A 72,089-nucleotide genomic window follows, 5' to 3' on the forward strand; every position below is an offset into this window, starting at 1 on the left:
TACCAGAGTGTTCTTTATTCTATGCCTACTGTGTGCCGCACCAGGAAGTGTGCTAGAAGCTAGCCACACAGGAGTGAGCGAAAATAAGTAAGCTCTTGTGGACAATGTATCAGTTTTGTGTCCATTTAGAGACTCTGAGAAAACAACTCAGGAGGAGTAAGAGAGAGATGAGAGTGACAGGGCACCTTGGGAGGGGTGGCCCCCACAAGAAACTGCTAGAAGGGAACAGGGAAATCTCAAGGTTTTCATGTGTTCCATCCATTCAGAGTAACAAAGACTCAGGAGGTGGGTCTAGGGTTGAGGGTTTGGATGATAGCATAGATGGGACACATTTCCTGTGGCAGGTGGGGGAAGTGCTATAGGGAAAGTCAGAACAGGGTAAGGGGGACGGGAATGCGGGGGCAGGAGGTGGGAGTGAGGACAGACAGATCAGGGCAGGCTTCCCTGACAAGGTGACGTGTTGAGCTGAGTGAGGAAGTGAGCTGCGCAGGTGTTTGGGGGAGAGCACTCTGAGCCTCTGTTTCTGCGTCAGCCTCCACCTCCAGGTCCTGGAGCAGCTTCCCCTACATTCTTTAAAATTAGTCAAGACCCACTTGTTTCTGCCAATACCATCTCCTCCTGTACTCTAGAAACTTCTTTAATCCTGACCTCTCCATCCCTGGACGATAGGTTCTGCCGCCCAGCTGTGGTGGAAGGGCTGCGGGAGAAAGGAGGAAAAAAACAAACCAGGTGACGCAGAGGGGAAATATATCTGGGGGGTGGTTACCAAAATAGTATCTCCATTATACATATTCTAGAAAAATTATTAAATTAATATTAAAGAACAACTCAAGCAGAACAAAAGGTTACCTAGAAAAAGATACAAATCAGGCTTACCTCAGACTTGACTCCTGTCATAGTAATTCTAGAAGACAAGGAAAATGTGTCTACAGACTTTAGGAAAAGGATCATGGGGGCATCTGGGTGGCTTAGTGGGTTGGGGCCTCTGTCTTCAGCTCAGGTCATGATCTTAGGGTCATGGGATCGAGCCCCACATTGGGCTCTCTGCTCTGCTTACGCTTTCTCTCTGCCTGCCTCTCTGCCTACTTGTGATCTCTCTCTCTGTCAAATAAATAAATAAAATATTTAAGGAAAAAAAAAAAGGAAAAGCATCATGACACAAGAATTTCATGTATATATATGTATGTGTAGACATATACATATATATACATGAAATTCTGTGTGTCATTCTCAAATATGTGACATCTCAGAACATGAAGAATCCCTGTATCCCACTTGAGAAAATTCTAGAAAATATATTCCCATGACCACAGTAGAGATGAAAGTTAAGAACTCCAGAAAGAGGAAGTTGTAGCTAAAAGGCCTAAGGATCCCTTGTCTACTCAGGTCAGGACCTGGAATGAAGAGCGCCAGTTGGGGGTGTGATTCAAGGGGCCAAGCTTGGCCCTATTGTACTTTCTTTCACACAGCCTCTGCTGTGGCTCCTCTTTCCACTTCCCAGTGCCAGGAAATGGGCTTGTTGAGCTATATCCTTCAGATTCAGAAATCTTTTGCATGTATCATGGCCACTGGCAACGGTAATGAATAGGTTCTCTTCAAGGACTGGTGAGCAATGGCTATACAGGGCATTCTCTTAAGAAACTGAACCAGGAGAATTACTTCTAAAATGCACTTTTAAAATGTGCACCCGGGTGACTCACTGGGTTAAAGGTTCTGCCTTCAGCTCAGGTCATGGTCTCAGGGTCCTGGGATTGAGCCCCGCATTGGGCTCTCTGCTCATTAGGGAGCCTGCTTCCTCCTTTCTCTCTGCCTGCCTCTCTGCCTACTTGTGATCTCTGTCTATCAAATAAGTAAATAAAATCTTAAAAAAAAAAAATGCTTTCCCCGCACCAAACCAGAATGACATAGTGCAACATAGTGGCCCTATTTTTTTTTTCCTGCCTTAGAACATGAATGATGAGTTTCTGTACTTTTAAAATTTACACTGAGAGTCCTGAGTCAGTGAGGTTTGATTGGGAAAGACTACTAGGCCACCAAGTAACAGATTTGATCTGAGTCTCTTCCAACCCCCTTTCTTACAGGATCTGTGAACGTTTCTGTGTTAAGAAATCTTTAATTCAAACTAATTGCAATTATACTTTAAAAAAAAAGAAAGGTATGGCAGGGCCCCTGGGTGGCTCAGTCGGTTAGACCTCTGACTCTTTTTTTTTTTTTTAAGATTTTATTTATTTATTTGACAGAGAGAAATCACAAGTAGATGGAGAGGCAGGCAGAGAGAGAGGGAAGCAGGCTCCCTGCTGAGCAGAGAGCCCGATGCGGGGCTCGATGCGGGGCTCGATCCCAGGACGCTGGGATCACGACCCGAGCCGAAGGCAGCGGCTTAACCCACCGAGCCACCCAGGCGCCCCTAGACCTCTGACTCTTGATTTTGGCTCAGGTTGTGATCTCGGGGTCATGGGATCGAGCCCAAGGTCAAGCTCTGCGCTCAGCATAGAGCCTGCTTGGTATTCTCTCTCTCTCTCAAAAAAAAAAAAAAAAAAAAAGAGTATGGAAAAGAATTATAAGGAAATAATATTAAGGGGTAAGGGATAGTATCCTCAGTAAACTAAGTGATATATTTTTCCTGCTTCATAGTTAGCAGATATTTTAAAAACAAATTTTTAAGAAACCAACATATGCAATTTTATATAGAACGTGTAATTGCAGCTATGTAAAAATGTACACAGTGAAAGAGAAATATATCCCAATGTATTTGTGGGATTATCGGTGATTTTTTTTCCTTCTCTTTATCTTTATGTTATTTTCTAAATTTTCATTAGGAGCAGGTACTATATCTGTAATGGAAATTTTTTTTATTAAGTTAAATAAGATGATGAGGGTTTTGAGCTTGCTTCAAGAGTGCAAACAGATTGCTGTATGGATGCCAAAAAAGTAATTGCTAACTATAAACAATTCTCATTTTCATCAAAACTGATTGGGCAGTTTCTACTTAGATTTCTAGTGAAGCCAATGTTTTTAGCTGGAAAGAGCAGAATTTCTTTTATAATATTTTAGAGTTCAAACTGCTTGCATAAGCTCTTTAAGAGTATTATTAAACATTCGTACTTAGCAACTCCAAAATAAAAAAGGATTTTCTATAGGGAGAAGGGGGGGCAAACCTTCAGGAGTCCCCTCAGGAGGAATTAAACAGTCAGATCTTTCTAGGTCCAAAGCAAATCCTGTCAGGTGCTCAGAAGGAGTGTTGGTAAATTCCCTCATGTTGTAGCCTGGGCAGAAGGGTACGCGAGTATCTGGCTTTCGGGGGCCTGAACAGACCCGATTCTGCCACTTGCTGGTGAAAGAATCCAAAGGTAGAGAACCGGGTGATCGTGGAAATGAAACAAGACGAAACCGGAGAGGGAGACAAACATAAGAGACTCTTAATCTCAGGAAACAAACTGAGGGTTGCTGGAGGGGAGGGGGGTGGGAGGGATGGGGCTGCCCGGTGATGGACATTGGGGAGGGTATGTGCTATGGTGAGTGCTGTGAATTGTGTAAGACTGATGAATCACAGACCCATACCCCTGAAACAAATAATAGATCATATGTTAATTTAAAAAAATAAAGTACAGGAATTAAAAAAATAAAAGAATTTCAGTGAGACCAACATGGCAGACAGTGGATTAGCATCTCAAAGACTATCTCCAAAATACCCCCAAATATTTACCGGTTTATATAAGGAAAATGTGGGGCAAAGGTGGGTGGGTAGTGCAGGTGAGCAGGGATGGTCATGGCCATCATTGTCTTAGTGTCAGTCACAGGGTCTTGCTGGCTCAGGGCAGTCCCTATTGCTTGAGGAGGAAGTGTTGGTTCCTATCAGGGAATGCTTTGCCTGAAGGGTCTTTTGCCTGAGATAAGAGATAAGCTGGAAAGAACCTAATCAATTAGAAAGTTGAGGGGTACCTAACTGGCTCAGTCAGTAGACTACACAACTCTTGATCTTGGGGTCATGAGTTCGAGCCCCACACGGAGCTTGGAGACTACTTCACAAAAATGGAGGTAGTTGAAGTTTTCTTTCAGTTTAGTCTAAAATAGCACCAACGGGAGGCATGTATTACACCAAAGACTTTGGGCTTTGATACTCCCAGTCCCATCTCCTTGCTGGCTTTATAGCTGCAAAGAAAATCTAGAGCTGCTTCGTCCTGCTTCATCTCTTGCCCACCTCCGCTCCAGCTCTCCTAGTGTAACTAGTAGCTCTTTGGGAAGCAAAATTATGTCCAGATTCAAAGTGGTCTAGATCTATATTAAGAACAAAGGAGCATTTCCTGAAAGAAACAATCTGCCAAGATTTCATCTCACAATGAAATGGCCTTTTATTTTACTTTGCTCTTCAATTTAGCTTTGTCTTTCCACTTCTGAAAAGGAGGTTTGCTTTTTCCTGGAATCACCAAAAGGCCCATTAAGGGGACTTCCCCTAAACAGTGTATTCTCAGCATGGAAATCTAGGCACACTTTCTCAGGCCCCATTTTTCCCCTGGGTTTGCCCATAGCTGTTCCCAGACTAGAATGACGAGGGTGCTTTTTAAAAATGCAGATTCTCTGGGACCTGCCCGAGATCTGACTCAGAATTTCTTAGGGATTGGCCCCAGACTTCGAATTTTAAAAGCGAGTTTCCTGAGAAAATAGTTTTCTGTGGCTCACAGTATATTCACAGTTAATACGTGCTGGATGAATTAACATAGAAGGGGGAGAGTTTTCTGAGTGATTCTAATGCAAACTAAAGTTTAAGAACTGTGGCTTTACTCTCTAAAAATAAACTTGAAGTTAAAAAAATTGGTTTGCCCTTCTCACCCTCCCTCCCAGTTTTCCCACTCATATTCCAGGTTATTGGAGTTCGGGTCCGGCTAAGAACCCTGTTGTATCCCATTTTACAGAAAGGGAAAAGGACTGAGGAAGGGCCCTTCCTTATTTTCACAACAACTTCTTCCATCTGAGTTCAAAGACGTAACAATAGCCAAAATCCTCTGAGTACTTCTAGTGGTCCCTGTATTTTTCAGACATTATCGTACCTAATTCCCATTCTACAGAGAAAACATAGGTGTTCTTATTAAATTGATGCCTTAATTCACATTTGGTACTTGAGGAAACTGACACTCAGAAAGCATCTGAGCTCAGCTGTGTTTTGTCATTCAAAATCTAGGCTTTTTCTGCTGTATCCTGATGCCCGCATCCATCTCCTGAAATTACTTATTGAGCCCAGTCCCTCTGACTTAAAGCTTTGTTTCCTGCTCAAATTCACATTTTAATACTTGCTGGGCAATAATATAAGATCGGTTACTGAAAACCTTTTTTTTTTTTTAAAGATTTTATTTTTTATTTATTTGACAGACAGAGATCACGAGTATGCAGAGAGGCAGGCAGAGAGAGAAGGAAGCAGGCTCCCTGCCGAGCAGAGAGCCCGATGTGGGGCTCGATCCCAGGACCCCGGGATCATGATCTGAGCCGAAGGCAGAGGCTTTAACACTGAGCCACCCAGGTGCCCCCTGAAAACCTTTTTTTTTTTTTTAAGATTTTTTAAAAATTTATTTATTTGACAGAGAGAGATCACAAGTAGGCAGAGAGGCAGGCAGAGAGAGAGAGAGAGAGAGAGGAGGAAGCAGGCTCCCTGCTGAGCAGAGGCGAGGCAATGAGATGCGGTGCTTGATCCCAGGACCCTGAGATCATGACCTGAGCTGAAGGCAGCGGCTTAACCCACTGAGCCACCCAGGCACCCTGAAAACCTTTTGATACAAAAAGGGTGACCCAGTGGGAGAGGCCGGATGCCGAGGGGTGCAGGCCCCCTCTCCGTGGCTCCCTCCACTCGGTCTTACTTGGGACCAGCTGGCTCTGGAAGCCTCTGCCCACGCCTTGCGTCCAGGGTCACTGACAACAGTCCTGTTATGCCAATAGCTGAGCTTTTCAGAGGATTTCCATGTATATGTTTGAAAAGGGGTAGATGCTAACCACCTGGAGAGAGACTAAGAATACAGTTGATATCAATTAAAATGAGCACGTTTGTTATTCATGCTTCTTTGTTTTCTGCTGTTAAAAAAATGGATGTGTTTCAATTGTGATGCAATCTGGCAAATCACATTTTGGAGCTTTTCCTTAAGAGTCAGGCCAGTACCAGGCCCTTTACTGGTCAAAAAGGAAATGACCCCAGAGAGGATGTTTAACATCTGAGAAAGCTGTGGAGGCTGGGGGAGGAGAGAAGGGGTTGGGGGACGGGGGGGGGGGGGGGGGGCAGTTATCACGGAAGTGGGGAGAACCACTTAGAAGTTTGGGTGTTTGCTTCTTATTATTTCCATTGGAGTCTGTTTTTTAATCGCAAGCTCTATGAGGTCAGGGACAGCGTCCCGTTTACTGCATTATCTCTGGAAACCAGCACAGAGAAGGCAATCAGTAAACCTTTTGTTGGATGTGGAATTTGAAACTTTTCAGAAATCCCTATGTGGACATCATTATGGTAATTTTGTATTTTCTAATCTCTTACAGAACGATATAATTGAATGCAGTCACAATGTCTTAAGTTGTTAAATATCTGAGCCCATATGTAAGATTTCAGACATCCTCTTTTTGTCGTTAAAGATATGACTGGATAAATGGAATAAAACAGAAAGTTAGGACAATGTTGAAGAATCAAATTCAAATTCAAAAATATTACAACAATGTTTGTTACTATTTTTCTTTTTTTCCTTTTGTTCCAGAATGATGTTACTTTGCTCCAGGAACAATGAGTCATTTGTCATCTGTATTATGCTTTCTTCCAAATAAAATAGCTATGTAGGGTGGATTTATAGAAAAAAAGCCTTCTTAAGTCTAAAGACATGCTAGAATAATATTATTAAGATGGGCGATTTGGGGCGCCTGGGTGGCTCAATGGGTTAAGCCGCTGCCTTCGGCTCAGGTCATGATCTCAGGGTCCTGGGATCGAGCCCTGCATTGGGCTCTCTGCTCAGCAGGGAGCCTGCTTCCTCCTCTCTGCCTGCCTCTCTGCCTACTTGTGATCTCTCTCTGTCAAATAAATAAAATCTTAAAAAAAAAAAAAAGATGGGCGATTAATGGCAATTAGAGGAATGTCTTACTTAAGTGTTAAAATCCAAAAAAAATCAGTCTTTAGATTGCTGCAAGTTTGTCCCTATGAATTATAAGTATGGACAAATAATATTTATATAGAGATAGCTCTTAAAGTAAAATGACCGTGTTTTGTTTTCAAAAGTACGTACTATTCAGGACAATTAGATGTAGAGTGAATAAGGAATCTATCTTTTCACTTATAGTGATTTATGCTAATTCTACAAGAATCATTGATACTCCCATATTAGATTAAGAAAATTATAGAATAATGGGGTATGTGGCTGCCTGAGTCGGAAAAGCGTGCAACTCTTGATCTCAGGGTTGTGTGTTTGGAAACCCACACTGGGTGTAGATATCACTTAAACAATTAAACAAACAAAAGAATTATAGACAAAGAAAAGATTTCAAAAGATCCTAAGGTATAGTCTTTGTGGATACTCCTGTTATGGGCAAAGCAATATTGTAAAAGGTCTGAAAACTATGCATGTCCTCTGACCAAGTAATTGCTCTTAAAGGAATTTATCAAAAATGTGTGTAAAGATATATGTAGGGGTGCGTGGGTGCCTCAGCTGTTCAAAGGGCTGCCTTCCGCTTAGGTCATGATTCCAAGGTCCTAGGATGGAGCCCCGCATCGGGCTCCCTGCTCATTGGAGAGCCTGCTTCTCTCTCTCTCCCTCTGCCTGCCACTCTGCTTATTGTGCTCTCTAAAATAAAATCTTAAAAAAATATATATATATGTAAAATATATACAACATATCCCTATTTATAATAGCATGGGATTGGAAACAGCCTAGATGTGCCACATTGGGAGATTCGTGAAATACCTCATGGTCTATCTCATCATCTACAACCGCTTGTGAAGTCACACTGGTAAACATGGGACATGTTCACTATCTATTGTCTGTGTCGCCTCAATGTGGTGTTCTTCTAGACTCCACGTTGTCAAGTGAGTGAAAGCTAGGGACACAGGGTAGGGTGGCATGGCGAGTGAGTTGCATGTGGAAGTGCACGCAGACTTGGAAGAACAACTGTCTAAACACAAATGGTGCTTGGATTAGGTACTTGTTTTGCCTGGACCACCCCACCCTCCTCCCCCGCAACCAGCCTTTCACTTCAGTCCTTGCTGGTGAAGCCACATGAGGAGGTGTCCCCTGCTGGCACCTTGCTGCTGCTGAGAGGTCTTCTCCACCTGGTCAGTTGTCTGCAGAGACCCTCTCAGCCCTCGGAGGTCTCTGCAGATTCCGAAGAATGAGGGAGTTAATGCCCCACGCGGTGACCCTCGTCCAAAGGGGGATACGTATTTCAAACGGTACGCTGGCCAGTGTTTAACATCCAGCTCTCTGATGAAAAGAACCCTGATGTGTAGTATTCACCAATTTCCATAATGTTAATGTTTCCCACCACAGTTGATTTCAAGACACTGGCCCAACGTTACTGAACGTAAAGTTGGCAAGAGATGTGTACAATAGGCTGTACCAAGCTGGGACAAGCAGGCTCCAACACACCACTGAATACCACTCACTTCTTCCGTCTCTCAAGTGGACAGTCTGAGCATAGTCTCTGTGTCAGCTCCTTAAGAGGTACCCAGGGAGATGGAGTCCTACTCACCCACAGTGGTGAACAGGTTGATAACACTCCTTTGAGTTGCCTTTCCTTTTCTTACAGTTTCCCTCTCTCCAGTCCTCCAGTCTCATTCCCTGGGATTACTTCCCAAGAGAAATGCCGGCTCTGCCCATGAGCTCTTGTCTAAGACTCCTTCTGGGGAAATCCAAGGTAAGATACAATTACTTTGGGATGCGACCATTATGATTAATTTGGATTTTTTATTTGTGCTTATTAATGTCCTTGATTTTTTGCATCAGATATGTGTCTTACATAATTTAAAGGAAAGTAGGTGTTATTTAAAATTGTGGGTTATTTCTATATGTCATTATAGGGTCCCTGGTGAACTGGAAAACATTATGCAATTTAGGAAGATTTAGCTGCTTCGTAGGCTCCCATTTGTCATCTGCCATGCCCGTTGGTTACCCTTCTGAAATGCAGATATAAGACTGATCCAGAGAAAGGGGAAAGAGAAAAGCATGTGACCAGGAAAGCAAGAATGAGTGGAAAAAATAAATTTTCTTTATTTTTCTTGTTGGCTTCTTACCTTTTCTGTAATCCTACCAATGGTCACAGATAGGCATTCATTAAAGGATATTAAAAATAATAATTAAAGATGAGAAAACTATGGTTCACAAAGTTGAATGATGAGAAAAATAGTGTTGGCATACAGTTCATATTTAGAGAGATAATCAGTAGAAATAAGTGAATTTCCAAAACTTGTCAGTTGACCAACTAGCAAAAGCATCATTATTTTCAGGAAATAGTTCATTCTGAGAAAACTCTGCAAGAAAAAAAAAATCTTACAGTTAAAAGAGAATTTAGTTAAGCCTTGAGATGCAAAAGAAAAGTATAAAAATTTATAGATATTAGAAATGGCAAGGGGAATATCTAATAGAATAAATATTCACAATGATTAAAAAAAAACCACACGGGGTGACTGGCTGGCTCAGTGGGAGGAGCGGGGGCAGCTCTTGAGCCCCACGTTGGGGGTGGAGATTACTTAAATGAATAAATAAATAATTTTTAAAATAATTTAAAAAGTAAAACACATATAATTTTGTTAAACTCAACAAGAAGTGTGTATGACCCAGATACAGAGAACTATGGAATGTTCCTGGGATGTGAGTCTTAGGAAAATGGAGAGACTAACATGACGATTTCTTTTACCAGATTCCCTTTCTGCCCCCGAGACGCCAAAGAGACTCTTTCAAAACCCTAGCAGTTACACTTCAGGGCCTCAGAGAATCTGTTCAGCTTGCTTCTTTCCCATTTGCTTTGTCTGTGATTTCCACATATGCGTATGGAGTATATAAACATACATATGCACATACACATATATGTGTATGTATATATACACAGACATATGGATGTACAGAAATGTGTGTACATGTGTATAGACACACATACATACAAAACCTTATCTATGTAAATAAATACATCTAAAGGTTGAAAAAATCCTATAGCAGTAGATCTATGGTGACATTTCTTTCCCTTTTTTTAAAAAAAAGATTTTATTTATTTATTTGACTGGCAGAGATCACAAGTAGGCAGAGCAGCAGGCAGAGGGAGAGGGGGGAAACAGGTTCCCCACTGAGCAGAGAGCCGGGTGCGGGCCTCCATGCCAGGACCCTGAGATCATGACCTGAGCTGAAGGGAGAGGCTTAACCCACTGAGCCACCCAAGCACCCTATTTCTTTTTTATTCTTTGCCCATTTTCTTCAATAAGACTGTATTATAAATTATATCTCTAATCAGAGAAGATTTAAAATCAAATTCCAGGGTGCCTGGGAGTCTCAGTTGGTTAAGTGACTGCCTGCCTTTTGCTCAGGTCATGATTCTGGAGTTCTGGGATTGAGTCCCACGATGGGGGGGGGGGGTGTTCCCCAGCTCTATGGGGAGTCTGCTTCTCCCTCTGACCAGCTCCCCACTCATGCTCTCTCTCACTCTTTCTCTCTATCAAATAAATAAATAAAGTTTTAAAAAAAATAAAAATGAAAAAAATCAAATCAAATTTGGGTAGAATACAAATACATCTGTCTTACCTCTCCCCATTTTATTTAAAAAAAAAATAAAAATGAAAAAAATCAAATCAAATTTGGTAGAATACAAGTACTTCTGTCTTACTTGTATGATTTCCCACCTGGGGGCAGTCATCACAGTGGAGTCAGTGACCGTGCTTGTCACCACGAGGAAGCCTAACAGCTATGTGGCTGGAATGGCAGTGTGGCTTGGCAGTATCTTGGAGTTTGAGGGCCACTAAGACATGGGTTCAGTGACATTACTCTTCTTCTCTCAGGCAACTGGTTTATCATGTGCTGGTGTTTATTCCCTCTCTCCTCTGGCCTTGAAGAAGCTCAGCACAAGACTGGCGTCAACATCTTTCCAACTCCAGATGACCCGCAAGTTCACCTTTTGGGAGTAACTTTCCCTCACACTTTGTATTTGACCTGATTAGCTTTTTTATTTTGGCATTGTTCTACTGTATTTCATGTCTCTATATAATCTGCTTGAAATCATTTTTGGAAGACAGAGTACACAAAAATTGACAAACTGTATGAAGTCAGAAACATACTGAGTTCCCTCAGGGTCTTTCCTTTCCTTGAAAAGCACAGTTTGGTGCAGTGGGAGGAATGATGTGGAAAGGGGACCGCCAGTCTCTGAAAGTGCTCTCTTCACAGGCGAGGCCTGAGCCAAGTTGCTTAGCTTCCCCAGACATCAGGCTTGAGGAGGTTTGCTTTCATCCCCGAAATTCATGGAACTTTCTCTTGTCCTGGTTTCCCTGACTGCCCTAAAGTAAGTGTGTATGATGAGAGGGGCCCATTTACCAGACACTTCATGAGGCTGTGTATGTAGAGCTATATATGAGCTACACTATGTAGTGTAGAGCTACACTATGCCACGTGGAAATCGTCACACTCGTCGCCCTAAACCCCAGCTTCTCAGAGTGGATTGTGGAGAATTTCTTTCAGGACTTGCCATCACCATATTTATAGCAGTTTCATTTATATGGTGAAAACAATTTGATACAACATACATACTCCACTCTAGGAAACCAGAATAAGTGGTTTTTCAAATGTAATTTAAAAATCGTGAATCACTTCTCAGCCTTTTGGCTAAGATCAAGTGTAGAAATTGTGAAAAGAGGTGCACCTGGCTGACTCAGTGGGTGGAACATGCAACTCTTGATCTTGGGTTGTGAATTTGAGCCCCACATTGGGCATGGGAATTACTAAAATAAATAAATAAAGTAAATATTAAGATCATGTAGGAATATGGAAAGGAATGTGTATAATAAAACAAACGAAAACATTAAATTAATTGCTGGATATTATATAAAGTCAAAACTGGAGGTGCCTGGGTGGCTCAGTCAGGTAAGCATCTGCCTTCAGCTCAGGTCTTGATCATTGGGTCCTGGTATCGAGTATTGGGCTCCCTGCCCAGTGAGGAAGCTGCTTCTTCCTCTGCCTCTGGCAGTCTGTTTGTGTTCTCTCTCTTGCTCACTCTCTCTCTCAAATAAATAAATAAAATCTTTAAAAAGTTAAATATGACTACACACAATTTTTTTTTAAAGAGTTATCTATTTGAGAGAGAGAGAGAGAAAGTTAGGGGTGAGGGGCAGAGGGAGAGAGAGAGAGAGAGAATCTCAAGCAGACTCCATCCTGAGCATGGAGACTGACGAGTGCCAGGCTTGAACTCACAACCCTGAGATCATGAGCCAAAATCAAGAGTCGGATGTTCAACCCACTGTGCTGCCCAGGTGCCTCTTGACTGCACAGGAATTTAAATGGCTGAGTTTGAAGTAGGGTTGTAAGTATACTTCGGGGGTGTGACAGGAAAAAAATGATTAATACTAATATTAAATCACTGGTTGCTTTGAACCTTTAGGTTCAAATCTTTGGATAGACTGTAACTTATGCAGGTATTAGTGCCCATAAGTGTGTTCAATTATGGATCTCATAATTATTTGAGAAAATGTCAAGTTAATTTATTGCCTCATGAAAAACTTTGGACAGGTTCTCTTAGGGTTTTCACAGTTTGCAGTCTTATTTTGGCTTTAACAGGGCTAAGTCTTTTCCAAGAGTTTATTTTCTTCTGCTGCTTATTCTCTACTGTATAAGTCATAATTCCGTGTTTGTAGCAAAATAATCATTTCCATAGTAACCAACTGGGATGTCTTAAAAAGAGGATTATGACTTCAGGAAAGGAATAAACAACAGGAGCAGACGAATAATGAAAATAATCAGGACTCTTATTCTTAAAAAGAATGAAGAAATATTTGGTTGAGAAAGTGTGCCATAAGTCCTTCAGAATTATTTCTATCTTAAAAACACTACTTCAGGGGTGCCTGGGTGGCTCAGTGGGTTAAAAGCAGTGCTTTCTGCTCAGGTCATGATCCCAGGGTCCTGGGATCGAGCCCCGCATCGGGCTCTGTTCAGCAGGGAGCCTGCTCCGCCCCCCCCCCCCCCCCCCCCCGCCGCCCTCTGCCTGCCTCTCTGCCTACTTGTGATCTCTGTCTGTCAAATAAATAAATAAAATCTTTAAAAAAAAAATCCTTTAAAAAAAAAACAAAAACACTACTTCAGCTTGGTGTTCCAGGAGACATCCTTTACTCAAAGAGGCAGCTACTCTTGTACCAGAGACCACTGTATGCATAGAAGAGATGAGGGGTGAAGGGAAGCATAATAAATTCTCCATAATATTTTACACTTGATCTTAGCCAGAAGGCCAAGAAGCAATCTCTCTATAACATTTTAATCAGTTATTGTTTATTGAAAAGAATATAGGCATACATACTGTATAGGGCCAGAGCTGAACTACTTTATTTTTTAATTTATTTTTCATAAACTCATGGGGCAGTAGGATAAAAAGAGTAAACCATTTGAATACATTGTTTAAATGAAGTAGGGATTCATTTGGCCTGTACATTTCCTATTAAAAAAGCATTCTAGGGGTGTCTGGGTGGGTCAGTAGGTTAAGCATCTGCCTTCAGCTCAGGTCATGATTCTGGGGTCCTGGGATCAAGCCCCACATTAGGCTCCCTGCTCAGTGGGGAGCCTGCTTCTCCCTCTCCCTCTGCCTGTTGCTCCCCCTTGCTTGCACTTTGTCTCTATCAAATAAATAAATATAATCTTTTCAAATAAAGAGATAGATAGCATTTGAGGGGCACCTGGCTGGCCCATTTGGTGGAGCATGAGACTCTTGATCTCAGGGTTCTGAGTTCGAGCCCCACATTGGGTGTAGAGATTGCTTAAAAATAAAATCTTAAAAAAAAAAATTAGAAGGGTGCTTGGGTGACTCAGTCAGTTAAGCATCTGCCTTTGGCTCCGGCCATGGTTTCAGGGCCCTGGGATCAAACCCCATGTTGGGTTCCCTGCTCAGCGAGGAATCGGCTTCTTTTTCTCTTTCTGCCTCTGCCTCCCGCTTGTGCTCTCTCTCACTTGCTTGCTTTCAAATAAATAAATAAAAGATCTTTTAAAAAATCCAGATAAATGAAAAACCCAAACCAGTATGGATGGGATGTATTTGTATTGTCTGTATTTTAGAGCTAGTGTGACATAGTAAGGTAATTAGTAATGTGACATGTAGGCAACCCAGATGTATTTTAGTTTGCACGCTGTCTGATTTGCTCTGACCGCCCTACACTAGATACATCTGTTACTTCTGACCTCTAGTCAACATGGAGTCAGCCAGTTCCAAGCAAAGACAGCCCAATAGAAGACCAAGACATATTTTTGGACTATTTTTCACTGTGGTATTTACATATGGTAAATTTATATTTGGTAAAATGCACATATCTGAAAATACCATATAAATGGAATCATACTCTGTGTCTAGCTTCTTTTGCTCAGTAAATTTTTTTTAATTTATTTTTTTTTTAAAGATTTTTATTTCTTTATTTGACAGACAGAGATCACAAGTAGGCAGATAGGTGGGCAGGGAGAGAGAGGAGGAAGCAGGCTCCCCACGGAGCAGAGAGCCTGATGTGTGGCTCGATCCCAGGACTCGAGATCATGACCTGAGCTGAAGGCAGAGGCCTTAACCCACTGAACGACCCAGGTGCCCCTTAATTTGATTTTTTAAATCTAATTAATCACATCCAACCTGAGTCTTGAACTCACAACCCCAAGATCAAGCATCGCAAGCTCTTCCAACTGAGCCAGCCAAGCGTCCCTGACTCAGTAATTTTGTGAAATTCACCCATGGAGTTGCATGCATCAATAATTCCTTCCTTTTTATCACAGAGCAATATTCCATTGTATGACTAGGTCACCTTAATTTATGGGTGGATAAGACCACTTGTGATCAGTCTGTATTATATAATTTGTAAAACACAAACCAGCCTGCATATATGACCTAGGCTCCTTCTCTCATCTAATTAATGATCTTTTGCATTCTTCAGCATTGACATGATGTTTCAACTCTATATAATTTAGACTGATAGAAAAAGGCCAAATGAGAGAAGTTTTTTAAGCAATGAGTTTCATGACTTTACATTTATACCCAAACTATTAAGTACCCTCAGTGCAAAACACAAATTTTCTTCTCAGGACTACTTTAATGAATCTATGGGGATTTTAATTAGCACATCAATTAGTGTAGGGGTACTGTGGCTCAAATTTTGTAGGGCTGGCAAACTTTGATTTGGAAGTCCACTTCCCCTGCCCTGTCCTTCCTTCTCAGGGCTCTTTATTCTAGGCCTACCCTGGTACGACCAGCCCAACTCTCATCTCACATGGCCTTGATCACAGCTGGCTATGACAGATGGAAATGATTCTAATAAGTTAATTCTAGGGGTTAGATAATGAGGGCTTAAGGGGTTTTCCCTGCCAGAGGGAATTTACATTTTAAAAGGGAACTCTTGAGAAGCAGCACCCAGTATACAGAAAGTGATCAGTAACTGTGATCTCCATTCCCTTAAAGAACCCAAAGTAAGTAAGATATTTCCAGAACCGCATATCATAGCTCCTTTGTACTCTACTGACAATGTTGTTATGAAACTGCCCATTGCACGAAGACAAGCCGAAGAGTGAACCAAGACACAGAAAGGGAGAAAACATCTGAAACCTAAGGTTAGACATCCCCTGGACTTCCTTTACTAAAGCCCCAGTTATAGCTATGCGTGGTCCTTCACAAATGGGGGAAAACGGTATTTTGAAATATGTATGCTTCTTCTTTCCCCAGTATTCCATTTCCTCCCTTCCCCTTCCTCCCATTCAGGCAGCTATGAGGCTGTGTGCAAGGTGTGTGTGTTTGTATGGGGGTGTGTGTCTGTGGATGTGTATCTGTGTGTGTCTATGTGTGTTGGGAGGGGGTGTGTGCCCTCAGGTATGGATGCCGTGAAAGAAAGGCAGGGATAGAAAAGATGCACTGACTTTCAAAATAGATTTGTGAAACCAGAGATAATAGTTTGTGATAAAGCATTTTTGAGTTTCAAGAGCCTGAATTATCAGAATCAAACCAAATTCCTTCAGAGCTAAAGGCTTAAGATTTATACTATTATCAACAGATTTGAAAAAAAAAAAAAAATTGCTTTCCAAAGGAGATACCCTTCAACCTGAGGGAGGATGCAGAGGGAAGCTATTCAGACACGGATGGGTGTTCCATGAAGGAATCAGACAGGAGATCCGGAAAAGGTTGGGGGTCTGTGAGCAATCAGGGTCTGTGTCCCACTCTGTAGTTGGATTCCTAGAAGTGGCAGACACCATCACGCTCTCCCACAGCAGCATGGTGGAACAGCAGCAGGGGACTAAGTAGAGTCTGAGCTGGCAGAGAAAGCCTAAGGCAGCCTTACTCCCTGAGTCACTCGGGAGTATTTGGAAGTCTTTGATTGACTTCTAAAGTTGTGGGGGAAATTGCCTTGATGTCACGGTAGCCTCTAAGCACATCACCAGGCGAGCTGCCCCAGAGGCGCTGTATCAGAAAGGCTCAGGAGCCCAATTCAGATGTGCAAATAACACCGTTTATTAAATCAATTTAAAATACCCAGCAAGAAACAAAGGGAAGGTGATTCAATAGCTAACATATTTAGGAAAGGGTATGAGCAAGGTGGAAATCACATTACCCAAAACTTGGATGAGGTAGAGCTCACAGGCACCCATCTCCCTACCCTATCCACCTTGCCCACGGATGGTGTGGCTACAGGGACCAAGACGAGAAGGGAACAGAGACATCCAAGGGACAGAGATGCCTGGCACCAGCACAGACACTTGTTTTATAGGAGGGAGATGGAGGGGTATGTGGTCCTGGCCAGAGCTGTGGCTCACCGATTGGCTTATGAGCAGATGTGGATTTTATCTGGCAGAGGGTGTTTGGGGCCTGAATGGATGTCACCATGGGGTGGGGTAATTGAAGACCTCATGAATATCTAGTATTGCATGTGTGTCCTGTGTATTCAGTATGTTGTGAAGACTAGGTGAGTCTGGTGCCCCAGGTACATTTGACGCTGTGGGAAAATTAGTCCTTCCCTTCCTTCCTATCTGTGTTCAGTACTTAACAAGCCCTCATAATCTACATTTAACATATCACAAAAGTTACTAATGTACTTATCCATATTTAACACATTTTATGAGCATTACCGTCCCATTTCTATTTCCATAGTAGAATTAAATATTCTCAAATATTAGAACAAATGCATATTCACCCATCACTACCCCTCTCCCCTGCCCCGACCCTAACACACACACACACACACACACACACCAAAAGGTTACAAATAATATTATGATCTGACTAGGAAAAAGAAAGTAATAGTCACCTGAGAGGTCAATGACCAGAGACAAAAAAAGAACTTAGGCATCTCAGCAAATGACAGCTATAGCTAGAGACTCTCAAGGAGTCTTGTAACTTACATGCAACTGAGGGGATAAAGAGAGGAGGGAGGGTCCCCCAGAGAGTCTGAGAAATCCTTGCTTTGACTGGCTTTGCCCAACATTGATCCTGCTTTCAGCCTCTGGGAAGAATAGGAGCCCTGGGTCTGTGCTGTTCAACATGGTAGATGGCTACCACCTTTGACAATACCAATACAGTGCATTTCCATCCTCTCAGAAAGTTCTATGGGGTTACACTGCTCTACATATAAATTGAGATACAGAAAGATAAAGTACATCTGGGAATACCTGAACTTATAAACTGATATGGTTTGTTATATATATAACTTGTTATATATATAAACATTCATTACTAGGGCATCATCAACACTAATCTTTTTTTCTTTATTTTTTATTTGTTTTTAGCAGATAGAGATATTCTGATTCAGCTACTTATTCTCCCTTAATACTTTCTCTATTCAGCGGCCTATGTTTTCAAGATATCTAGCTGTAGGAAGGGGATTCATCTAGGACAGAGAAAAACCAGCTTTGATCAGAGAAAGAGATGCATGGTATCATTTGCCAGATAAAGTCACACCTGAGGGAAAAAAGACTGCCTTTTCCTTTGGTTGAGATGGGAGCCATTGAAAGGTCTGAGCAAGGGAATAACATGATCCACTGTATGTTTTAAGAGGCTCACCATGGCTATTATGTGGAGAATTACTTGGAAAGGTACAAGAATAGAAGAAGACACTTATTGTATATAATCCAGGCTGAAATGCTGACTGATTGTGTTAGTGGAAATGTTGAGAAGTGGTCTTCTCTAATATACCCAAAGGGAGAGCCACAGAATTGCTGATAGATCCCAACTAGGGTCTGAGAGGAACAAACATAAGTCCATGTACTTTGGCTTGGGCAAATGGAAGAAAAGAGTTTCCATTTATTGGGTTGGGAAAGCTTGTAAAACAATCAGAGTTGGCAGGGAAAGTGTTCTGGAACATGTCACATTTCAAATGACTATTCATCACCCAAGTCAAGACACTTCATAGGCAGCTAGAAGCACAAGTCAGGAGTTCATAGAGGTGAGGGCTGGAGATATTATGTTGAGTGTTATGAGCAGACGGATGCCATTTAAAACCATGAGACTTGGTTAGGATCATTAGGGGAAGTGTAGGTGAGTGTAGCTAGAAAGGAGGGAAGATCTGAGGAGGGATCCCCAAGGCACCCAATGTTTACAGGTAGAACAAACAAAAAGGATCAGAAAGAAGCAAAGAGCCAAGTCTGAAAACCAAGACAGTGGGTTCCTGAAAGCTGAGTGAAGGTAATGAATGAGTAAGTGGGGAGCTGGGGTTGGTAGGTGGCAGTACAGAGTGCGCCAAGAATTGGCCATTGATTCTGCAAATACAAAGGTCAGTATTCCTTGAAGGGATAGGTTTTGAAAGAGTGATGGGGTTGAAAGGCTGATTGGAATGTGTCTCAGGCTTCTGGGATGCCTGACCATCTCTGTGATTCTAGAAACATACAGAATTTAGCAGGTTGAAGTAACCAAGAGATGTTACCGATTTCAGTGGACCAAGTGAAACAAATCTATCAAAAAATAAGTTTTATATTTGGGAAACAGGGCAAGAGCAACTCAGAATTAGGCAAGAAAAATAACTAGAAAACCAAGAATATTGTGGTATTAACTCATATTGAAAAGATACCAATTTTCAAAAGATTTTATTTATTTATTTGAGAGAGAATGAGAGCAAGAACAATCACAGAAGGAGAGGGAGAAGCTCTCAGGGCTTGATCCCAGGACTCTGACACTAGGGCCCAAGCTGAAGGCACATACTTAACCAACTGAGCTACCATTTGCCCCGAAAGATACCAAGTTTTGAAGCTTTGGAAATACCCAAGAATATTTGTGTTATGGTTAGATGACTTTTTCCTCATATTTAATTATTTGTCATTTCTTCTTAAAACTTTTGGTTTTTTAGATTTACTCAAACTTTTACTGATACATTTTAAGAGAGATTAGATTAGTCAGATTAATACAGAATATAATCTGCCTTATTAGAAGGTTGTTTTTTTAAATATATACTTGCTTTTTGCCCTTTTCCTTTAAGTACAGAAGGGTATATAATTAAAAACACTAAAGGCACCTGGGTGGCTCAGTAGGTTAGTCACCTGACTCTTGGATTCAGCTCAGGTTGCGATCTCATGGATGATGAGATTAGCTTCTATCAGCTTCTTTGGGGAGTCTTTTTGAAGAGTCTCTCCATTTGCCCCTCCCCCCACTCATGCAGGTGTACTCTCTCTCTCAGATAAATAAATCTTAAAAAAAAAAAAAAAGTAAAAGATTCTTTAAAAAAAAAAAAAAAACCATCCTGACCTCACCAAAGGAAATTTCTTATAACCATTTCTGGATTTAGCCCTTCTTTCCATAATAATTTATGTTTCTTTTCAAAAATTTCTTTGTCCATTTAAGAGATTATCATTAAAAATTTCAAGATCATTTTGTAGATTGCCAAAAATGATGGAGACTCTTTTTTAAGTAGGCTCCATGCCTACACCCAGTATGGAACCCAATGTGGAGCTTGAACTCACAACTAAGAGATCAAGACCTGAACTGAGATCAAGAGTTCTCATTCAACCAACTAAGCCACACAAGCGCCCCAAAGATGGAAACTTAATTTGTGTTTATTATTCTTTTTCTCCCCTCTTCCAAATTATTAATGAGTTCTTCTTTAGTTCTTTTCATAGGGTACTTTCATTATCTATTTAGATATAGTTTTGAGTTGAACACTTTTTATGTGCTTATTGGTCATTTGTATAACTTCTTTTTTAAAAATTTTATGTATTTATTTATTTATTTATTTAGCATGAGAAGGGGGAGGGGCAGAGGGAGAGAGAGAGAGAGGGATCTTTGCAAGCAGTGCTGAGTATGGAGCCTGACACAGGGCTCAATCTCATGACCCTGAGATCATGACGCAAGTAGAAATCAAAAGTTGGACGTTTAACCAACTGAGCTACCCAGCGCCCCTTGTATAAATTATTTGGAAAAATGTCTATTCAGATCCTCTGCCCAACTTTTAATTGGGCATTAAGTCTCTTAATTAGGGAGTTGTAAAAATTTGGTATGTATATTTTTGATACCTTTCCTTTATCTGATTATTATTTACAAAAAAATATTTCCCTTTCCTTGGGAATCACTTTCATAACTGTGTTCTTTAATGCACAAAATATTTAATCTTAATGAAGTCCAGTTCAAATTGTGTCTTACTGGTCTTTGTATTCGTAGCATTTAACACAATGCCTGACGTACAATAGGCATCAACCCATGTTTGTTGAATGAATGAAAATATATAATCAATTCAGTTAATAGGTTATAGCCAAGATTCTATCATATAATAAAGAAGGATATGCTATAATATCTTCTATAATAAAGAAGGAATGCTAGTTATCTTCTAATATTCAAACTCCTCCGTAACAGAACCTTAATTCACATCATCATCCCCCTAAAAGACCACATTTCCCACTCTCCCTTGCAGCAATTGGCCATGTGACAAAGTTCTGACCAATGAGATGAAAGTGAATATATTATGCAGAACTGCTAACCAGTCTTCCCAAAGGGGAGAAGCCAATCCTTTTTAGACCTTCTTTTATCCTGATGCCTTTTATCCTAGTGATATCTGGAGCCTCTAGCAGATATTGGACACTAAGGAAAAAGAAGTAGAAATCTGAAAGGGCCCCTTACCCTGAAGACCAAAGGGGTTTGCCAACCTTTTACATGTAAAGTAAATGTGGTTTTTATTTTTAAGCCTCTATATTTGGAATTTCAATTACTGAAACTCATCTAATCCTCACTGATTTATGAAAGCCCATATACTTTCCAGCACACCACAGGATTCAAGGCACAAAAATCCCTCTGTCAGGGAACCTGGGTGGCTCAGTGGGTTAAGCCGCTGCCTTCGGCTCAGGTCATGATCTCAGGGTCCTGGGATCGAGTCCCGCATCGGGCTCTCTGCTCGGCAGGGAGCCTGCTTCCTCCTCTCTATCTCTGCCTCCTCTGCCTACTTGTGATCTCTGTCTGTCAAATAAATAAAATCTTTAAAAAAAAAAAAATCCCTCTGTCAGTATTGCTCAATTTAGCACACTCTTTGTTGTCACCTGTTAGTATTTCCTTGGGCATCCCCCAAACCTGTGATCAATGCCAAAGTTTCTCAGTCTTTTGGAGTAGCACTGATTTATTCACAAAGAATAGGATCTGGAGTCAGAGAGTCTTAGAATCAGTTCTGGTTTTGTCTCTTAATAAACATGTTGAGCCTCAACTTCTTGGTCAAAGGGTTCCTAACAAAGTCTTACCTACAGGCTTGCTAGGAAGATGGAAGGGACAAAGCATGGAAAGCATACAAAGGAGTGGCTAGCACGGGGCATGTAAATGTGTCATCCTGCTCCTTTGGGGTCTCTATAGAGTGGTCAGGTCAGAAATGAGCTAACTGGAGATATCTGTGGTTATTTCCTGGAATTCACAAGAGACATGAGACAACTATGAATTTTTAAAAGATTTTATTGATTTATTTGACCCAGAGAGAGAGCATAAGCAGGGGGAGCAGCAGGCAGAGAGGGAGGGAGAACTGTGGGGCTCGATCCCAGGACCCCAGGATCATGACCTGAGCTGAAGGCAGATGCTTAACCAACTGAGCCACCCAGCACCTCAGAGACAACTATGATTTATTAGTACCTGAGCAAGATTATACATTACATGAGGGCAGGCACTGTGTTCTTCATTGTCTAGAAAGCATTAAAGGACTGTTGGCTGAATGAATGAATGAATAAAAACTACTAAGTTCCATGGCCCCGGTGCCTCAGAATCACTATTCCCCTGAGCATAACCCAGACTAAGTATAGACCATTACAGGGAAGTGACCAGTCAGACGTATAATAAGTCTCTGCCAGAACGACCTTCACAACCTGTCCCCTATCGTTATTTTGGATCCTTGAACTCTACAAGCTGAAAGAAGGGCCACTATGCTCTACCATCAGGAATGAGCAGCAGGCAATGAGAAGCGAGTGACAGTCACTGTATGGGAAAATAGCAGCAACCTGCATAAAATCTACCTAAATCCCAGGTGCTCAGGGAAGATTAAAATTCCGTCCTTGGGACGCCTGGGTGGCTCAGTTGGTTAAGCAGCTGCCTTCGGCTCAGGTCATGATCCCAGCGTCCTGGGATCGAGTCCCACATCGGGCTCCTTGCTAGGCAGGGAGCCTGCTTCTCCCTCTGTCTCTGCCTGCCATTCTGTCTGCCTGTGCTTGCTCTTTCTCCCCCTCTCCCTCTCTGATAAATAAATAAAATCTTAAAAAAAAAAAAAATTCCGTCCTTTTTTTTCTCTCATATTTTCTCATCTTAGGGACAGTATGATGGGGTGGTAAATTCTGAGCCCAGGTCCTAGTTCACCTGCTCTGTTAAGAAAAAGGCCTCTTCTTACCCCCAGAGCTCTCATGAGCTAATTACTGAAAATTGCTGTGAGACACTTTGCAAAATATAATATCCCTATAGTGATCTTAGCAGCTGTCTCAGGAGAGAAGCGTGTTCTCTCTCCTGACTATTTTTACATTTTTAAAGGATTAACTGAAGCTCCATGCAAGTCCCCCTGGAAATTCCCTCCTAGAGTCAGGGAATAAGCAGGAAACAAGTACGAGCATCTCTGACTTGAGATAGTTTATTTTGAGAAATAGGCGCTAGCCTTGAACCCGGCAAGTCAAAGCACAGCGTTGGTGTTGAGCCACATAAGATGTTCAGGAAGCTGATTTTGCAGAAGAAGCAAATTCAATATGTGTGCCAAGATTTGGAACCCAAAGCACGAGACGATCAGGAAGAAAGACAAGAATAATGGCACCCCTTCCCCTCGCGGGGTGTCTTCTGACCCAGCCAGGGTGCCTGCTCTGCGTGGCCCCCACAGTAGAAAGCAGGCAGTTCTCCCTCCATTGACTTTCTTCTGCTCCTGGTCTTCTGTCGATCTTCCTGACTTCGCTTATTACTGAAGGAATGAAGTGTTGACACACGCCACAGCACGGGCGGACCTTGAAAACAGCGTGCAGAGCGAAAGAAACCAGTACACAAGCCACATATTATGTGATTCCATTGATATAAACAGACAAATCTCTAGAACTAGGAAGTACATTTGTGGTTACTTAAGGCTGAGATGAGGGGAAGGAAGGAGACCAGGCAGGGACAACCAAAGGACATGAAATGATGAAGTCCTGAAGGATGTGAAGTAAGGAAAATATTCTCAGATCAGCTGTGGTGATGGTTGCACAGCTCTGAATAGCCACAAAGTACTGAATTATACACGTTGGAGGCATGAGCTGTGTGTGTGAATTATATCTCAGTAAAGCTGTTACCAAAAAATCCCACCAGCACAACAAACCCTTTATGGCTAGTTGCTTTATGCTTTATGTAAACATTTACCTATGTTCCTTTATGCTTTCTGCAAAAATTTACATAAATCCTGTTGCAAGTCCTTTCTGGAAAGGACACTCGGGGCATTAGCTGCGCAAGTGACTGTATGTATTCCATGTACATAATTCAGAATTTCCCAGAGGGCACTTGGGTTTTAGCTCTTAGTAGTAATGTGTGGGGGCGCCTGGGTGGCTCAGGGGGTTAAAGCCTCTGCCTTCGGCTTTTCCCTGGTCCCAGGGTCCTGCGATCAAGCCCCACATCAGGCTCTCCGCTTCTTGGGGAGCCTGCTTTCTCCTCTCTCTCTCTGCCTGCCTCTCTGCCTACTTGTGATCTCTGTCTGTCAAATAAATAAATAAAGTCTTTAAAAAAATATAGTAATGTGTAATGGGGGTACCTGGGTGGCTCAGTCGGTTAAGCGTCTGCCTTCGGCTCAGGGCATGAGCCTGGGGATCTGCAATCGAGCCCCACATCAGGCTTCGAGCAGGAAGCCTGCTTCTCCCTCTCACACTCCCCTTGCTTGTATTCCCTCTTTCACTGCCTCTCTCTCTCTGTGTCAAATAAATAAATAACATCTTAAAAATTAGTAATGTGTGATACTGATTACCTTTCAGAAGGTTTCACAATCAAGAAATGTGGGAATGACAGAGTTAAACAAAATTAAACAGGACCTTTACTGTTGGAGTGCTTAAAGTTTTAATAGGCAGACATGCATTGTGAATCTCCAAGAGGGGAACGCATGCATGGTTTACCAAACTGGTTTAATCTTGAAACCTTCCGTCACAGAGCATCGTGCAGAAGCAGTCTTCCATAACATTATGCTGGTATAAGTCTCTAATCTCAACAGGGAACTCTGGAAGCAAATGTAATCATGCAAAAATTAATACAGGCCTTCACACACTTGAAATATTTTCAATCACATGTCTGCGTCAGTTTCTTAGAGTTCAGTGGCAGTTTGCTTTCTCAATTGTTTGCATTCTGTATTTAATATTTGTAAACATAACGAATGTGGTTTAGAGTAAAAATTCGCTTCTTTGTTACATAAGCATTCATCTGTTATAATTCTACTTGCTTCTATGAAATGGAGTTTGTCTTATTTTTCTCCTGAAATAGAAAGGCACTCAAAGAACATATAAAATTCCTCAGTAATCCTTCTGTCCCTGAACCATAGATCAAATCATTCTCACAGAATTCCACTTACTGCATTTCTCAGCAAAGATGCATTGGCAGGCTAACTGGAAGAAGTTTCAAATTACTCAGACTTTATTAATTTTACAAAATATGCTTTGAAGTACTATGAGAATAATTAAAATAAATGGCACATTGAAATTAGTGAGTAAATGTGTGGGGGCATTACTCTGTCCTTTCTACCCCATTGTTCTCCAATGAGAACAGAAATGAGCTACAGAAAATCCGGTAATCTACATTGCATCTTTCCCCATCACTGCTTGGATTCTGCTGGCCAGACTTAGTTAGAAATCACAATTCAAGAGGGAAGGGAAGGAGATTCACAATTACTGAGCACAACGTCTGGATAGACTGAAATGAGAAGAAAGAGTCCTCTAGGCTAAAGCGGAGAAACTAGGTGAGCGTAACAACTGTCAGTAGCTTTCTTTGGCAGCTAAAAACAAGCATTTGCAAGGACAAAGCTATCCCGTGGAAAAGCACAGTCTTGTGCAGTATCTTACTTAAACCATCAAATCAACCATGGGAGGTCCTCTCTCCCCATTTTACAGATGAGGAAACTGAGGGCCAAAGTAATAAATAAACCAACCCAAGATTCTCAGAATATTTTGGTACAGCAGTTGAACTGTGAGGTTTCTGGATCGAAAACACAATTACTACTCTTTCCACCCATACTCAGCTGGGAGAAGTTAGAAAGGCAGGCTGGGGAGAGATTGTGAAGGTCCCTGAACAATAAGTTTATACCGTACCCTGCAGGCAGTATGGTTGTTACTTGTTGTCTTAGCCAAATCCTTACAGATTCACTATGCTTAGGCAAATAGATAAGCTATTCTGATTCTCCTTAAAAAATTCCTGAAGATATGGCTAATTTGATCAAATGAAATCACATAATCACACTAAACATCACATGCCTTATTACAAATGTTCATTGTGTGTGGTTAGGCCAAGCTCTTTTTACAAGAGATTAATGTCAGTCATTCGCAAAGGATACAAATAAACCATTTCCCTGACTGAATTGTCTGTACCTATAGATTTTATACTGGAACAGAAAGTACTATCACAGAAAGTTCTTAAGTCCAGTTTTATGTACTAATCGACTAATGTATTCAACACCCACTAATTGAGCTCCTACCATGTGTTAGATATCCTGCCAGGAGCAGGACATTCCATAAATGAAAATGACATGTCCTTATCTCTCTTTTTTTTTTTTTTTTTTAAAGATTTTATTTATTTATTTGACAGAGATCACAACTAGGCAGAGAGGCAGGCAAAGAGAGAGAGGAAGGGAAGCAGGATCCCTGCTGAGCAGAGAGCCTGACTCGGGGCTCGATCCCAGGACTCTGGGATCATGCCCTGAGCCGAAGGCAGAAGCTTTAACTCACTGAGCCACCCAGGCGCCCCCATGTCCTGTCTTTATAGAACTTACAGCTAGATAAAACAAAGCATCAAGGCAAACAGTGCAATGTGGTAAAGAATACAACAGAAAGATACAGAAAAAATTCAGAGGGATGTAGAAGCAGATAACCTAGACCTAGGGCTTGGGAGGATTCCTGGGGAGGTGGTGTGCAGGCTGAAGAAGCCATGGAGAACAATATTGTCAGGACTGGGCTGCATGAATTCTAACCCTGGCTTTGGGTTAGACTGACCTGGGGAGTTTTTAAAACTAGTGTTACCCAGAGTAGACCCTGGGGCCAATTTTTTTTTTTTTAAAGATTTTATTTATTTATTTGACAGAGAGAGAGATCACAAGTAGAGAGGCAGGCAGAGAGAGGGTGGTGGGGAAGCAGACTCCCTGCCGAGCAGAGAGCCTGATGTGGGGCTCCATCCCAGGACCCTGAGATCATGACCCGAGCTGATGAAGGCAGAGGTTTAACCCACCGAGCCACCCAGGTGCCCGACCCTGGGGCCAATTTGATCAGAATGTCCATGAGTAGGGGCCAGCAAATTGTGTTTCTAGACCTCCCAAGGTGACTCCAATGTATAGCCAGGTTTGAGACTTGCTGACTTAGTTAATACAGGCCTTCACACACTTGAAATATTTTCAATCATATGTCTGCGTCAGTTTCTTAGAGTTCAGTGGCAGTTTGCTTTCTCAATTGTTTGCATTCTGTATTTAATATTTTTAAACATAACGAATGTGGTTCCCCATCACTGCTTGGATTCTGCTGGCCAGACTTAGTTAGAAATCACAATTCAAGAATCACTGAGAGATCCTGGAGGCATCAATAGCCCATAGCAGTAAGCATACCTAAAAAATCCTGATTTCTACCTTTTTCAGAGGGGAAACTAAGTGAACCATCTCTAAATTCAGATTCATGTCCTTTGTAAAGTTGGAAGTAAATCACTTAAAAATGATCTCTTCATCACTATAATGTGACTTTTATCTTAATTATCTTGGAGTTCAAAAATATTTATGGCTGCAGGAAAATAATAAATCTTCTTTCCAAAAAAAAGAGATGAATCTGAACAGTCTGAATATTGCTGGCTTTGCCTAACATCTTGAAGAAAACTGTCTAATTATTTCTGTGGACCAGTATTTTCTGGTCTCCTCTCATGGGCAGAGGGGAGCATTGCTCCTTGTTCCCTCTTTGAAATTTGGAGTGGTCATGCGACTTTCTTTAACTAATAAATAGTGGACAGAATCAACCTATGTCCTTTCCCTGAGGAAATATTTCAGACTGGTCATCTTCTGTTTTTTGGTTTTTAATTTATTTACTTATTGGACAGAGGGTAAGAGAGAAAGAAAGTACAAGCAGGGAAAGCAGCAGAGGGAGAGGGAGAAGCAGACTCCCCATCAAGCAGGGACCCGGACGTGGGACTCAATCCCAGGACTCTGGACCCATGACTTCAGCGGAAGGCAGACGCTTAACTGACTGAGCCACCCAGGCGCCCCTTAGGCTGGGCATCTTATGCTCTCTTCCCCCTGCCTTCCCCTCCATTATAAGATGAACGGACAATGAGGTCAAAGCAATTGCTATGCTGAACCACTTGGTGAAGAGCAGTCACCTTCCAGAACCACTCAGGCTTATAGTGCTCTTTTTGAGCTCAAGAAATAAATGTTTTTTGGAGCACCTGGGTGGCTCAGTCAGTTAAGCCTCAGCCTTCAGCTCAGGTCATGATCTCAGGGTCCTGGGATCGAGCCCCTCATTGGGCTTCCTGCTCAGCAGAGAGCCTGCTTCTCCCTCTCCCTCTGCCTGTCTCTCTGCCTTCTTGTGATCTATTGCTCTGTCAAATAAATAAATAAAATCTTTAAAAAAAGAGAGAAAGAAATGTTTGTTTTTTAAAATGGCTAAGATGTTAGGGTTGTTGGTTTCTGCAACATAATCTAGCCTCACCTAGTAACTATCTTCTCAATCAGGTAGATCTAATTTTTGTATTTTCTTTCCCTGATCAACAGACTTCCTACTCACCTACTGATTCATGATTAGTGTGATAATGCCCTCCCCCCACCCCCCCCCACCCCCATTCTTCCTACCTTCCTTCCTTCCTTCTTCCCTCTTAGTGTTCATTGAAAAAGCCATTAGGTGGTTCCAAGCAGGAAGGACAGCCAGAAAGTAGTTGTTTCGATAGTGGTGCAGCAGGTTAGAGAATGTTTTGCATACAGAAGAACTGAGCAAAGAAGTAAATATACTGAAGATTAAGGAGCCAGATTTCTCACTGCCAGATAAGGGAAATTACTCATACAAGGTGGAAGAAGAGGATCACCTGGCTGGTTCCATCAGTGGAATGTGGGACTCTTGATTTCGGTTATGAGTTCAAGCCCCACATTGGGTGTAGAGATTATTTTTTATTTTTTATTTATTTTTTTTAAAGATTTTATTTATTTATTTGAGAGAGAATGAGTGCAAGAGAGCATGAGAGAGGAGAAGGTCAGAGGGAGAAGCAGACTCCGCAAGGAGCTGGGAGCCCGATGTGGGACTCGATCCTGGAAGTACAGGATCATGACCTGAGCTGAAGGCAGTCGCTCAATCAACTGAGACACCCAGGCGCCCCTAGAGATTTTTTTTTTTTAATCTTTTTTTTTTCTTTAAAGATTTTATTTATTTGCCAGAGAGAGAGAGAGTACACAGAAGCAGGCAGAGAGGCAGGCAGAGGCAGTGAGAGAAGCAGGTTCCCCGCCAAGCAAGGAGCCCGATGCCGGACTTGATCCCAGGCCCCTGGGATCACGACCGGAGCCAAAGGCAGTGGGCTAACCAACTGAGCCACCCAGGCGTCCCTAAAGAAAAAATCTTAAAAAATATATGGAAGAAGGATAACAAACACTGTATTGAGTTTGAACACAAGTGGAGGCATTTTCCAAACTCATCGTTTATATACAGAGAGATATAGATACCCACATATACCTAACTCTCTCTCTATGTCATTAGTTAGATAAATAGACGGAAAGGAAAATGAATATAGATATATCTATGTTCTGTCATACTGCTTTCCACTGAGAGATCCTGGAGGCATCAATAGCCCATAGCAGTAAGCATACCTAAAAAATCCTGATTTCTAAAGACCATTTTTCATTAACAGAAGGGGTCTTAGAAAAAATGACTATTTCAGGGCTAGAGGAGCAAAATGACAAGATGACTAGGAAAAATAACTTAATATCAGGAAGTAATGAGGTACTCAGAAAACAATAGGGGCATGTCAAAAGGATATAGAAGCCCATTTAAAGGGTCAACCACTGGGCAAATCTGGAACAATTTGAACATCAAAATAGATAGTGATAGGAATGGATTATAATCTATCAAATAAATATCCTTGAGTCCATGCAGATTTAAACAAACAAATGAACAAATAAATGGGGAGAAGAAACGGCTCTTTTATAGCAGAATGCCAACTATTAAATGTAGAAGAAATGGAAAAAAAATCACCATTAGGCAACACTCTTTTTTTTTTTTTAACCATTTTAAAGTATTTAATTCAGTGGCTTCTAGTACATTCACAATGTTGTACTACTATCACTTCTAATGACGGAAATTTGCACCATCTCCAAAGAAACCCTTTTGTACATAGTTGTTTCTCACTTTCCCTTTCCTTTAGCCCATGGTAATTACTTAGCTCCTTTCTGTCCTTATGAATTTTAGGCAACACTCTTAGTAATAGTTTAGGCAAGAAATGTCAATGAATGCTAAAATTTATGGGTGAAAGTTAGGTGCAAATGGAATATTTACATAGTTGCAAAATAACTCCCCACTGAAGACAATTATAAAGGGGAAAAGAAGAGCTTTCCAGTGAAGTAAACGTAGGCCACCTTGTTCAAGTATAACATCAAATGTAACATCACCAGATTGAAATTATGTAGCACCTGAAATTAGCATTGCTCTGATATTTCTGACAAAAATGCATGCAGAACCTGAATCTAATTATAGGAAAACCTAAGACAACCCTAACTCTATAAAATAATTTGCTTGTTGTCTTTAAAAATGTTATAGTCATGAAAATCGAGGAAGATCATGGAATTATTCTGGATTGACAGAGACTGAAAAGGCATGATAACTAAAGGCAGCAGATGAGACCATATTGATAGTGTATTGCCATTTTGCTATGAAGAATGTTACTAGAAAAATTCATGGTTCTTGATTAGGGTCTCTGATTAATGGATATATAGGAGTTTTTTTTTTTTTTTAAGATTTTATTTATTTATTCAACACAGAGAGAGAGCTCACAAGTAGGCAGAGAGGCAGGCAGAGAGAGAGGAGGAAGCAGGCTCCCCGCTGTGCAGAGTCCAATGTGGGGCTAGATCCCCGGATCCTGAGATCATGACCTGAGCCAAAGGCAGAGGCTTAACCCAGTGAGCCACACAGGAGCCCCTATAGGAGTTCTTTAAACTGTTCATGAAACTTTTCTGGAATTTTGAAATTATTTCAAAAATAAAAAGGATTAATATTGTTGCAGTGTGAAGTACTTCTTATAGACTTATTATTCAGGTTTATAATCTAAAGTGGAAAATGTGGGAAGTTTGAGAGGAATCTCAAACTATTTAGTTAGGTTACAGTGTGGTTTTTCTCTCTCTTTTTTAGGTAACCTCTATGCCCAGTGTGGAGCTTGAACTCATGACCCTGAGATTTAGAGTCCTGTGCTTTACCAACTGAGCCAGACAGGCACACTTCTTCCTTTTTTTTTTTTTTTTTTTGTAAGAAATACCTGAAATTAGGGACCTCAATTTTTTTTTAATTTAATAAATTTTTTAAAAGATTTTATTTATTTTTTTGATGGAGATGATAAGTAGGCAGAGAGGCAGGCAGAGAGAGGGGAAGGGAAGCAGGCTTCCCACTAAGCATAGAGCCCAATGCAGGGCTCAATCCCAGGACCCTGGGATCATGACCTGAGCCGAAGGCAGAGGCTTTAACCTACTGAGCCACCCAGGTGCCCCTTAAATTTTTTTTTAAGTTTGTCCTTACCTAAGTTCGTTTCCTACATTTTATCACTGAAAGCATCACTAAATGCTTTCAGAACTGTGATGGGTTCTACCGAGTTATGGGTATGACAACTAGGTCGGTGTATAATATTAACAACCAAAAAATTATTTCCATCCAGGTCTTTAGTAACTTGAATGGATATCCAGAGCATATGCCAAAAGAATATGCCAACAGAATGACTCAAGAGGCCATTAAATTAAAAAAATAAAGGAAAAACAGACACCAAGCATTGAGCCTTTTCTCCATGCTTAACACAAATAAATTCCTTTGTGGATGAAAATCAAACAAAGATTTTTGAAAAATCCTCCTCAAAAAAATGTAAAATGTCATTTTCTTTCTTATCATAAGTAGTTTGTAAAATAAACAAGAGAAAAATTTATTAAGCAAATGTGTTATTATTTTCTTTCCATAAGTGTATGTAAATAGTCTGCAAGTTGTGCCAAAAAGGGCGGCTCTTCCACTTGCTGGTAAATAGGTAGCCTATTGATAGATCTACCACACATCTCCGGTCACTGCCTTTTGGGCCAAATTCTACTCATATACTGAAAGAAACTCATCAGGGAGTTCAAAACTCTTGGCTTGCTAAATCTAGGGGCTGGCCTCTGAGGGAGCTTTCAGAAACTGGATTTGAGCCTCAGGTTGCTTTCCTCCACCGAAGCATGTGCAGTCTGTCTATCGTCACCATCATTCACACAGCAAGGGATTTGCGTTGGATGTCTGCCTCTGTCAGACATGAGAGCCAATCTGGACACGACACTCCGCGATGGGAGAACACAAAACCTAGAGAAGTGGAGACCCTGCCTTGAACGTAGCCATATTGAAAAAGTACCAAGGGGCTCCTGGGTAGTTCAGGTGCTTAAGCGGCCAACTCTTGATTTTGGCTCACAGTCTACAGGTCCTGGGACCAAGCCCCTCATGGGGCTCCGTGTTCAGTGGGGTGTCTACTTGAAGATTCTCTCCCCGCACCTCAGGCCCTTCCCCTGCTCTCTCTCGCTCAAATAAATAAATAAATCTTTAAAATATATATATATAAAAAGAAAATACTAGTTATCAATTTATCTGCCATCCATTTAATATCATACTGCTTTCATAAAAAGCAAAGATAAGAAAGTGTCACAGTTCTGAAAGTTTCACAAAAAGTTTTTTATTTACCTTGACATTGAATGACTTTGTGACCTCCTTAGAAGTATATTAAAATGAATAGAGCAGAGACAGGCAAGTAAGCTATCAAATAAGTTTCCACTCACCATATTCTCTTTAACTCAGTGCTTTAAGCAACTTAAAATCTGATGTTATAAACAGTTCCTCTGCTGTCCCTTGCTTTTTTTATTTGCTTCAGCTCCCCTAATGAAGTACCACAAACTGGGTGACTTACAGAATGAAATTTTTTTTTCACAGTGCTAGAACTAGAAGTCAAAGAAGCAGGTGTCAGCAGGGTTGGTTCCTTCTTAGGCCAGTCTCTTTGATTGGCAGATGGCCGTATTTCCCTCCCTGTCTCATTCCTTCTATGTGTGTCTATGTCCTGATCTCTTCTTAGAAGGACACCAACAGGATTAGGGGCACCCCCCATGACCTCCTTTAATCTTAATTACCTCTTTAAAGGCCCAGTCTTGGGGCTTCTGGGTGGCTCTGTTGGTTAAGTGTCTGCCTTCAGCTCAGGTCATGATTCCAGGGTCCCGGGATCGAGTCCTTTATCAGGCTCCCTTCTCTAGGATGAGCCTGCTTCTCCTTCTCCCTCTGCCTGCTGTTCCCCCTGTTTGTGCTCTTTCTCTCACTCTGTCAAATGAATAAAATCTTTTAAATAAATAAATAAATGCCCTAGCTCCAAATACATTCTGAGGTGACAGGGTTAGGACTTCAACATAGGAATTTGGGAGGACACATTTCAGCCCTTAACAGTAATGCTAAATACTGCTTAAGAATTATTTTTTGTTGTCTGGATTAGGCAAAGTCCACACATTATCAGAAGCGACATATCCAATAATGTCAGGGTTATCTTGACAACTTCAGAGCTGAGGTCATATTTCTTAGCCCACTAATTCAGATCTGGCTCAAGTTTCTCTGTACTCAGTCTTTGGGAAATCAGCTCTGTCATTAAATTCCAACTTGATCTCTGTCCTTCAGGGAGTTAGAGTTGGGTTTTGTTTTTTGTTTTTTGTTTTTAGTCAAGATACTATGGGGTGTAAAAAGAAAATACTATGGGCTTGAAGATGTGATTGAACCCCTCTGTTAGTACTTATGGTGATTTTAAGAGCAGTTGTGGTCCAACTCAAGAAGATTCCCACCACAATCACTATCTCATGGCCACAATTTCTATATGAGCAAAGATAGCTTTAAGGGTTGCCTTTTTCCAAATCCACTGTTACAGTACTCAGGAAGGATATGGTGAAACTCTCATATATTACTAGTGCAATGCAGTCTAACTGACAGTAGCTGTCAAAAGTAAAAATGCATTAGGGTGCCTGGCTGGCTCAGTCTGCTAAGCATCCAACTCTTGTTTGAGGCTCAGGTCATTATCTCAGGGCTATGAGATCAAGCCCCATGTGGGCTCTGTGCTCAGCCACATGGTCAGCCTGATATTCTCTCTCCCTCTTTCTCTGCCCCTCCCCCATCTTAAAAAAAAGTAAAAATGTGTAATACATTTTAATTCTGAAATCCACTTCTGAGCACTTACTCTACAGAAAAATGAATGTACGTATATATTTGAGATTATATATATAGTGATGCAGTGGATGTAGAAATTCATCACAGTAATAGTTATCACTTCCGAAGATGAGAAACAAATGTCCATCATAAGAGGGTGGTTATATTACCTTGACATATGCATATGACAAGGAAGTGTGCAGCTGTTTAAAAAACAGCTCTTTTTTATCATGGCTAGCTAGGTTATTCAGATCTGCCCTCCCACTGAAGCAATTAAAAATGCTGGGTAAAAAAAAAAAATGCTGGGTAAAACATTAAAAAGTATACATCCCTTAAGACAAGGAAGATCTGACAAATGTAAAAGATATCTAAGCCAAAAGCAGAACACTAGAGAGGTGAGTTTGTAATAGTCACTTAAGTCCTGAGATAATTTGTCAAGCCCAGCAACTATGAACTTCTGTTTATTGGAGGAAAAAAGAAATCAGAACCCCACCCCAGGTTGGGACTATAACAGAAAACCCCCACAATAAGAAGGGGTTCCAGGGTAAGATGGAACCAGGAGTAAAACCAACACTAACCCCAACCCCAGGGGAAAGCAGGGGAAGTTGCCTTCATACTGGGCAGAACAGTGAGGGGAAACCCCACCCTGAGATTTATTTTTTAACCGCTAATGGCCCTCACAAAGATTTTTACCTCAAATTTACATCATGTGGGTGGGCCGCAAGAACCTTATGTGGTGAATTTAGCAAAGTGTTCCCAGACTGACAGTGCAGTTATTCATGTGACAACGAAGACAAATCCTCTCTAGAAGGGGCACCTATATTCGTGGCCTTGAAGAACCACCACCTATTATTTTGCAAGGGCAATGAGAAACACACATGAAAAATAACCAAGGGTCCAAGGAAATGAGGCTTCATGAACAAGAACAGCAGTGATAACAGAAAATAGAAACAGACCCACAAGTAACTGAGGTATTGGAATTATTAGAAACAAGCTTGATAATGTCTGCAGATAAAGAAAATGTAAGAAGTGATCTAGCATATTTGAATGTGATCTAAAGTGAATGTCTAGAAATAAAACTAATAAGCTAAAAATGCAGCAGGTTAACATCAGCATTAGACAGAAGAAAGTATCTGGAACATAGCCAAAGGAAGAAAAATGGAAAAAAATGGGAGAGAGTAAAGGCATGGAATATAGAGTGGTAAGGCCTAACATACATTTAAGAGAAATTAAATTTTCCATGCACTGAAAGAAAATAGCTGCCAATGTATCTTATCTATTTATTTCCCAGCAAAAATAACTTTCTATAAAGGAAAGTACAGATAACTTATTACCAGCTGACTCTCATTCAGAGAGAGTCTAAAGAGGGTATTTCAGTCAGAATGTAAGTGAGCTCAGACAGAAGGTGTGAGATGTCAGAAGGAGTTAAACATAGAAAGAGAGAGCGAGGACAGAAGAACGGCAAGCAGCAGGACCTAAAGGCAGAGGGTTGAACAAAATTTGGATAAACCTAGCCTACACATATGCCATCTTCTTTCTCTGCTCCATGCCACTTTTGGAGTAGAATTGACAAGTGCCCAAATACAGAATTAGTCATAACAAAAGGAAAACCACCAGTTAGAGACAGATAACATCAGGGGACAGTGATGTTAATCTGTAGGCATGGGAGGGGGTGGTTGTCAAACATCCTGAACAATTAATATGACAAAGGGAATGAAAATGAATGAACACCAACAACACTATTGAAAATGGTAGGAACAATCTCTATGAAAGTGGTCACGAATCTGGACAATGATACATTAAAAACTGCAGTCCTTATGTGGAAATAAGAGCATGAGGAGCTCAACATGTCATCTTTATCTCAGTTCAGCCCCAATTCTGCAGGTCCCAAACCCCAATTTCTCAGTGGGTCCTGAAGTGAAAAGTCTTTTTGAGATTGGCTCTCAGTTGTCCACTTATTAAAGTATAGCTTCTTCAGTTTTCAGAAAGCTTGCATCCACTTTTAAGGTCCTCTGATGCCAGAACTAAGGTGAAATAAGAATGCATATTTGTATTTTCTTAAATGTGGCTAAAGAAACTCTAGAAGGATGACCTTTATGTGTTGGAAGCCAAATGGCTAAAGGATAAGAGTGAAGGAAGACTTTCTGGTATAAATATTCATGTGGTTCACTACTGGAAAAAAATTTAATTAAAACTATTCTTTGCCTCTCTCTGAAAACTCTTCAAGACTTAGTCTGAACAACATGGTGCCTCTTAGAGGGGTCCTCTCCTCTGTTGTTACCGTGCTGACATAAATCTAGACCATATATACCTTCCTGCCTTTAGATGCACACTTCCTGACTCCTGTTGCTCAGCCACAGTTCCCTTTGGTTCTCTGGGGCACCTGGGCACACTGTTGGAGAACTGTGGGCATTGTGGTTAGTTGCTCAGTACCTAGATTTAGTTGCTTGGGTTCAAACTGTGGCCCTTCCCTTGCAGTGTGAGCTTAGATGGGTAATGATGCCTCCCTGAGCGGTAGTGCTCCAAACTGTTGATGGAAATTATAATAGTAGCAATTTCATAAGGCCATAACAAAAAGTTAATGAGTATCCATAAACCCCCCAGGGGAGGGGTGGGGGATAGCCTGTCATTTAATCTCTAGAATGTAAGTCCTCCACCCCACCCCACCCCACCCCCGTAGGGATCTGTATTGTATCTCCAGTGCCTTTTCTTTTTCTGTTTTTTCTTTTTTCTACTTTAAATAAACCACAAAGAGGGCAGTCCCGAGTCTAATGTAATTAACAGGGGGCAAACCACAAAGGAAGTTAGATTTCTACAAGTACAAAGCAGGAACAAGGTCTTTGCTTTAGACTGAATGCTTGTGCCCCTGGTAAAATTCCGTATGTTGAAACCTAATCCCCAGGGTGCTGATATTGGGAGGTGGGCCTTTGGGAGCTGATCAGATCATGAGGGTGGAGCCCCAGTTGTGGGATTACTGTCCTCGGAAAAGAGACCTCAGAGAGCTCCTTCATCTGACTTGTGAGAACAACAGTGAGAGGGCACTGTCTGGGAGACACTGAACCTGCCAGTGCCACAATCTTGGACTTCCCAGCCTCTAGAACTGCAAGAAATAACTTTTTAAAATTCACTCAGGCTATGGTAGTCCGGTATAGCAGCCTAGAAAGACAGTCTGTTTCCAGTTCCTGGATAGAAACCTCATCTTCACTATGGGAATGAAGGAGGCATGTAGTTTTTTGCACGTGCATTCCTGACATTTGGTGTCTACTTTGTAAGCAAATTTTATTTTTCTGGCCCTCTCTCTGTCGGGTTTTAATCAGTGGCTCCTTCCTGTGCTATATTAAGGTTTTAGCAAATGAATGCAGAGGCCAGAAAACATGGGGAGAGTTGGAGGAGGGGATATCGTCCAGCAGCCCCATTCCCTTTGGTCGACTTAATGCAGCTGTCATCATAAGGCACTTCTCTGACTCGCACCAAGATTATTCTCTCCAACAGCCTTCCATTTTACATAAAGCCCTTTCTTTTCTTTCCTTTCCTTTTCTTTCTTTTTTTTTTTTTTTAAGATTTTATTTATTTGGCAGGGAGAGAGACAGCCAGAGGGAACACAAGCAGGGGGAATGGGAGAGGGAGAAGCAGGTCTCCTGCTGAGCAGGGAGCCTGATGCAGGGCTCGATCCCAGGACCCCGGGATCATGACCCTAGCTGAAGGCAGACACCTAACGACTAAGCCACCCAGGCACCCCAATAAGGCCCTTTCTGATGAAGTTCCCATAGCAATCATGTTTCTCTCCAAATGATTCCCCCTTTTCTTTTACATTCTAACTGCTCAGCCATTTTTTAAGTTTATTTTTCAAGTATATAATTCAATGGCTTTTAGTACATTTATGAAGTTGTGCAACCATCAACAGTATTTCCAGGACATTTTTATTATTCCCAAAGGAAACCCCATAGCCATTAGTGTTCCCATTGCTTCCTTCCTCCAGTCCCTGACAACCATCCATCTGCTTGCTGTTGCTATAGGTTTGCTGATTATGGACATCTAATTTAATGGAGTCATACTATATGTGGTCATTTGTGGCTGACTTCTTTCATTTAGCACAGTGTTTTCAAGGCTCATCATCGTGTGTATTAATAATTCACTCCTTGGGGCGCCTGGGTGGCTCAGTGGGTTAAAGCCTCTGCCTTTGGTTCAGGTCATGATCCCGGGGTCCTGGGATCGAGCCCCACATCAGGCTCCCTGCGCAGCAGGGAGCCTGCCTCCTCCCCTCTCTCTGCCTGCCTCTCTGCCTACTTGTGATTTCTGACTGTCAAATAAATAAATAAAATCTTAAAAAAAAATTCACTCCTTTTTGTCACTGAATAGCGTTCTGTTATATGGATATACCACTTTGCATTTACCCATTCATCAGTTGATAGACATTTGAGTTCTTTCCACTTTTTGTCTACTATGAATAATGCTGCTGTGAACATTTTTATACAGTTTTTGTGTGGGCATATGTTTTCTTTCTTTTTTTTAAGATTTTTTTTTTTTTTAATTTGGGGTGTCTGCATGGTACAGTCGGTTAAGCATCCGACTCTTGGTTTCAGCTCAGGTCATGATCTCAGGGTCATGGGATTGAGCCCTGGGTCTGACTCTGTGCTCAGTGTGGAGTCTGCTTGAGATTCTCTCTTTCTCTCCCTCTCTCCCTCTGCCCCTCCTGCTTGTGCTCTTGCTCTCTAAAAGATTAATTTATTTTATTTTAGAGAGAGAGAGCACAAGAGGGAGAAGGGCAAAGGGAAAGGGAGACAAAGAATCCCAAGCAGACTCCATGCTGAGTGCAAAGCCCAACTGGGGGCTCAATCCCATGACCCTGAAATCATGACCTGAGCCAAAATCAAAAGTCAGATGCTTAACTGACTGAGCCACCCAGGAGCCCCATCTTTTTTTTTTTTTTTTAAGTTTTATTTATTTAAGTGATATCTATACTCAACATGGGGCTCAAACTCATGACCCTAAGGTCAAGAGTTGGATACTCCACCCACTGAGCCAGTGAGATGCTCCTGTCTGGCCTTATATTTTCAATTCTCATTCATACTGCTCACATTGAATTGAACTAGGAGTGGAACAACTCAGTTCCTACCTAGGGGTAGAATTGGTAGGTCATTAGGACTCTATGTTTGATATTTTGAGGAACTGTCAAACTGTTTCCCAAAGTGGCTATACCATTTTACATTCCTGCCAGCAATGTATGAGGGTCCCAACTTCTCCACATCCTTGTCAGCATATGTTATTGTCTATCTTTTTTTTTTAATCATAGCCATCTGAGTGAGTATGAAATGGTATCCCATTGTGGTTTTGATTTGTATCCCTCTCCCTTTTTTTTTTTAGGGAGAGAGAGAATATGAGCCAAGCAGAGGGTGTGAGGTGAGGGGAGAGGGAGAAAAAGGGAGAGGGAGGAGCAGACAGAAAATCTATAGCAGACTCCACAGCCAGCGTGGAGCCCCACAAAGGCTCCATTTCATGACCCTGAAATTATGACCTGAGTTGAAATCAAGAGTTGGGTGCTTAACCCACTGAGTAACCCAGGTGCTCCTCCTTTTTTTTTAAATTTAATTTTAATTTTTAAAATATGATCTCTGCACCCAAAGTGGGGCTTGAACTCATAATCCCAATATCAAGAGTCACACACTCCATGGACTGAGCCAACCAAGCACCCCTTGATTCGCATGTTTCTGACAGATAATGATTTTGAACATCTATTCAAGTGCTTATTGGCCATTTCTTTGGGGAAATGCCAATTTGAGTCTTCTGCTTTTTAAAATTGGACCATTCATTAATTGTTGAGTTGTTTTTATAGAGTCTTTTTTATAGGCACTGGTTACTAATCCCTTATCACATATATAATTTGCAAACATTTTCTCCCATTTGTGGATGGTCTCTTCCTTCCCTTGATGATGTCCTTTGAAGTAAAAAAAAATTTTTTTTAATTTTAATTTTGATTAAGTCCAGTTTATCTTTTTTCTCTTCTGTTGCTTGTGCTTTAGGAGTCAAATTCAAGAAACCTTTGCATAATGCAAGGTCACGGAGGCTTTGCTTGTATGTTTCTTACATGAGTTTTATAGTTTTGGCTCTTATATTTAGGTATTTAATCCATTTTGAATTAATTTTTGTATATGGTGTGAGATAGAGATCCAACTTCATTCTTTTCATGTGGCTATTATTAGGCAGTTTTCCCAATACTGTTTATTGTAAAGACTATTATTTTCCCCATTGAATTTCTTTGGTACCCTGTTGAAAATCAGCTGACCATAAACATAGGGTTTATTTCTAGGCTTTCAATTGTTCTTGAATTGAGGATACATATAGATGAATGGAATAGAATTGAGAGCCCATACGTCTTTTTTTTTTTTTTTTTTAAGATTTTATTTATTTATTTGAGACAGAGAGAGAGATTGAGAGAGAGAACATGAGAAGGGGGAGGACCACAGGATCAGAACTCAATCCTGGGACTCCAAGGATCATGACCTGAGCTGAAGGCAGCCGCTTAACCAACTAAACCACCCAGGCACCCCCAGAGCCCATATTTCTTAACCAACTGAGCCACCCAGGTGCCCCTTTGAGAGCCCATACTTCTTAATAAAACTGAAAAAAAGAGAATAATTTAGAGTCTAAAGACAAACCACACTGGCTTAATCAATCTAAATTCATAGTAAGTTTTAAAATTAAGAAGAATTAGTTTTCCAAGTTTCTTCTTCTTTTCCAGATTGTTTTGACTATTCTGGGTCCTTCAAGTTTCCATATAAATTTTAGGGTCAATTTGTAAATTCCTGTAAAAAGAATGGTACTGGGATTTTGATAGGAATTAAGCTGACTGATTTGGGTAGTATTATAATAGAATGATTTAGGGAGTGCCTGGGTGGCTCAGTGGGTTAAAGCCTCTGCCTTTGGCTCTGGTCATGGTCCCAGGGTCCTGGGATCGACCCCCACATCAGGCTCTCTGTTCATCGGGTAGCCTGCTTCCCCCTCTGTCTCTCTGCCTGCTTCTCTGCCTACTTGTGATCTCTGTCAAATAAATAAATAAAATCTTTTAAAAATATATCAAAAATCTTGAGGTTGGAAATCTTCATTCTCACTCTCTGCTCTCCCTTCTTTGCTCTCTGAGTACAATCACCAATAATAGACAACTTCAGAGTGCCAAACTGGCCAAATTGGCCAAATTTAGGAATGATGGGGCCACAACTAACTGCCATAAGAGTGTAGAATCCCCTCTGCCCATGTCTGAGAGGAAAGCCAGTCTCTCTGGAAGCAAATTCCCTTAGTGCCACTGTCTAACCCTAACCCTAACATAACCCTAATCCAAGGAGGACAGGCAAGGGCCTGGATGGACATGTATATGTCATATCTGTCCCACTGACCAGCAAAACCTGGGGGGATTCCTACAAATGCCTCAACTCTTCCATGGTTGGTTCAGAACCAAGTGAACACTGAAGTTCTATCCAGGTGGCTGAAATTCCATCATTATCGTTATTCATGTTTAAATAATAACAATGGCTGACACTTAGTACTCAATGAGCACCAGGACCTGTTCCAAGCACTTTCAGACATGAACTCATTTAATCCTCACAATCACCATGTGAAAGAAGTACTTATTTGAGGGATGAGAAAACGGCAGCCCAGAAGGGTCAAGTAAGTTGCCCAAAGTCACACAGCTAGCAAATAGCAGAGTTCAAATTTGAACCCCTATAGCCCAACTCCAGAGGCTGTACTGTAATCTCTTCTCTATAATGCCTTATTAAGAGCCTTTGAAATGCTTTGTCAGTTTGTTATTTACAAATAAAGTACCCATGAACATTTCAATATTTCAAATACATTAGAAAACTGGACAATGAGCAAGCTATTTTTTAAAAATTTCTTTTCAGTGTAACAGAATTCATTGTTTATGCACCACACCCAGTGCTCCATGCAATACATGCCCTCGATAATATCCACCACCTGGCTCCCCCAACTCCCCCCCCCCCGCCCCTCAAAACCCTCAGATTTTTTTTCAGAGTCCATAGTCATTCATGGTTCATCTCCCCTTCCAATTTCCCTCAACTCCCTTCTCCTCTCCATCTCCCCATGGCCTCCATGTTATTCGTTATGCTCCACAAATAACTGAAATCATATGATAATTGACTCTCTCTGCTTGACTTATTTCACTCAGCATAATCTCTTCTAGTCCTGTCCATGTTGATACAAAAGTTGGGTATTCATCCTTTCTGCAAGCTATTTTTAAAGATGAGAAAATAACCTCTATATTCTTGTCTTCAGGATCCCTTACAGACTGTATGTTCTTCTTTTGTGTTCCTAAATTGCCTTGGATCTTACTATGATATGGGTTATTTTCTCAGTCATAGTTAGTTGGCATTCCTGGGGCAAGTTCAGGAAACACTTCTTGCTTTCCTCTATTGATTTGAGACCTACCTGAGACAGGGGCCTTAAAAAAAAAAAAATCATTATCTAGGGTCTTGTACAAGGTAGGCATTCAATAAATGTTAATTAATTTAATGGAATTACCCTAAGTGAGGTGCAGGAGATGGGTAGGTTCTAATTGGTAGAGGAGCAAAAGATCACTCTTAACACCTTTGTCAAATAGAACTTCTACAATGAAGGAATTTATTCTTTATGTACCCTGTCTAATATGATAGCTACTAGCCACATATGGCTAGCGGGTACTTGAAATATAGCTAGTGGGACTGAGGAACTAAATATTTAATTATATTTAATTTTGATTTACTTTATTTATTTATTTTTAAAAGATTTATTTATTTATTTATTTGACAGAGAGATCACAAGTAGACAGAGAGGCAGGCAGAGAGAGAGAGAAGCAGAGAGCCCGACATGGGACTCGATCCCAGGACCCCGAGATCACGACCCGAGCCGAAGGCAGCGGCTTAACCCACTGAGCCACCCAGGCGCCCAATTTTGATTTACTTTAAATTTAAGTAGCCACAGCTTTAAGTATTAGATTTTTAAGCCAGTAAATTAACATAGCTCCATATTTCTAAAACCATTGCCTGAGATTGGGGGCCTTTGTGAAATCAAGAATGTAGTGCTAGTAATGATAGGTAAGAGCAGTCAGTGAGAAGACTAACTCAAAAGAAAGTAAAATGATTTTACCTTCTAAATGGTTTTATGATAATTGTGCATTCAGACTATCTCAAGTAAAATAAAGTTCTAAAAAATTACCAGAACAAAGATCTATCAAAATTTGAAATGTACATATCTTTGAAATTACAATTCATTCTCTAGGAACTGCTTCTACTCTGACACACACAGGGATAATCACGAAACACTGCTTATAATCAGCCTGGGTGGCTCAGTTGGTTAAGTGTCTTTGGCTCAGGACATGATCCCAGGGCCCTAGGATCGAGCCCCACACAGGATCCTGCTTCTCCATCTGTCTGCCGCTCCGTCTCCTTGTGTTCTTGCTCTCTCTCTCTGACAAATAAATAAAATCTTAAAAAAATAAAATAAAATAAAAATCCAGATGTAGGAAGTGAGTTACAAAAACTGTAGTAAGCAGAACAAGGGCCTTCCCAAAGATGTTCTGAGGCTAATCCCTGGTATCTATGCATTTATTACTTTAATAGCGAAAGGGACTTTCCAGATATAATTTGGTTAAGGTTCTTGAGATGGGGAGAGTATACTGGATGACCCAGGTGGGTTAATGTAATCACAAGAGGGAGGCAAGAGGGTCAGAGTGAGCAAGAATAAGATGTGGTAACAGACACAGAGTCAGGTGACAGCATTGCTAACTGGAGCCGTGAACCAAAAATATTAGGGCAGCTGCAAGAAGCTGGAAAAGGCACCAAAGTGGATTCTGCCTCACAGCTCCAGAAGGAGTGCAGTCCTGACAACACCTTGCTTCTAGGCCAATGAGACCAGTTTGGGATTTTTGACTTCCCAAGCTAGAAATAATAAATTTGTAGTAATTTGTTACAGCAGCAATAGGAAACCAATACAACTACTTTCATATCTTGTGGAATCCCATGCAACCATTACAAAGAAGGACAGACACCTACCTATTTTCCTATGGAAAGATCTCCAAGGTATATTATTAAATGAAAAAAAATCAAGGTCCAAGACAGTGTGTATATTGTGGTCCCTCTTGGTTATTCAAGATATGCACATGGGCCTGTATTTCTGGAAAGCAAAGCAAAACTTAGTAGTAGCAGTTGCCTCTGGGTGGGGGCGCACAGGAGAAGGGCTGGTCTGTCTTAGAAAGGAGACTGACATTTCACAGTGTGCTTCTCCAAACTGGAATATATTTTGAGAATTGTCGCCTGGTAGAAAATCCATTCCCACACCAAATTCTCTGGGGGGACAAGATGAAGAAACAAGACCAAACTCTCCTGGCACTTTGCAGGTGTGTCCTGCTCAACTTCAGGGAAGAGGAGATAAATACCATCCCCTGACGCCAGCGACAAGCTGCTGGGTGTGAGAACCGCTCTCGTGTGCTCCAGAGTAGCTAAACTTGAAGGTCAGATGGAAGCTGAGAGAAGGCGGCCAAGGTCACGGTGGGAAGAAAAAAAAAAAAAAAAACAGACACGAACTCCATGTCCAGAATTAGACCATTCAGAAGGAAGATATCATACTTCTTTCTTAAAGAATGTGGAGAACAAAGTGTCAGAAGGCAAATTCAGTTTTGTGAGCTGGCAACCTAGGCCAGGAAATCTAAGGTAGTTAGATAAAATCGAAGCTGGGTCTAATTATTTAGCGTGAACTGCAGAGAAAAGGAAACAGTTCACGATCACTCCTGCACACTGGCGAGGTTAGTGCCCAAGGTGAGCAAACCGTCCTACCCGGTCTGGGGGGCCTCTCTCAGCAGGAGCCGAGCTCCTCTCTCTGTGGGGAGGGACCTCGCTTGGCCCTGTGGAGCCTGGGGGACACCCTGAGTGATGTGACCCCAGGAGGAAGGGGCCCCCTGTGTGGGATTGCTGATGGGAGTTAGCTCTGGAAAATATGAAGGAATGGATTTTCGGGTTAGATTCCTGGTATGAAGAAAAAGCCCATAGGTCTGACATCAGTTAGTGAAGTGAAGTGATGATGACCCCTGATCCTTGGGATCCAGGACTTCTCAAAGCAGAGGAAGAAAAGGAAAGAAACCTCTAGGTCCTAAAAGCACACAAGAACAGTTACTTAATGCTTGAATCCTTTAATTGTTCTAAACCTCAGTTTATCTGTAAATAGGAATAAATAATGAACTTCTGTGGTGAAGGGTAACAGAGCTGGTCACTGTGCTCGGCAAATACTGTAGCGCTCATTCTGTTCTGCGCATAGTACTCTACCAGCTCCCCTAGTACTCTACAAGGTCCCTTAATCTCCAGGATGGCGCCATCAGGCAGCGTCATTATTTCTCCCATTTTTCAGATGGAGAAACTGAGGTACAGAGCTTTCAAGCAACTTGCCATGGTTATTCAGGAATTCAGGAGCAGAAGCAGGACTTGACCATACCTAGGCAATTTGGCATTACAGATTTCATGCTTCTCCCCTGAGCCATCCACCTCTTGTAGTAGGTGGGGAAAAATAATGGCTGCCATGTAAAGGGACCATTATTTAGTCCCATCTTATGCATCAATAAACCAAAGTTTAGAAGGATCAAGTGATCCAAATGCTCAGTAGTTGTGCTACTGTGACCCGATGTGTGGAGATCAGGTGCCCCCACTGAAGGGATTCTGACAAATGCCACTAGTCCATCTGCCCCAGGGACAGGTCCACCCATCCCAGTGTGGCTGTCGGTGCTGGTGGGAGTCAGAGAGAAGGGGTCACCTAAGCATGCCTGAAAAGATGGCAGATCCCGGGACAGCCCTAGGTGTTCTGTGTTGCTGGGACACCCCCTGGATGGGTCTGATGTGGCTCTGGGACAGGGGCCAAAGCAGAGTAGCAGCACCATATGGGCACAGAGACCCTACAAAAGCCACAAGACTCTTTGGGAGCCTGGGTGGCTCAGTCAGTTAAGCATCTGCCTTCAGCTCAGGTCATGATCCCAGGGTCCTGGGGTCAAGCCCCGTTCAGCGGGAAGCCTGCTTCTCCCTCTCCCTCTGCCCCTGCTTGTGTCCCCTCTCTAGCTGAGTCTTCCTCTGTCAAATAAATAGATAAAACTTAAAAAAAAAGCCCTAGGACTCTTTAGGTGAGGCCGCCAGGGGCCAATGCTGAGACACCAGGAACTCAAGCCATTATAAGGCCCTTAGCAATTCCTGGTCTTGTTTGGGTCAGAAGGAGAAGAGACGTGGGATCGGGAACACAGAATGAGCACCTCCTTCCTCATCAGCCCTCTGCCAGTACCTTAGCATGGTGGCCTGGGGAGGCACCTGCTCGCGGTGGCATTGCCATCTATCACACCAAGGGGGCTCTTTGAGTTCAATGTAGTTCATAAAGCTGGCTCCAGCTCAGCTTCAGAAACCACAAAAGAATGAAAAGTTTAAAGCTACAATATTGCCAAAATGACAGCAGTACTAAGGGGCATAGAACAGGTCATTAATTTAATAACTGGCAGAATATAGAAAATATTCATTTGGAAATAGGCTCACCTATTTGCCAGGCTAGTAGGTCAGACTTGCTTAAGTTTGAACCCATTTCTTTCTTCTTCTCTTTCTTTCTGTCTTCCTGCCTTAATCTTGAGTTTGCTTCAGAGTTGTGCATCTATAAATTGCTTCTGGAAGTTGGTACTTTACGAAGATGTTTCGGGATGTGGTTGACCTGCTGTGTGATCTAGAACCATTTCCTCTTGGTGAACACTTTATTTTTATGAATCAAATGATGGTATGGGGAAACAAAATAAAAGGGGGAGTGGAGTGGAGGGGAGTCTCTAGTTTGAGGAGGAATGATGCCCTCCACCACGAGCCCATTGTTCTCTCACAATGGCAGTGATAGTTCCACTAGTGTTAGTGTAGAGGTGGGGAAGGAATGCTAGAAAACCGTTCCTAGGGATGCTGGTGGCTCAGTTGGCTAAGTGTCTGTCTTCGGCTCACGTCATGATCCCAGGGCCCTGGGATTGAGTCCTGCATCAGGTTCCTTGCTCAGCGGGGAGCCTTCTTCCTCTGCCTGGTGCTCTCCCTGCTTGTGTTCTCTCTCTTTCTTGCTCTCTGACAAATAAATAAATAAAAGCTTAAAAAAAAAAAGGAAAAAAAAAAAGAAAGAAAACCATTCCTAGGCCAAGCCAGGTGAGAAAGGCAGATACCGTGGGGTGTCTGTAGGCTGATAACAGAATAATTTACACCTGCCAGAAGATCTTGATATTTAGATTCAGGGGGCCTGATTAAACAGGGGGGCCTATAAGATCCAGTGTAGAGGCAGGAGAAAGCCTCATATTTGTTCCAGCTTATTGCTGCGGCTCTCTCCTCGCTACCATGACAACAGGCTGAGAGCTCTGTTGTGCAAACTCTTAGATCTCAACCCTTGATTCTACCCTGTGGACTTCCCAATACTACCTTGGAGGAGGAGGACCTGCCCTGCCACTCACTCCCAGGTTTCATAATGCATAATTCAGCTTGGTGGAGCCTCTAAAACTTAATCTTTCAATATCCAGGCCAGGGAACCTGAATGAGTTGTACCCATCTCAGTTGTATGGCTTCTGTTCAAAGACAATTGTAAAATGTTGAGCAAATCAAATAAAGGATTATACCAAATGACTATTTAGAATACCAGAGTTGCATTTGACCATGAGTAATGGAAACCAGAGAAGCAGTGGTTATGTAATATGGGAATTAATTTTGCTCCCAAAATGAGAATTTCCAAGTAGGCAGTACAGAGCTGATATGACTGTTCTAGGACATCATCCTAGAGTATGACCCTTATCCTCATGTTCATAAGATAGCTACTGGAGCTCCAGCTATCACACTGAGCGCTTGGAAGCAGAGAGAAAGAAAAACCAAGTGAAATTGGTGCCCAGTGGTTGAATCAGTAAGGTTGTTTTTATTGTTTGTTTGTTTTGTTTTGTTTTAAGATTTATTTATTTATGGGTGGGGAAGAGAGCAAGCAACAAGCCAGGGGGAGGGGCAGGGGATCTCACGCAGACTCCCTTCTCAGTGCAGAACCAACTCCGGGCCCAATCCCAGGACCCTGGGATCATGACCTGAGCTAAAACCAAGAGTCATACACTTAACTGACTGAGCTACCCAGATGCTTCTAGTCAGTATGGTTTTTAAGAAGCTTTCCAAGAAGCTCCATCCAACAACCTCACTTATATTTCAATAGCAAGAACTTAGTCATATGGCTACTCTGTGTGCGAAGGAGCCTGGGAATGCTGGGTTTAATCAGGACACACTGCTTCCCTTGACAAAAGGTGAGAACAAACACTGGGTAGGTAGTTGGGAATCTCTGCCACAAGATGTCTGTAAACAGATACAAATGTGAATTGCTGGGCCTCCTGGGCGGCTCAGTGGGTTAAGGCCTCTGCCTTCAGCTCGGGTCGTGGTCCCAGGGTCCTGGGATCGAGCCCCACGTCGGGCTCTCTGCTCGGCAGGGAGCCTGCTTCCTCCCTCCTCTCTCTGCCTGTCTCTCTGCCTACTTGTGATCTCTGTCAAATAAATAAATAAAATCTTAAAAAACAAAACAAATGTGAATTGCTAGAAACGATCACATAGAGAGCAGAAGCAAACCCACAGAAGCAGCCAGAAATTCCAAGGTTTGTTCATTAGCTTTAGAAGGCTGGCAGATAGCACTGACAGATAATACCACCAATCTAGCATCTATGAAAGCCTACACAATAGGAGGTGAATGACATTAAATTGGGAACAAAGAAATCAATTCATGGGGTTGTCACCCCTACTCCAAGGATGGCACCCATGAAAGAGGTCTTGCAGTGTAAGACTAAATGAGGTACTACTACTTGAATGAGCCTGCAGAGTTTTATCAGTCTGAATGTTTGTTTGTTTTCAGTAAATACATATTTAAATAAGACTATTATGTCAGTTAAATGTATATCAAGTCTCTCCACCATTTCCAAATAAACCCTTCCGTGTCTTACAAGTTGGGGCCGCAGGTTAGTTAAGCCTCAGGTGATTGCTTTTTCAGAAAACTGAAACATTCTTTCAATCAGCAATTAACAATTACCAAATATTAGTGGAGATCTTGTGAAATCTTACTGCCTGTTTCATCCACATTTACTAAATAATTTCATGTAATGGAATATTTTTAACTGGCAGCCACTTGGGCAGAAAACAACCATATTCTTGCTGTTTCCCACCCCGTCACCATCACACACACACACACACACACACACACACACACACACACACACACTGCCTCCTCCAGCCCCTAGATATAATCAGAGACATTTTGACGGAGCGCGGAGTTATTCCTACTTCACAGAGAATACTTTAGAACTAGCACTAACTCAGACCCTTGGGTTATACTTGTACTTTTTATAACTTAATTAAGATAATTGAAATGTATTTACCTTCAAATCATCACCCCAAATTGCTCTGCTACTTGAATTATGATGCTTTTGTGTGTTTCTGGGTATGTGGATACCTTTTCCTAGTATGTCTTATGCTGCCAGCAACCTTTATATTTGCTGTTTGGAAACTGCTGTGCTCTGGTAAAATCAGAACATCTTGTTTATTAGCCTGTGGGTAGAGTAAAAGTAAAAAGCTCTGAGAACTTTCAAACATTGATGTTGAACATGCAAACTGGTAAATCTGCTTTGGAAGATGGTTTGGCAGAATATTCTAAAACTGAACTTAGGCATCATCATTGACCATACTCCTGTCTATCAACCTAGTGATTGCTTCATTCACATCCCCATGTGAGGACGACTCCAGCCCTCCTTCCCTTATTTGGGCCTTGTTGACACCCCCCTCCAGCAGTGTCCCTCCCATCAGCTATCTCAGCCAACCTGCCTCTACCCATCAGAGGCATGCTTATAACTGGGAACCTGGTGGGAAAGATGAAGAGACTTGGCAACTCCTTTTCAGTAAGCTCACTCAACACTCTGAAACATGCCCGTACTTTCTCCAGAAACCTTCAGACTCCGTATCATTTTGGATGACTTTGGCATCAGTATCTAGTACTATAAAGCCCAATACAAACTGGCTTAGAAAATAAGGGTGAGTCATTGGCTCGTGTAACTGCTAAGACTAATATGGGCTTCAGGCACAGTTCTATCAGAGCTCCCATTCAGTTTCTCTTAAGATCTCAACTCTCAACTCTGCTCTGTTGGTTTTATCCTCAGGCAGAAGTCCTTCATGGTCACGAGATGTCTGCTGGCATCACCTGGGCCACATGCTTTCTTGTTCAAGTGAGACAAGAGCTGGCCTCCATCCAGATAACCACTGGATAAAAGCTCAGAGCTTAATTCTGATGGAACCTTCTGGGCACTTTCACTTTGGCAACATGACCCCATCTGCCTGCAGAATTGAAGCTCTAAGCTACAAAAACAATTGTTGCATCTTCTCCCAGAGTAATGGATGCTCACTCTTACTGAGTTTACATAACTAAAAGGATTGACTCGAATAGCTCATTCCAGAACAGAGAAGGTATGCTCCAAAGTGATTTCATATCCTCATGATGTCTTAAAAGTAGCAATATAAGACAACTTTAAATGCCAGCTTCCCTCCTAAAACATAAAGTTCTGCCTCACTGCTGTTCCAGACTGTGACACCCACTCCCTTCTCCAAGAAATCTAAGGACATTTGGTGAAAAGATGACCAAAAGCCATAGTATCTGCAGCACTGGAACCAGGGATAATAATAATAATGCCCTATCTTTGACTAGCATGTTACAGTTTCCAGGGTCTTTTCAGATGCACCATCTCATTCCATCTCCAGGAGTTGGGAGTATCTGTGCTGTTACAGCCAGTTTGTAGATAAGGAAATCTCAAGTTGATGCAACTGACTTAGCCAAGGTCAGCGGCTTATAAGTGACAGAGCTACCAATGGGATCTAGGTATTTTTGATGCTGCACTTTCCCTCTAATTAGTCTTTTGGACCAGAGAACAGAGTAAGAAAGATAAGAAAGATGCAAATTGGATTGTGGATCCGAGGGATGGGAGACTGAGTGGGGGGTGTCTCTGCTGTAGGACTTGGAGTGAACTTGACCACCAAGACAGAAAGCTCTTTTCAACATTTGCTTCTGCCCCCCCACCCCTTTCTTTCCCAATTTCCTTCTTCCTGTGTTTCTTTCTCATTTTCTCTTCTCTGGTGCAACTTTCGCAAACACAATACCAAACATTTTCCATGGTCAGGTCCCATTCAAGAATTCTAATAACGAATGGAGAATGAGGTTGGTGAGGGGAGCAGGTGGAGAAAGGTGAGGGGTACACAGAATTGGGGAGGAGGTGTGAGTGGGGGTGGTGGGAGAAAGAGTAAAGAGAAAGAAATTGGAATAATAAATTGGCTCTGACACCAAAGATTAACTGTAATCTAAAATGTGAGATTATACATTGTTAAAGAGAATTAATGCTGTCAAGGCAAGGTGCCTTTGAACTGCAAACTCAGGTTGGAAAGACTGGAAAGAACAAACCTACCAACTGAAGAGTTTTATTAATTATTTTTATTTTTATTTTATTTTTTTTTAAGGTTTTATTTATTTATTTGACAGAGAAAGATCACAAGTAGACAGAGAGGCAGGCAGAGAGAGAGAGAGAGAGAGGGAAGCAGGCTCCCTGCTGAGCAAAGAGCCCGATGTGGGACTCGATCCCAGGACCCTTGAGATCATGACCTGAGCCGAAGGCAGCGGCTTAACCCACTGAGCCACCCAGGTGCCCCTATTTTTATTTTTTTAAGATTACTTATTTATTCATGAGAGACAGAGAAAGACAGAAGCAGAAGGAGAGGCGGGGTCCCCACGGAGCAGGAAGCTGGATTTTTAAAGTATAGCTAGATACTAGTCAGGCACTGTAAAATATTACTTTTATATACAGCACTCATTTAGATAAATTTGGAAGACTTACAGACTCAGCTTGTTGAAAATTATTTATCTTAAGGTTCTGCAATGGGAAATATGAGAGGAAAACTGAAAAGCAGTAAGTGTTGGAGCCTGGAGATCACCCCCAGCAACTATTCTTCCCTCTGCTATGACCATTACCTGGGCAGCTCTGACATCATCTTGGAGATCTGTTTGTGGTGCAGAGGGTCCTTTCTGAATTATTGGCACCAAGGATTAGATTGCATGTAGTCTCACAGTGGGGAGAAATTTAGACATAATTAATCCCAATACTCTTGGGCTATTGTGACAGTAAAAGTAATCTAATTTTTGCACTGTAGCTTGGAAGGAAAATCAGAGATTGCCAACTGGTGGCTCAGAGGTGACCTCCAGATGGGACTTGCTTGCCTTCCAGTGTCTTAGGAGACCAGTGCTCTCCAATTCATCCAGTCCCCACCATTCACACGACACATGCATGTGCACGCCCACCCTGCTGTCTTCTCTCATCGCCTCCTCTTCCTGGTCCTTAAGGCTTCTGAGTTGAGACCTCTAAGATAAATTAAAAGTCATGAAGTACTTGGGGGACTATAGAGAAGAAAGAATCATTTATGTCACCAAAAGCAAAATGAGACAAAAATTATGGAAAGTTGCGGAGAAGGCCTTCCTGGAGGTACTCTTGAAATCTGGGTCTGTTTTCTGAAAGGCAAAAGTAGCCATCACATGGGTGCAACCCTAGAAAAGAAGGGCCGAGTTGCAGAGCCCTTTGAGATCGTGTTCAGCAGGGCTCTTTGTTCTGTGGCTCTGAGAATTAGAACTGCAACAGAAGATATGATGATGCCAAAAAATGGGCTGAAGCATCATGGTTAGAGTCATTACACAGACAGGACAAAGACAAAGAGCATTACAAAAGCAAAAAGAGTCACCTTTCCACATGATAGCTAATGCCTATGTTCCCTGCTTTGCCTCAACAGTGCTAAGGTACACAATGAAGGCTAAGTCAGGAACCAGCCAAAGAGCAAAACAAGGGTAACTTTTCAAAGGCTTAATTCTATATTAAGTTCAATTTTATTTTTTATTTAATTTTATTTATTTATTTATTTATTTATTTATTTTAGATCGGGGGAGAGGGAGAGAGAGAATCTTAAACAGATTCCCACTCAGCAGTACAGAGCCCACATGGGGCCTGATCTCAGAACCCTGCAATCATGACCTGGGCCAAAATCAAGAATTGGACCCTTAACCGACTGAGCCACCCAGGTGCTCCATATTGAGTTCAATTTAAAAATATTAGGGAACAGGAATAAGAAGGCATTCCAAAGGGGAACGAGATGGAAAAGAGAAGCCAAGAGAGGTAATACCTGGTGGAGGCCCCAAGGCTTCTCCATCATCAGTCCCCTATCCCAACCCTCAGTGCCCTCTCCTATGTGCATTAGGTAAAGTAGGACACTTTTGCCTCTCAGTCTTTTTTTAAATTTAACTTTTAGTTAGTGAACATACAGTGCACTGTTGGTTTCCAGAGTAGAATTCAGTGATTCATCACTTATATGCGACACCCACTGCTCATCACAAGTGCCCTCTTTAATACCCATCATCCATCTATTGCATCCCCCACCCACCTCCCTCCATCAACCCTCGGTTTTATTCTCTATGGTTAAGAGTCCATTATGGCTTGTTTCCTTCTCTCCCCTATGCTCGTCTGTTTTCTTTCTTAAATTCCACATATAAGTGAGATCATATGGTATTTGTCTTTCTCTGAGTAATTTCACTTAGCACAATACCCTGTAGCTCCATCCACATCAATGCAAATAGCAAGATTTCATATATGTACATGTACCATGCCTTCCTTATCCATTCATCAAGTGATGGACATTTGGGCTCTCCCCGTAGTTTGGCTATTGTTGATAATGCTGCTATAAACACCAGAATGCACATATCCCTTTGAATCTGTACTTTTGTGTCCTTTGGGTAAATACCTAGTAGTGCAATTGCTGGGTTGCAGGGTAGTTCTATTTTTTAACTTTTGAGGAACCTCCCTAGTGTTTTCCAGAGTGGTTTACCAGTTTGCATTCCCACCAACAGTGTTAAGAGTGTTCCCCTTTCTCTGAATCCTCACCAACACCTGTTGTTACTTGGGTTGTTAATTTTAGCCATTCTGACAGGTGGGGGGTGGTATCTCATTGTGATTTTGATTTGGATTTCTCTGATGATGAGTGATGTTGAGCATTGTTTCATGCATCTGTTAGCCATCTGGGTGTTTTCTTTGGAAAAGTGTCTATTCATGTCTTCTGCCCATTTCTTAACCGGATTTTTTGTGTCTTTGGGTCTGGAGTTTGATAAGTTCTTTATAGATTTGGCATATGAGCCCTTTATCAGATATGTTGTTTGCAAATATCTTTTCCCATTCCATAGGCTGCCTTTTAGTTTCATTGTTTCCTTTGCTGTGAAGAAGCTTTTTATTTTGATGAAGTCCCAATAGTTGATTTTTGCTTTTGTTTCCCTTGCCTCCAGTGATGTGTCTAATAAGAAGTTGCAGCAGCTTAGGTCAAACAGGTTTCTGCCTGTGTTCTCCTCTAGGATTTTGATGGTTTCCTGTCTCACATTTAGGTCTTTGATTCATTTTTAATTTATTTTTGTGTATGGTATAGGAAATTGATCCAGTTTCATTCTTCTGCTTGATGCTGTCCAGTCTTCCCAACACCATTTGTTGAAGAAACTGTCTTTTTTTCCATTGGATATTCTTTCCTGCTTTGTTGAAGATTAGTTGACCACATAGTTGTGGGTCCATTTCTGGGTTCTCTGTTCTGTTCCATTGATCTATGTGTCTGTTTTTGTGCCAGTACCATACTGTCTGGATGACTACAGTTTTGTAATATAGCTTAAAATCCTTGCCCCTCAATCTTTATGTCTGTGATGGATATGAGCATGGTCCTGCTTGTGGCCAAGAGGCCAACCTCTTCAGATTCAAGGGCAGAAAGGAAAATGATCCAAAATACCCAAATCAAGGTATGATATTATGTTAAAAGAATAACTCTGGGGGCACCTGGGTGGCTCAGTTGATTAAGCATCTGCCTTTGGCTCATGATCCCAGGGTCCCAGGATTGAGCCCCATATTGGGCTCCCTGCTCAGCAGGGAGTCTGCTTCTTCCTCTTTCTCTGCTCCGCACCCCACCTCATGCTCTCTCTCTCTCTCTCTCTCTCTCTCATCCTCTCTTTCAAATAAATAAATAAATAAATAAATAAAATCTTTATTAAAAAAGAGCAAAGACTCTGGAGTCAGACAGACTTCAGTTCAAATTTTAATTTGTCACTTATTAGCTTTCTGGGCCTCCATAAGTTACCTTATTTCCCTGGGTCTTTTTTTTTTTTAATCCATAATTTAGGTGTAATATGGGTTAAGATATCTAGTTAAGATATCTTAAGATATCTAGTGCAATGCCTGACACAACAGTAGGCCCTCAGTGAATGGTAGTAATTGTTATTTAAAATAATCATCATAATGAGCTTGAACATCTGTGAAAGGGAAAGGTGTCCGAGTCAGTCAAATAAAAGGAGAGCTAGTGTCAGATCTCATGTCATGGCTCAATGCCTCCCTGCTTATCTCTGTCCAGTTGAATGGCTTTGTCTGCATCAGCAGTGACTAGGAAACCAGTACCATCAAAACCAATGAGACAAGCATTTCATAAGTGCCTGTTAGGGGCACAGGGCAATGACACTTCACTAGACCTAAAAAAAGGTCTCATCAAAGGTTGTGCCATGATCATGGGAAAGTATAACAGCTATAATCTATCCAAGCTGATAGTTGATTGAACACTATCTTTTCCTGATGCTACATAAGAGAACAGTAACACATTGTTAGAAATTGCTTTAGCACTGAAAACTGAAATCTTAGTACATTGCCTTATCACAGCACTGAGCTATACCCCCATACAGCTTGTACTGAACGCTACGTGCAGGCAGGATGAAAGATAGTGTCCTTTCTCAAGGAGATTAGGACTTGTGGCCTCCAGGGCAGAATGCCTTCATCCCATGATGGGAGCCAGACATACTCTGGGGTATGAAATGAAGATATTAGACCTTCCCTTTCTGTTTTTTTTTTTTTTTTTAAGTTCTCTTCTTAAAGTGTATGATTTATTTTATAATATACATGCTATATTTAAATAGGAGTGCCTGTATATAATTTAAAATAAAAATATAAATATTTATGAGATCAAGGCTTACATTTTTTTATTGATGGAGTTCTCAATTAAAAAGGCTTGGGAACCAGTGGTCTAGAGAAGAAAGACCAATAAGCCAATAGTCAGAGATCTAAGGCAGAGGGAGCTTGGCTGAAGCACAGATAAGCTTGTATCTTAGCCTGGATGAAAGAGAGGCAGAATTCTGGGAATGCTTCCTGTAGGAGGTGACAGACTGAGTTGCTGAAGTGTGTTTGGTAGGGAGAGAGCAGAAAAGGGGAGAATATTTCTGGCAGGCTATACATACACATGTAAAGGCAAGGGGGCCTGTTATGGACAATGAGTGCATTTTGAAAAGTAACATAATTTGGTTCATTTTGAATGTGCTGCATTCTGCAGAAATCCAGTTACAAAGATCATTGAGTAGAAAGCCACTCTGATGGTGAGGCTTGGTGCCAAGGGATGCTAGTAGGGGAGGAGAGATCACGGAGCAGTGTTTCCAACTTGATTCTCTAGCCCAGTCTCCCTCGATACTTGTTTGAGTCCTAGAGGAAAAGGATTGTGAAGTGGAAGCTGACAAAACCTCTAAAAGCTAGGACAAAAAAGATGCTAGCAGCCTTGGAAGGGATAGAACACTGGGCACTATTGGGTGGCATCAATAATGCCTAAGGACACTTGCCTGGGCAAAAAGGCTGTGCAGTGTTTTTTCAAGCAGTAGTACTTTAGTGACTGATTATAGTCAACAGCAACAAGAGTCATCACCTGAGTGAGCCCAAGTTGGAAAGAGGGGAAATGGCAGACACTGGAGCCAAGAGGACAGTACGTGGGGTCCACTGAGTACCCGTGGCAGGCGCTAAGAACCAGTTCAGGAGGACCTTGCAAAGCATCTGGTGTTCCCTCATAAGAGGAGAGACTGTACTTGTCTTATTCAACTTGTATCCCTTCTATCTTGCACAGTGGATCAGCCTACGCAGATGTACAAATCCTAGGGTCACTGTTCCTGCAGTTGCCTCTATAAATAATGCCATCTGGGGTCATGTAGCAGCAGCTTGCATAGAAGTTCAATCAAATATGTTGAAGGAACGAATGAAATCGTGATGGGCTGGCCGCTTTTATGGCCATGTTGAAAGCTCAACCTGGGTGGCCAGACCCCATCAGATTTGGATTTGGAGCTATCATCCGGGTAGCAGTGTGGCAGACTGCAGCAGGGGAGTAAACCCAGGATGTCCAGTTAGAACTCCAGTTATTGGTTGATGTTTCATTAATTTAGTTCTTTTTTTAAAAAAAAATATTTTATTTATTTATTTGACAGAGAGAGAGAGAGAGAGAGATTACAAGTAGGCAGAGAGGCAGAGAGAGAGGGAGAAGCAGACTCCCCACTGAGCAGAGAGCCCGATGCGGGGCTCAATCCCAGGACCCTGGGATCATGACCTGAGCAAAAAGCAGAGGCTTAACCCACTGAGCCACCAAGCACCCCTAATTTAGTTCTAGAGAAATCCTGCAAGCAGCTGGAAACAAAAATGCTGTAACTATGCACATAGTGAGTGAGGCAGAAGCAGCCTGGTAGACAGCTAAGGGGTTCTCTACTGGTCACTAGAGAACCGCCATTACTCATTCTAAGGCCAATACTACTTAAATCTAGGCACAATCAGACATGGGACCAAAATGAGAGTTAATCACCAAAGAGCAGAGAAAGTAGATTCATTTCTGAGCTGGAGTAAAACCAATACAAAAAACTTGAAGATTTGGTTGCATCAATATTAAACAAGAAAATTTGAAATAGACATCATCCTCCTTGGAAGAAGGTGAAGCCTAAAGAAAACATCCTGTCAAGACAAAGGTTGCTGTTGGCAGAGGTGGCAGCCCGTGTCTTCAAGAGTGTCATTCTTTTTTTTTTTTTTTTTTAAGATTTTATTTCATTTTCATTTTTTTTTAAGATTTTATTTATTTATTTGACAGAGAGAGAGATCACAAATAGTTAGAGAGACAGACAGAGAGAGAGATGAGGAGAAGCAGGCTCCCCTGGGATCATGACCTGAGCCGAAGGCAGAGGCTTAACCCACTGAGCCACCCAGGCACCCCTTATTTTCATTTTTTAAATAAAAGATTTTATTTATTTATTTTTGACAAAATGAGAGAGAGGGGGAGAGTGGGGACAAGCAGGGAGAGCAGCAGACAGAGGGAGAGGGAGAAGCAGGCTCCTCGCAGAACAAGGAGCCTGATATAGGGCTCAGTGCCAGGACCTTGGGATCATGACGTGAGCTAAAGGCAGAAGTTTAATAAACTGACCCATCCAGGTGCCCTAAGGTTTTTTTTTTTAATTTTCATATATTTTTTAATTTTATTTTTTGGAAGATTTTATTTATTTATTTTACAGAGAGATTTAGAGATAGAGAGAGAGATCACAAGTAGGCAGAGAGGCAGGCAGATAGAGAGGGGGAAGCAGGCGCCCTGCTGAGCAAAGAGCCTTATGCGGGGCTCGATCCTAGGACCCTGAGATCATGACCTGAGCTTAAGAGGCAGAGACTTAATCCACTGAGCCACCCAGGCACTCCAAAGATTTTATTTTTAAGTGATGTTGACATCCAATGTGGGACTTGAATTCACAGCCCCAAGATCAAGGTTTGCAGACTCCATCCACTGAGCTAGTCAGGCACCCTAAGAGCTGCCATTCTTATAAGTGGCCATAGACTGGCATGAGAGGAAGTAGACTGACCTTCTGATCTATTCAGTCTAATCAGTCTATGTGATGGTGGTGGTGGTAAAAGGAATGCCTCCAGGCACTTACTACAAGCCTGTTTATATCCAGTAAACCTGAAAAGCAACTTAAGAGGGACCTGACTCAGGGTCCTGGGTGGCTCAGTGGGTTAAAGCCTCTGCCTTTGGCTCAGGTCATGATCCCAGGGTCCTGGGATCGAGCCCCCCGTTGGGCTCTCTGCTCTGCAGGGAGCCTGCTTCCTCCTCTCTCTCTCTCTCTCTGCCTACTTGTGATCTCTGTCTGTCAAATAAATAAATAAAATCTTTAAAAGAAAAAAAAAAAAAAAAAAGAAAAGAAAAAGAGGGACCTGACTCAGAAAACTTGAGAAAGCTAGAATTAAAAGCAGTATGGAGAGTTCAACTCAAAACGTAATCCAAGGTTCATTACACATCCTCTTGTAGTGCTAACAGATGTTCATGCAGGGCACAGGAAGTGCAAGGTTTTATCAGAATATCCCTAAATTAACCAAGTCCCTATGTGGAGGCCAGACAATTTCATGAAGCAGAATCATCAGATGGCTTTGATTGGTTCCATTAGACCAATGGATTCACACTTCGCTGGCAGCTGCACCAGCCTGTGGTTAGTGGCCGATCTGGATTTTGGGAAATTGCTCCTGGATCCCAAATCATTTGTAATGCTATGGGGCCGCTATGTCCATACTTTGTCTGGGCTTACACATAGGGAGGCACAGTACCCTGGCGAAAGGCAAATGGCTTGCAAGAAAAGGGTCTTAAGCCCAGGGAACACTTCTGGCTCTACCCACTACTCTATCTTTCTGACTCCTCAGTTCTCTCACCATCCCTTTCCTTTGAAATATTTTTACTACCCAAATCAGGCAGACAAATGTTTTTATAAATGTAGAGATATATCAGCCATCATTTTCTCTTGGACATAACAGGCTGAAATGTTTATTCACCATATTTTTATAGCCTAGTGTTGATTTTATCTGAGGGGACACCTTTAATACAAAGACTTTTATTTTTAAAATTGAAAGAAAAAATTTTAAGATCTAGGCCCAATGTGGGGCTTGAACTCATAACCCCAAGATCAAGAGTCATATGCTCTACCGACTAAGCTAGCCAGGCGCCCCTGAAACAAATAATTTTAAATGTAAGTACCTGATGGTAAGCAAGCTACTTTAATTTTTAAAAAATCTGCATGTGGTTACTATATCTTTGTTCTTTTATTGTTACTGATGCCTGACTGAATGCACTATCAATACAGAGAGGCTGGGGGAGAACACACTCCATGTCCCTGGCTTCAGTTTATTTACATCTACAATATCAGTGGCTCTGACAGCCAGAGTATCTTCCCAAACCTAATAGACCATGATTATGCATCTAATATAAAGGCCAGAAATGCCCAGAGTGTGCAGAGTACAAAAACAAACAGAATGTCACATAGGCAGAGCTTCAGTTCATATAAGACTTAGACTGGAAGATCAAATGAGTCCTTACAAAATATTAATGAAAAGGTAAAAAGATAAGCAAAGGTTTAAAAAAATTAAATCTTAAAGGTAAAAAGGTAAACAAAATCTTGAAAATTAAAAATCTGGATTTATGTTATTTTGGCTTATTTCACCAAAATTTATTAAGTTTGGCCTATCGTTTGTACACTAGTGTGCATGAGCAGAACCCAGTTCCCTTGTCTTTTACCTGTACATTTCTGGCACTTTCCATTTCTGAGTCTCTTGCCTGGAGTTAATAGTCCCATGTGGACAGTTTTTTTCTCCAGAGGACAGAGTTTCTACTTCTCCAAAGCTCTTCATAATTCCTAGATCCTGTGTGGTGGTGGTGGTGCCTAACACTTATCTCTAGGGGGAAGCTGTTCTGGTACCAGTTTGGGCTGACATTGACCTGTCCTATTCCTTCGGGTGGTATGTGTCTGCCAGATACTCTGCCTGCTCTCAGCTGAAGGCCTTCCCAGATTGGGCAGCTGAATGCACTGCACAGCTGCCAAAATTCTAATTCAAGATCTAGAATTCTAACTCCTGCTCTTTAGACCCTTGTCTGGTCCTGGCTCCAGTCTCCAGCCAACCGGGTTGCTTGCTCATTATCAGGCCCACCCAGGCCCTGCCCCCACCCACACATGGGCCCAGGAAACCATTCTTGGCACCCAAATGAACTTCGATGATACAATCGCCCCAGCCGCATCCAACCCAACTCTCCTCTCAGCACAAGTCTGTCACCTTGTGAAAGAAATGGGAGAGAAGGGGAAATGCCATGGGTGAGGGAACTAATCAACCCTAGTCGCTGTGACCGTCCGATTGTAAAACTTCGGTGGTGCCTTCCTAACTCTGAAAACTCAAATGGAAAGTACTAACTGTGGGAGATGAATATAGTTTATGGAGAGGGGAACACTTTATGTATCTGCACCAGAGGTAAGTAAAATTTGTCCTAAGGAAAAGTGCTAAATTCAGTATGCCTGTATTAATTTAAAAATGCACTACTGCATTATAAACTGCTGATAATGTATAATGTTCCTTAGGCCTCTGATAAAGTGCTATCAGAGATTACACACTTTGCAGGTAAAAATGCAAGTGTGGGGCACCTGGGTGGCTCAGTCGGTTAAGCCTTGCCTTAGGTTCAGGTCATGATCCCAAATTCCCAAGTTGGGCTTCCTGCTCAGTGGGGAGCCTGCTTCTCCCTCTGCCTGCCACTCCCCCTGCTTGTGCTCTCTCTCTGTCTCTCTTTCTGATAAATAAATAAATAAATAAAATCTTAAAAAAAACAAAATGAGCGCAACTGGGACGAGACCAACTTTCTAGTGTGGACCAGAAAGTAACCCATTCTTAGCAAAATGCGGGTTTTAGGGGGAAGCTGCCAAATTCAACTTAAGTGTTTAACTGGCCAACATTATGGTTTAAATGTGTAATCAAGATTGATTGTAGGAGTCTTTTCTCTTTTAAATGAAGAGTAAATATGTCCCTTGACCCTGTTTTTACTCCTTCTAGCCTTAAGCAAGGCAGTGGCCTTTCTGCTAATAGTCTTGCTCCCAGAGAGGAGTGAATCAATTCCCAGACCTAAGATAGGACAGTGGGGTGCTATAATTTGGGGAAATGAAATAATTTTCGTTTTTGTTTTCCCAAAAGGAGCTGGGAGTATAACAAACGTGGTACATATGTAAAACACGGGCAAATGCACTTGACAATCAAGAAATCTATTTTGAAATTTAAATAAAGCTAAGATTTTCTTTTGGCCTAGAGGGAAATTTCATTAAAATCAATTAGTTAGTACAAACCTCCAGAGAAAAATGACTTAAAAAAAAAAGGTTTAAAGAGTAAGGTGCACACAATTACCTTTCCTGGGTCCCCTGTGAATGTCAGTGTCACACCCAGACAGGTGGCCAAGTGCAAACAAATGCCCCCGAGTGGGGCCTGGGTAACTCCCTGAATTCTCTTCGCGGGGTGCATATGTAATTAATAGATGTGTATATATCAAGAAGGTAATACACATAACCAAGGAAGCTGCAAACAGATTGCATGTATTACCAACTGTGAAGGGCAGGCCGACAGGATAAAGTTGGTGGCAGGAGCTCACAGGTGAGGCCTCGGTCCAGGAGCCGAGGTTGGGGCCGCACAGCTGTTGCCGCGCGCCCTGGTCCCTCCTCCCAGCTGCGGCGGCCTCACCCCCCCACCCCCACCCTCCCCCCGCCGCTCCCGACGCCGCCGCCGCCGCCACCGCCTCCCTCAGCCTCCCGGTCTCTCCTCGCTCTCCTTCATCGCTCTAGCCCCCTCTCCCTCCGTCCCGTTTTCTCCGCTCCCCTCACCCCGCCTCTCTCCCCCTCCCCCAGCCCCTCCTCTCCTCACCCCACCCTGCCTCCCTCCCTCCCTCCCTCCGCCCGCCGGCCCGGCGCTCGCAGAGCCGACACCAGGGGGGCTCTCGATGTAGCACCATGACAGGCATCGCCGCCGCCTCCTTCTTCTCCAATACCTGCCGATTCGGGGGCTGCGGACTCCACTTCCCCACCCTGGCCGACCTCATTGAGCACATCGAGGACAACCACATCGGTAAATGGCCCGGGGGTGGGCCGGGGTGCCCTGCGCGCGGAAACTCCTGCCCAAGCGAGAACCCCAGAATGGCCAGGGGTGGCCGGGAGGGAGGCAGGCGGCGGCGGGGCGGGAGGGTGTGTGCAAGCCCGGGGCGTGGGGGTGACGGGATGCGGAGGCGCGAGGTGCTTGGGGGGGCGGGGAGCGGAGTGGGGGAGGGGGCGGGCGCCCCGAGGTGCGGGGGCCGGCGGGCGGCCCGGCTGGGGGATTCCGAGGGGCGTGCGCGCCGGCGGCGAAGTGGTGGGAGTGGGGGGGGCGCCGCGGCGGGGGCGCCGGGAGGAGGGACCCGGCGGCGAGGAGATGCGGCGGCGGGGCCGGGCGCCGGGGGAGGGGGCGCGGGGCGGAGGGCGCGGCTGGGCCGGGCGGTTGGCGCTGGGCAGGGGCGCGGAGTTAGTTGGCCTGGTGGTCCGGGCGGCCCGAGGCGCCGGGGGCGACGGGGGGCGGGCGCTGCACGCCGCCCGCTGCTTCCGCCCGGGCTAGAGCTGTCAGGGCTCGGCGGCGGCTGCAGCGGCTGGGAGGTGGGAGCGGGGGGGGGGCGGGGGTGGCTCCACCGCGGCAGCCATTCCGCTTCCTCCTCCCGCCGCCGCCGCCACTGCGTCCTGTCAGCGCGGGTTGCTAGGTGTGGTGCGTCGGGAGGGGGCGGGAGCCGGCGGCCGCGGGCGGAGGACCCGGCTCTAGCCCTCTGCGCCCGCGCCGCGGGGCTCGCTCGGCCCGGCCAGGGACGTGGGCCTGGGGGCCCTGGGCACCCGCCCCTGCCCTGGCCTGGCGCGGACGCCGGGGCGCTGCGGGCTGATGTGCCGGGGGCGCCCGCGGGCCGCGCCCAACGCCCCAGGCCGTGCGGCCCCGGAGGCCCCTGCGGCTGTGTCTGCTGGGGAGCAGTCTCCCGGGGCTGCGGCCGGGCGTTTAAACGTGTCCCGGCTCAGATTTGCCTTTCCACTGGTGCTAGGCCCGAGGTGCGCCGGCTGCGCCCGGGATCCGCGGCGGCGGCGGCCTGCGCAGCGCCCGGGGCGCGGGGTACTCGGTGGCCGCGGGGGGAGGGGGCGCCGGCGGCTTTCCCTTACTGCCCGGGACCCCAGGGCCTTTCAACAAGTCCTTGAATTCGCAGGAGTCCTGCACGCATTTACGGACTCTGAGCCCTTGCGAGGGGAGATGGGTCGGGCTCGTTTGGCTCTGGCGATCCAGCCACCTGCAGAAGGTGTGGCTGGCGTCCACGAGCTGTCCTGTGTGGGCTGGAAGGTGAAGGGACCGCGTGATGTCCCGTCGGGGCTGTCCAATACGGAGAACCTGTAAATTCAGCCCAGAAAGCCATTTCCAAATGAATGCTGTGGACTCACCCATGTGAATGCAACTCACGTTTCTACAAAGTTGTGAGAATAAATCACGACTGCTGTGTATTTATGCACGAATAAAATGAGGGCGAGCCTTATGCTCTTTGCTTAGTATAATGCTTTCTCTTGGCACACAGTGGGTGCTTAATAAGCGTTGACTGCTAGTTGAGCATAGGATAAGAGGGGCAGGGGCATCTGGAATGGGAAGCAATCATTTGAAAATGTCTACTGAATGTCTTTCAAGAAATACTCCTGATGAATAATTGTCTAGATTTTGAAACTTAGAAAGTTTTAAAACATCCGTATAAGAGTTTCCGCCGTCTCCTCAGAGAGAGGTGTGAGAGAAGTAGTCAAGTTTTGGTAGCCTTAAAAGCAGGAATAATGGAGTAACAAATTTGCTGATTCATAACATGACTGAAGAGCCATAACCGAAGGTACTTAAAGGATCAATCAGATTTTTCATGATGGGCAGTTTAAAATAAAACTGAAACTCAAGTAATGAAAGTTCCAAGAGAAATTTGGTTAGTTCCGATTCCTTTCCTTTCAATAATACGCGGAAAACAATAGGTAGAAACAAATAAGAAATAAATATATAGTATATACATATATAAATAAATAATATTTCCCGACTTAAGGAGGGCTGTCATTGCATATCCCATTCCCTTTCGCCAAGAGTTAGTTCAGGATAAGCTATAATTAATGTAAGGTGAGTAATAATTTTCCCGCACTGGCTGCCTACTTGGACTAGCTGGTTAAATGAAATATCAGTTATGTATATTAAAATGTGTTAAAGGCAGTTATCCCACTTGAGGATTTAGTTTATAATCAGTTAGATTTTAAATGGTTGGTGGATCAAAGGAGCTTTTTAAGTTTGCAGAAATTGTTGTTAGTATTGGGTAAACATTTTTAAAGAGGGTTAAAGGTTCTGTAAATTTTCTGAAACTCAGTTTTTAAGTTACGCTCATCCCCAGAGGGCTAGTCTTTTAATGAAAATATTGAAGAATTAAGTTTATAACAATTGTTATGACTTAGGCACACTGTGTGGCAAGGCTAACAATGACTGTACTTTGGAATTAGTTTAAAACCAGCCAGCTTTATGGAAAATAAATGCTTGAAATGAACAAACACTCAAAATTCCCAGAGGGAAGAGATGAACTTAAATTATTGGGTGCTTTTACAGAGCAGAGGCCCTTTGCTTTTAAAGACAGCTCTGTATGGACAAATAAGAATTGACCTGAGAAGGGTAAAAACATCCCGATTAATAGGCAGTGACACGTAAATACACTTGATGAGGGGCCATGAGTGCAGATATAGTGGACGAAGCATTTAGTGAAAGTTCTTTGTATGGATTGTTAAGTGGTATTTATTTATTGTTTGTGGTTCATTATTTTTAATATTTGATTTCTGATTGCGTGTCCTTGTTATTGAGTGGCCACATAAAAAAGATGCATGAAAGGACTGCTAAAAGATTTATTTTAATATTATCTTTCATTTTTTCGCAGAGCTTGTTATTCAATAATCATTAGAGTATTAGAAGTATGTTCAGGTGGTAGTTCCATCTTGGGAAACTTTCTGAGTTACTACTTTTTAACTGCTAGTCAGAATCCTTAAGCAGTAATGACATGAAGGTTTGTGGGACTATGGCGTGGTTTTTACTTGACAGATTTTTCAAGGCCTTGGTACACAAGGCCCACAGTTTTCATTATATAATTGTAACACTTAGTTCAGATTAAGTGCATTAAGTGGAGAATCGCTGTTTCTGTTCTGTTACATATGTGCATTTAGCTCTTGTTTTTAACCATTTTCCTGTACCCATAGGAACAAGGATTTGGGGCTGTAGAGTCAAGGGAAGTGTGATTTTCTCCCATCCTCTGTCTTAGCTCTCTTCCTCCTAGAGGAGTGGAATACCCATGTTCGTTTCTGTGTTGGTCCTTGCCTTTCATTGCTGGTCTATTACTGGAGTGCCTGCCTGTCTCTCTGTGGACAACCCTGGTATCCCAGCCCAAGCCCTTCCTTCAACTTACATTGCCTAGAAATCCCATAGCCTACAGATTTAAGTGTTTCTTAATCAGTTTTGCTCTCAATTCATTCATAGCTTGGCTCTGTTTCCTGGAGATGGGAAGAGCTAATCAAGATTTGTTTGATTCTTACTGTGAGTAGATACTCACAGTATCTACTGTGAGTTTGTAGAAACACTCTTGACATGCACATCCTAGGTAGGTGAAGCTAAACTGGTAACTAGGAATCACAGAAACACCAAGGGCACTAAATTTAGCACTGAAGGTCAATGTCACAGACTCATGAAATGCCTGCTGTCCGTGCATCTCAGTGCTGAGAAATCTTTGGGGTGTTGGTCCCAGAAAAGAAACTGTTTATTTATTCTTGTTAGATTTGATTATTTGGTACATTTGTAAAAGTACCTCTGCATGTTAAATTTATTTATGTGATAATATATGTTTAGTATCTATTTTATACCAGGCATAGTTCTAGGCCCTTGATGCTTTTGGTTAACAAAGAGCCCAACTTTGGGGAGTTTATGTTCTAGTGGTGGGAGATAGACAATAAACACTCAACATAACAATAAATTAAATAGGATGTTGAAGGTGGTTATGAGAAAGAGAAATTAGAATTAAGGGTAGATTGAGAGGAGGAAGAGTTAGAATTTTTAATTGGTTGATCAGGATAGACTTCACTGAGAAACTAAAGGGTAATCTTGACAGAAGGGAGAAAGTTAGCCATGAGAACATGGGGAACGTCAGGACCCAGGCAGAGGGAATAGACAGTGCAAAGGCTCCAAGGCAGCTTGCACCTCTTAAACTGAAACAGAGAATCTTACCCATTTTAGTTATTCTTGTGATAGTACTCAACTAAAAGTTCATTTTGAGCTTTCCCCAGATGTTAGGAGCCTCAGCTTTGCTATTGTTGACTCAGATTTTCCTGTAGGGGCTATATTAGGAGATGAAATACTGTTGTCCTAGTGGCTTGCAGTAGCTTTGACATGGTGGTTCTTGATGGTGCATGTCAACAGGTTTTTGTGCATTTCTATTAGTTTCCTCATTTCCAAAACCAAAAGGGATAAATCTTTGCTGCTTCATTTCAGAGGGTAGATTTGTAAACCATCTAATTAGTAAAGGTCAAAGTCCCTGGACGGAAAAATAAGGTACTTACTCTACTGCCAATAGTAGAGTAATTTGGCTCCAACAATAGTTTAGTAAATAATTACATTATCTTCTTAAAGTAACACCATAGTATGCTAAATAGATGGATATATAGAATAGGTAATAGGCCCTTATTATCCCCACTTTATAGGTGAATAAACTGAGGCACAGAAAGGTTATATAACGCCTTAAGTTTCCATGGCTGGCCAAGTGTGAACTGGAATTTGGATTTTAGATCGGTAACAGAGCTAGATAGTACTGTCCCTACGCCCGCCCCCCCGCCCCCCACTGGAGGCAATTGGTCTGTGTTTCATCCTTGAGAAACTAGCTCTGAACTCTTGAAGTGAGGATCATCTGAGAGGCAGTGTAGTGAACGTAGCATGTTTGGGTTTGACTGTATTCCTCTGATGCTTGTCAGCCTCTCTGTGCCTCAGTTTCTGCCTCTGTACAGTGAGGACAGTGACAGTACCTACCCCATGCACTGGCTGAGGAAGATTAAGTGTACAGTACTCATTTACAGTACAGTCACCTGATTTTCTTGCCATTTTGTGTATTTACCATACAAGTCTGTAATCCTACTATGAAAAACTACTGTAGAGATTAACAGAATGTGGGATGTGTCCACCTACAACTCTGTGAAATCATGAGGCCCTTCCCAGGAAAGGTTGCAAACAGGAAATGGGAAACCCTTCAGCAGTCCTGCATTGGGGTTACAGGCTCTGGCCACTTTCTCTATTCTGTGGCTAGAGGTACTTCAGGTGCTGGCAGAGGCCTTTGCCACTGTGGACTGGAAAGTGGTGTCAAGGCCAGTGGCCTCCAGCATGGCCTTTCCTTGTGGCCTGTATTTATTTGGAAAAACCCTGGACTAGAAAGAGGCACTATGCTTTGAGCTTGTGGGCACATTCCTCTGAGGACACTTCCTGTGGGGAGAAGGAATGACTGAAGGAGTAAGTGAATGAATGAAAGGCTTGTCACTGCCTGCCCTGCTCTTTGCCTGTACCCTGTGGCTTGGCGGCAAGGTGCCCTGCTGCTCCCTTCCATAATTCCCAAGAAGGTCCCAGGTACAGAGCCAGGCGAGGTTTCAAGTGCATGCGTGTGCGTGAGGGTACACACATACCGCCCAGTGTGGGAGGCCCTACCTCTAACAACTCACAGATTTCTACAGAACAGTTTTCCATTTGTGCCAGTTCTCACCTGTAAACAGCATACCCTTTGTGGACCCTTGCTAATGAACGTTTGATCTCCTAAATCTCAAAAGTTTTGATTGTTTTCTGGTTGTAGTGTCCATGTTTTCTGGTGTTTGACTGAGATGCACAGACAGAAAAACTGCCTGCAGCCGTCTGGGTTGATAAAAGCCTCCATATTAGGTAAAGAGCTTCCTTTAGAATGCCTGTATTTTGGAGACCTCTCCCACATGTAACTGTACTAGAGGGGCAGACTGCTGGCTGTTTCCAGAAAACCCGATTCTTTGCAGTGATGACAGTGAAGAAGTTTCCTGGCCAAAGCAGCCTGGTGACACTTGACGTGAGGGGCTTTTCTGGGACTATCTCGAAGCCAAAGGCCTTGTGTTTTAGTCTGAGATCTGAGAGACAGGACAGTGCTATCAAACTCCTTTAAGAAGCCTCCCTTTTCTAGCTTTTGCTTTTAGGACAATAAAACAGACCCCACATTTCTTGATATTTCTCTCCCCCACCCATCCTGACCCCTGCCTTCTCAGATCTGGCCTGTATGCTACTGAACTTGCTGGACTTAAGATAATGTATTTTGTTTCATGATGAAGTAACAGATTTGCTCCATGTAGACCTTGTGCAAGTGTCGAATAGCACATATTGTTTGTTTAGAACCTGAAAATCAGAAACCACAAATGTCAGAAATTTATTGGAGGTTTGGAAAAAAAGCCTTTCAATTTTAATATGCTCAGGCAGTTTAAAGAAAATTATATTTTCCCTTGCACTAACGTCTGCAGTGTTACAGTAGTTTTCACCTGTTATTTTATTTAAAGGCCAGCTGCAAGCAGGGACTGCATTAATAGATATTCTCTTTAAGGATGAAGTCTTCCCAGTAGTTCTCTTCACTCTGGCAGGAGTCAGAGTGACTCTCTTGGGTCACTAACTCCAGACTTTCTATCTAGCATTGTTAGTCTCCTAATGGCTAGAGTGGCCCTTGCTTGGCTCACCCACTGGCCTCGTAAAGGAAGCCTGTTTGTTTTCTGCCAGTCTCGAATGGTGACTTTCTTCTGAGATGGACATCTTTGAGGGAACAAGATCTTCATGCCATGTTTTAATTATTGACATGGAACGACTCACTCTGTCTTTGGTATTCTATAGAGAATTGATATATAGATATACTATATAGATAAATGATGTATATAGTATATACAATACATATTTAATATATTTATACATGCATGTGAATATCTCCACACCCACATGCATACATGTGTGTACATATATGTGTATGTGTGTATATATATGTATGTGTATATAATACCTGTATACATTTATGATTTATATCATAGCTCATTCTCTGTCAGAATCACTATGTATAGTGAGGACTACCACACATGTTTTTAAAAAAAATTATTTATTTACTTGAGAGAGAGCGCAAACGAGAGAGCACCAGTGTGATAAGAGTGGGGGGGTTCCCCTGGAGCAGGCAGCCTGATGTGGGGCTCCATCCCAGGACCCTGGGATCACAACCTGAGCTGAAGGCTGATGCTTCACTGACTGAGCCACCTGGGTGCCTCTACCACACATGTTTTTGAGTATTTACTATATATGCTAGTACTCAAGATAGTACTTTCCGTTTCCAAGGAATTGAAATTTGTTTGGAAAGACCATATATATACAGACTGAGATAAACGATGGGTAATGATAGGGACCGCAGAAGCAGATTTATTGAGAAGCTAGTGAAGCTCAAGCCCCAGAGCCCCACAGCTGTACAGCCCATGTTTTAACATGTATGAATACATTCCTAGGACCCACACAGCCCTTTCCAGGGTCCTGGAGAAGCCCTAGAAGTGTGTGCAGCAGGGTGTTCTTGGGATCATAACTTGTAAAAATTGGAAAAGTAGGATTAACAGCCCTTGGCTAACATTTTTCTTTTCTTCTGTGACTTCCCCTCTGTAACATGCCTCCTTGGGTTCAGTGACCTTGGAATTGAGAGAATCTTTGATATAGAACGAGGGGAAACTTGAATTTGGGACATATTTAGTTTGGGTTTAATGGTACATATTTCTATGATTGTGTCTAGTAAAGTTATTTGTAGCTCTCCAAATATGACAATCACTTCCCAGGACCACTGTCCATTGTGCCAGCTCAGCCGGTGTCCTTACACACAGGGGCGGGGCCAGAGGTAGTATTGCAGTATGGATGTGTACTATGGCATCTACCAGTAGGGATTACTTTGAAATGTATGGAGCCAGAGCAAGTCTGGAAAATTATTCTGTTTGTTGAATGTGTAAAATTCTGAGTAGGGAGTTCAGTTCTTCTCTACATGTGGCTAATATGGAAGTTTTTTCTGTTAGGAATGGAACTTCCATATTAATTCCATAACAGAATTCCATAATTCTGTTAGGAATTACACTCAATAATATAATATTATTATATTATTATTTTATATATATTATTATAGTATAGCATATAATATATAATATTTATATTATACATATGTTACATATTTACATTCATATATGGTTATATATACTTATATATTATAAAATTATATGTAATTATATATAATGCAGTGTGAGATAGTGTACATTTACAAATGCACCGTGTTATTTCTAGACCGTCTGTGTTTAAGTGTCTTGCTCATTTGACACATGTGTGTGTATCAACACAACAAAAAATATTGACAGCAAACTAGTTAATTAGTGTCATCAATATAAAGAATATTTGAAGTCTGTCAATGCATAAGAAAGCTTGAAATGCCCTGAATTCTTATGGCTTATATATGAAGGAAAATTAATAAAGGTGTATACAAGTTTGACAGTGATCCTAAAAATTTATATGGCTTTACCAATAAGGAGCTGGGAGGCTGAAAGTAACTTTTCTGAATTATCAATAATTAAAATAGTACTGATTACCCACACTTGAGGAAAGACTGATTTATGTTTGCACCTTATAGAAAATAATATATGTCATTGTCATATGAGAAGGAATCAAAGAATATGAAGCTTAAAAGAAGTAATTATAGCAGTGTTATCAGCAGGTGAATTCACATACTGGGTTCTTGTTCTGGATTTTGATTTTGTGATGTTTTGGTAATGTTAGCTTTTAAAATTTTATATTTTGTTGTGATTTCTTACTCTAAATAAATGATAATTTTTGTAATCATTTTGTATTTGTAATTTTTTTTCCCATAAAGAGTCTAAAGCTGCAGGCCTCACAAAACATGGATCCATTTCTTGTTACTCTTGTTAGGGAGTCAGTACCATGTACCAGAGATTGTATTAACCAATTTTCATACAGTACTTAATTCACCTTCAGTGCAAGCTTATGAAATAAACATTCCATCCTAGAAGTACTTCTGATTTGGAGTTAAATAAGTAATC

General features: G+C 42.3%; 1 long non-coding RNA gene across 1 annotated transcript; it reads right to left on the reverse strand.

The window, feature by feature from the left end:
- Positions 1-9,209: 9,209 nt before the first annotated feature.
- On the reverse strand, positions 9,210-49,774 carry LOC309845356. The gene is made up of 4 exons (XR_014301229.1): positions 49,606-49,774; positions 46,736-47,290; positions 44,228-44,348; positions 9,210-9,481 (listed from the first exon to the last, which is right to left on the reverse strand). It is a non-coding gene; the product is annotated as an uncharacterized lncRNA (long non-coding RNA).
- Between the last annotated feature and the right edge of the window lie 22,315 nt (positions 49,775-72,089).

This window comes from Mustela nivalis, assembly GCF_964662115.1.
Source record: "Mustela nivalis genome assembly, chromosome: 12".
Lineage (NCBI taxonomy): Eukaryota > Metazoa > Chordata > Mammalia > Carnivora > Mustelidae > Mustela > Mustela nivalis.